Source organism: Lithobates pipiens, unplaced genomic scaffold (assembly GCF_037356315.1).
Source record: "Lithobates pipiens isolate NorthernLeopardFrog02 unplaced genomic scaffold, aLitPip1_a1.2 Scaffold_27, whole genome shotgun sequence".
Classification (NCBI taxonomy): Eukaryota; Metazoa; Chordata; class Amphibia; order Anura; family Ranidae; genus Lithobates; species Lithobates pipiens.
In genome coordinates this window covers 206,160,630-206,221,577 of record NW_027507788.1, presented here as the reverse complement: position 1 = coordinate 206,221,577, position 60,948 = coordinate 206,160,630, and the positions used below count along the sequence as shown (strand labels likewise).

General features: G+C 39.8%; 1 protein-coding gene across 1 annotated transcript; it reads right to left on the bottom strand.

Moving 5' to 3' along the window:
• Positions 1 to 334: 334 nt before the first annotated feature.
• HTR3A (5-hydroxytryptamine receptor 3A) lies at positions 335 to 40,986 on the bottom strand. Its single transcript, XM_077458140.1, has 9 exons — positions 40,254 to 40,986; positions 39,454 to 39,602; positions 33,290 to 33,334; positions 28,353 to 28,462; positions 26,282 to 26,451; positions 18,617 to 18,774; positions 14,817 to 15,027; positions 7,152 to 7,382; positions 335 to 4,321 (listed from the first exon to the last, which is right to left on the bottom strand). The coding sequence occupies exons 1-9, from the start codon at positions 40,318 to 40,320 to the stop codon at positions 4,038 to 4,040; spliced, it is 1,425 nt and encodes a 474-aa protein (XP_077314266.1). The 5' UTR covers positions 40,321 to 40,986; the 3' UTR covers positions 335 to 4,037.
• Between the last annotated feature and the right edge of the window lie 19,962 nt (positions 40,987 to 60,948).

Genomic DNA, 60,948 nt, shown 5'->3' with positions numbered 1-60,948 from the left:
TAAAATGACATGTGCTTCTTACACTGATATTTAAGAAACTAAAAGCACACCCTAATAAAACAATAAAGGTAAATTAAATTTTCACTCTAGTGCTAAGCTCAAGTCAACCAGTGTCCATTTTTGGATGGTTCTCATTTTATTCTCCAGCTCTACAAAATCTACAATTTCTTTTGTATGACAATCATCACTATATATTGTGGCATGCTATTACTTTGAGTCACTTATTCTAAAAGCCTCTGCCATGTTCATAAACATATAAAACAGGACATTCCATGACCAGCTGTATGTGTCATCCTCTCTTGTCCGTCTCAAAACAAACTGAATTAAGCAATACTATGATAGTTCAAGGTTGGTTTTATTTTGTATCAAGCATTTCATAAGGAATACAAATTAGAAGAGACATTTCATTTTACTAGTAATTACATGGGACACGACCAAGGATACATAATATAATAGTTATTTTAAAGCCAAACTCCAGGCAAAAGGTTCTTATTTATTAGTTTTCGATTGGATGAGTGAGAGTCAGAACTTTTGCCAAGAAATTTGTCTGTGACCCCTTTGTGGACATTGAATTTGTGGGTATTAAGTGGAACAAGAAGACACAGACAGCAATAAAAACATTACTAGAAGTTCTAATCCTTCCCGACACTTCGGTTTTTGTCTTTGTACCCCTAGGAGATATTGCCCATCACTTTCTGCCCTGACAGGAAATGAAGTGAACTCTCCCCTTTGTAATCAATGTCAGTAGTACAAACCTGATGGAGTGTTAAAACCTGCCATGCTATATTGAAAACTAAATAAAAATTTTTAGTGGGGGAGTTTTGGAGTGGGGCTTTAAAGTACGTCCACTGGTCTCCAAATCTAAAGCACAAGCTAACATCAGTAAATGTCATCTCATTTTTGGATGTATCAACAGAATTTGGACCTGTTGACATTGTTTAGTTATGATGGATGAAAACTCTCAACTCCTGAGCTAACTGTATATGCAGTAACTCTGACACCTTTAACCCCCCTGGCAGTATTCTCGAGTCTGGCTCAGGGTGAAAATTTAGTACCATTAGCAGTAACCCCAAGCCAGACTCGGGACCACATCGCTGGATCCAGGAAGAGCTTACTTACCCCTGGATCCAGCGATGTCCCTCCTGTACGAGCGAGCCGTCCTCCGCTCGATGTATCACATCGCCAGGCTCCGTTCCCTGCAAGCGTTGCGACGCATGGGGATGGAGAACAGTGCCAAATTCAAAAAGTAAAACACATAGTATACATACAGTATAATGTAATCTTACAGATTACATTGCTGTATGTAATTATTTCACATCCCCTTTGTCCCTAGTGGTCTGCCCAGTGCCCTGCATGTAGTTTTATATTATAAAAACTGTTCTTTCTGCCTGGAAACTTGAGATTGTCCATAGCAACCAAAACTGTCCTTTTACATCAAAAGTGGTTTTGGACCAGCTAGAAAACAGCGATAATAAATTAGAATCACTCGCAGAATTGAGCTATAGCGATTTGTGGGGAGATCCGTCATCAAATATTGAAAAGTAATGACAGTGACAATTCTGCAACTGAGCAAATTTCAGTGTTTTTGATTTGATTACATTATTGAATATTTTTTATTATTGTTATATTATTATTTGGTATAATTATTTATAGTTATTTATTATATTATAATTTATTATTTCATTTTTCAAACTTTATCATACCCGGGATGTCTACTAGACTTTGGTTTGGACAGATTTAAGTGAGTTATTCCTAAGAATTATAGGTCTACAATATAAAACGCCAAATTTTCATGCAAAATAATTGTACCGCTTTCAGCACCTAAAATCTGAAATAATCATACCGCCAGGGAGGTTAAGCGGAGGAGGATGGAACCTCATTTTCTCAACTGCTCTGGGTCCTGCCATCTCAATCCCTTTCATATCCTGTTCTTAATACTTCTCTTCCCTTTTTGGCCCCCAGAGTCAGTCTCTTTTTTATCCTGTATTATGGAACTTCTTATACAACTATATTATTTGCAAACTACTTCATCCTACATACAAAGCCCAAATACCTACATGAAACAATTCCTCTTAGACAAATTACTCACCAACTAGTTGATTTTACCCCTTTGCAAGTGTTTTTTGCTCTTTTTAAGGGCTTGAGACCTCTGTCCCCTAAGAATCTACTGTTACTCAAGCCTACTTATACTGAACAGTTTTAACCTATTGTCCTGGGCTATGACCCGGTGTGGTTTACAATGTTTGCTTTTGTTCAAGGACAAGTGTTATTATACCCGTATAATCTGTAGAGCATGAATAGATCCTAGTCTGTTCAAATTTTATACGCACCTAAATGCCCCCAGTTGAGAATTTTAAGTTGTTTTTTTTTATTGATCCCGTCATCTATACACTTCCTCAAACGTAATCTTTCTAAAACCGAGCTCATAATCAATAATACAACCATCAGTCCCACCCCTCATGCCAAGGTATTAGGTGTAATCCTAGACTCTGACCTGCTGTTTCAGCCCCAAATGCAATCATTGTCCAAATCGTCCAGACTTCACCTCCGAAACATCTCAAAAAGCAACTTATTCACTCCCTTGTTATCTTTTGCCTTGACTATTGTAACTCCCTCCTCGTTGGTCTACCCCTCCACAAGCTATCCCCTCTTTAGTCTATCATGAATGCTGCTGCCGGAGTTATCCACCTTACCAACCGTTCAGTGTCTGCCACTCCTTTCTGCCAATCCCTCCAATGCCTTTGCATTGCCCAGTGAATAAAATTCAAAACACTAACAATAACATACAAAGCCATTCACAATTCTGCCCCGAGCTACGTCATTCTGCTCTTTCCTTCTCCAATCATAATTTAGTAAAAGGAGGAAAATACACGAGTGAGATAAAGAAAATAGATAGACAATAGAGTAAGGCAATATAATGAAATATTATATTTGCTGCATGTTCTCTGCTGCACTTCTCAGTTCTTCTAAATTCTTTCCTTTTCAGACAGTTTTTCTTTACACAGTTTTGACCATGGGTCTTCAAACTATGGCCATCCAGTTGTTCAGGAACTACAATTCCCATCATGCCTAGTCATGTCTGTGAATGTCAGAGTTTTACAATGCTTCATGGGATGTGTAGTTTCGCAACAGCTGGAGGGCCGTAGTTTGAAGATCCCTGGTTTTGACAAACATGGGAGGGAGAGATATGGCATGGGGGCAAAGCTCTCATATAATCTCATAATTTCTCTATTATACACATTGGGGGAGATTTACTAAAACTGGAGCAAGCAAAATCTGGTGCAACTCTGCATGGAAATCAATTAGCTTCCAGGTTTTATCGTCAAAGCTTAATTGAACAAGCTGAAGTTAGAAGCTGATTGGCTACCATGCAGAGCTGCACCAGAGTCTCAGCGCTCAGGTTTTAGGAGATCGCCCCCATTGTGTAATAGAGCTAATATATTCATGTAGCGTAAAATGAATCTTAGTCAACCATATTACTATATATAAATATGCATGTACAGCTAGTTCATACATAAAAGTGTATCACAAGAGTTATACATAAAGTCCAATGAAACCTTTGGTTTAAATCAGTTAAATACTTTCCAGGCACATCAAAACAAAAGGTGTACTAGGTCTTATATTTTGTCTTCATTAGAAAGCAGCCACAGCCTGAGTAGAAAAGTCTACCCCCTGCCCATATGCTGCAGAAAAGGACCCTGCTCTGTGTAGAAACATTGGCCTCTCTGCAGAGGTCCCCTTGTTAAGTCCGAACTAGAACATTTTAATCAACAAGGACACAGAGTACGAAGGTCAGCCCTGAGCATAGGCAGGTGACACATCAGTCTTCATGGGATCTTACAGCTTGACACTGGGTAGGAAAAAAATAAAACCAAATAACAGCACAGACACCAATTCCTTAAAGTTTGGGCTGCACTATATGAAAAAGAGAAAAACTTCCAGTTAATGCCTGTTAATGATGGGGTCTCTTTAAATTTATTAACATATATAATGCATGCTGAATAAGGCTTTGCAGCATACTTCCTTCAAATTAGGTTTTAGGCCTGCTGCCAGTAGGACCACATGGTTGCCAAGGTAACTGTGTACGCCAGCACTGCCACCAGATAAATGCGGAAAAGTAGAACATCAAGGACATAGCCGACCTGTAGCCACTCCCTTGCTATATCACGGTATTCATCTCTCTTTTCCAAATACTGCCGGATAGATACAATTTCATGGAGGATGTTATCCACTACTATAGAGCTTTCCTGTGTAGGTACAATGGCTCCTATCGATCTGTCATATTCTTTAGTGTTTTCTGAGTTGTAATGGGCCAGCTTAGCTGTAAGACACAATGTGCGTTAGTGTAAGATTTTTCTTCCATAGTCATTAGTTTCATAACAACTAAAAATGAGGAAAGAAATTAAGTTTTCTTATACTCAGTTAATATAAAATCCTCAATTTTATTAGAACAGATGTACCGTATATACCTGAGTATAACCCGACCTGAATATAAGCCGAGGCACCTAATTTTACCACAAAAAACAGTGAAAACGTATTGACTCGAGTATAAGTCTAGGGTGGGAAATGCAGCAACTACTGGGTAAACAATGCCCATCTTCAGCCCCACTGTGCCCATCTGCAGCCTCACTGTGCTCATTTTCAGCCTCACTGTGCCCATCTGCAGCCTCACTGTGCCCACCTGTATCATCAGTGCCCATCTTCAGCCTCACTGTGCCCATCTGCAGCCTCATTGTGCCCATCTGCAGCCTCACTGTGCCCATTTGCAGCCTCACTCTACCTATCTGCAGCCTCTCTGTGCCCAATGTGCAGCCTCACTGTGCCCATCTGCAGCCTTGTTGTGCCCATTTGCAGCCTCACTGTGCCCACCTGTACCTTTGATAACCAAAATAGTGGGTGTCTCCCGCTGTGTCAAGCAGTCTTAACTGTCTTAACTGTTCAGCGGCCGTCCACTGTAACAAAGTCCTGCCTCCTCCTCATCCATGATAGATGGAACACTGATTCAGTTTCACAGCATGGCATCAGTGTTCAGTTTTCCATCTATCACAGATGAGGAGGAGGCAGGGCTTTGTTACAGTGGACAGCTGTCCAACAGTTAAGACAGCATGACACAGCGGGAGACACTCACTCAAGTATAAGCCAAGGGGGGCTTTTTCAGCATAAAAAATGTGCTGAAAAAGCCGGCTTATACTCGAGTATAAACGGTAAGTGTAGCACTATCTTCATATGCACTTATGGAAAAGTTTGGTGTTTCCTGCACCCCCCAGTGATGACCAACCCTTAACTGGACTTGACAACTCCCAGACACGCTGGTATTGGTAAATGGGCTTTAATTAAACAGAAAAAAGCTCTATAAGGGAACTGTTGGTTGAACAGTTTCAACAGTGACAAGGTCATAAATGTCAAATACTCAGAAATGTTGGGGCTCTTTACACATTTCTAGCCCTGCCCCCCCCCCCCAAGCCTGCCTGACCACCAACTTCCCCCAGGTCCTGTCCACTGGCCATCCCACAGAATCTACCCACTGGCCACCCCACCAAGTCCATCAATGCACCCACTTTTATTTTGACACTTTACAATTTAGTATACAAAAATGAATCCAATTCAGCAAAGAGACAGCCCTAAATATCCAGTAAAGAGACATCCCAATCCAGCAAAGAGACATCCCCATATATTCAGTAAAGAGAAATCCCCATATATCCAGCAAAGAGAAATCCCCATATATCCAGTAAAGAGACATCCCATATATTTAGCAAAGAGACATCCCAATCCAGCAAAGATACATTCCCATAGTTTCAGCAAAGAGACATCCCCATCCAGCAAAGAGATGGCCCACTCCAGCAGTGACATCCCCATATATTCAGAAAAGAGTCATCACCATATAGCAAAGAGACAGCCCAATCCTGGTAAGAGACATCCCCAATCCAGGCCCCTCTGGATGCCCGGGCCCCCTACATGTATATGGGCTGGCCCCCCTGATGGAGGCCTTGACCAAACATATACTGTTCATTCCCCAGCTGCACTAGATGAACAAAAGGGAACAATGTTAACACAAAAACATCAGCAGAAATATACCCTGGCAATGTGAGGCAATGCAAGTGGCAGTGTCAATAAGAGTAATAATAGTAGGGCAGCCTAACTACTGTGTACAGGCCCAGTCTAATCAGCTGGACAGTGGAGTAACAAACAAGTCTGATGGCGGTGGGGCCATTAAACCTTTGTTGGAGCACCCATCCTCAAAGTGATGGTGTTGGTACTCTGTGGGCTATAGAGGGAATACTCTCAAGGTATCATGGGCAGAGCTATACTGGTAGCAGCAATGGTTAAAAGACAGAAACTGGTGGGGGGGGGGGGGGTGGTGTCCTCTTATCAGCAGACTGTTTCTGTAGGCTGAAAGGAGATGGGTGGAAATAGGCTGCTGTGCCTCTGGCTAAATCATGAGTGGTGCAGGCTGCACTTTCCCTGATGGCCTCCATATGTCTCTTGAGGGGTCAGGGAAGTGGCTGCCCACAATGCCCTGGGCCTCCCCTCTCTGAACAATCACAGCATTTCTCTTGTTTCTCCTACTCCTGTCTAAAGCCCCATACACACTATCAGATTTTCTGCTGATTTTTGTCTTCAGGTTTACCAAAACCATGTAGTGCAAGGGCCTGCCTGATTGCATACAAATTGAAACTCCTAAGGTTTGACCTCATATTATATGGTTTTGGTAAATCTGAGGGCAAAAATCAGCAGAAAATCTGATAGTGTGTATGGGGCTTAACAAATGCAGGCAGGGAAGATAAGCAAACTGTAGCAGAGATGTGGTGACCATTTAGGACTGCATGAGCAAACTGACTTTGCTGGTTTAGGATTTGGCTACATATCACTCCCATCACCCCTAATGTATATACTTGACAGTAATGTCTAAACTAAAAATATATGATATACTATATATTTAAAAAATACATATTTTTAGTTTGATTATGACACAGAAAGTATGTACAAAACACCCATGAAATGGCCAGTTATACCCTTACATCGGTCAGAGTGGTTGTTACCTTGGACAGCGATGAGCTGCAGAAAAGACAGCCAGAAGCCTAGAAGCAAAAGTGTTGAACAAACCAATCAGCCAAAGTATGATAAACTTTAAAAACAGTAAGATATTTTACCTGTGCTGCTATTCTCCATTTCTTGGGACATATTAGGACTGTGGATTCCAGAGACACTATATTTCTTCTTGTCCCGAATGCATAATAAAAATGTAATCTTTTCCAGTACCAACCTTTTCACCCACTCAGGAACATGAGGTTGGAGATCTTGCTTATGTACTAATCGAACAATCAATATTGTCTCAGTCAAGCTAATCACCAGGAGTGCCATGCAAACTACAAAGTAGACACCTACCAAGTCAGGACAAAAAGACAGAATCAAAATTAATGTTATCAGCATAGAAAATCTTTTATAACTTTGTTTATTGAAAAACACTGAAGCAACTTATTATTACATTTGCCTAGATGCAAAATATAAAACATATACGAAAGCTTGCTACATTTCAGCTCAAAATATCATTGTTTGCCACTTTAGTAGCCACTCATTAAAGGATTTTAAAATAAAAAAAAAATAATTATAATTTTAGGAAAAGAAATCGAACAAACATAATTGGTACACAAACTATTTTCTAAACCATGACATTCTATATGCAAATACAAACTTCCCCATAAATGTAATTTTCTGTTTTAGGCCTATGGTTGTTCTTTTATTACTGTACTCAGACTGATCTTGTGATTCTACCATGCAGATCCTCTCTCTTAGCATTCCACGGAAAGTGACAGAAATCCACAAATTCATTTTTTCAGTCCTTATTCTTCCCGTTTTAAGCTGATTATGCATGAGTATGAGTTTGTCTAAGCTGTTTTCTCATTTAGAGATTTTTTTCCCAGTAAAAAAAGCAACAGTTTAGTCCCTGGGTATGAATAGCTACTTTACATAGCCTGCAACACACCCACATCATGCCTGCAGCAACATCCTAATTAGTAGGCTTGTGCATTTTGTTTCGTAACAAATCGAAATTCGGCCAAATTTTTCATCTTTCGGACATTCGGATGCATCCGAATGTCCAAATAAAAAAATAACGCATAACAACGAATACGAAAGAAATATAACGAATGAATTCGAATGAATTCGACATGATTCGGTAATCCTTTAAAGATCTAATGAAACAAAAGGTCAGCTCAAAGTAAATCTTATAGTCCAATCAGCTGATTAATTTTGTGCTTGAGGTTGAATTACTGGCAAAGTGCATTCCTGAGAACTGAGTTAGAAGGGTGTTGTATTGTATTTGAGCCGAGGAGAAGAGATATTGTCATTGTGTGTGTTAAAAGATTCAATAAACAAATGACTTTCCAAACTACGAATCATTTTCTCGAATGTCTATACATACATAAATAGTGAATTTCAACGGATACGAACAAAATGAATTCGACACTCTACGAATAATAACGAATTATCCGAAAACGTATTAACGTAACATAACGAATATAACAGAACAAAATGATGTATTTTACGAATGACAATGAATCGAAACTAAACAAAATGTTCCATTGTGCACAAGTCTACTAATTAGGTTAGTATTTGGTTTACTAGGCGTCTAGGGCAGCTGTTGAACAGAGTGTGGAGACCTCAATATTCCAATGGGAGTTTTATCTTTGTTCAGATACTTCATGCAGATTTCTAGATGTCTAGAGCAGTGGTGGTCAACCTGCTTGATATAGGGGGCCTCAAGTACTGCCCCTGATATCTGAACAAACAAACAACGACTCCAGGGCTCAAAGGACAGTCATCAGATCAAGTTATGTAACTCTGTGGAGTCTATGCTTCTTCTAGTGCAATACTTCAACTATGCAGCCCTCCTCAGATGGGGGAATCCAAAATGGAACTATAAAGAAGCACACACACACACGAGGACACAAATGCCTAGTGCATTACTCAAGATTTATTTGTACAAGAAACCAAAAATGCAAATGGATACTCCCAGATGATGGAAGTGACAAGCATAACAACAAGTCCATTAATCAACCAATGTGGCATTTAGTGACCTGACTAATACATAGTAGTGTCGGCAAGCTGACACATTTCTGGGACGCGCCCCTTCCTCAGAGCTGTGGCCAACTGGTGTTTCTTTCCCAATAAATGTAAAGGCACCCCAAAGCTACCCCTCCATATCAGAGAAGTGCGGTGAGGTCAGTGGTGAGGCATTGGTTACTATCAGAGCTAGATACACACAGGTTACATAAGCTGCGATCATTAGAGCGAGAGCAATAATTCTAGCACTAGACTTCCTCTGTAACTCTAAAAATGTAACCTGTAAAAAAGCATCACCTATGGAGATTTATAAGTATTGAAGTTTGGCAGCATTCCACAATTTTAAAGTGTGACATGATAGGTATCTATTTACTCGAAGTAACATCAACTTTCACATTATACAAAAAAATCGGACTAATGTTAGTGTTTTTTATTTTTTATTCATGAAACAGTTTAACAAAAAAAAAAACGGCGTTTAAACAAATTGCTGAGCAAATACTGTGTTGCATAAAAAGTTGCAATGGCCATTTTATTCCCTAGGGTGTCAATATATATAATGTTTGGGGGTTCTGAGTAATTTTATAGCAAAAAAATATGATTTTTACATGTAGGAGAGAAGTGTTAGAATTGGCCTGGGTAGCAAGGGGTTAATTACCATAAGTAATATACAAATAATTATTATATATTGTTTTTATGGTAATTTACTATATTTTCAAAATCTGTACTCAAGCAGGTTGCTTAATGGACAAATTACTGAAGTTTGAAGTTATATCTTCCAACCGGTAATTTCACAGTAAATAGATAAATAATAAATGATGTTATGGTTATAACATATAGCATATAAATATATGATTTAGCTTGAATATAACAGTACCTTTTCAAGAGAATCAGTTTCTCCCTCTTAATTGTGTGAGAAAAACATGGGATTGTGGGTAAATCTTATACCCAAAAACACATTTTTTCCTTGTAGTTAAGATTACTGGGCTGGAAGGGAGCCTTGTCTTTTAGAAACAAGCCCCTTCTGCAGTATGAGGCGTGCCTCCACTGCAGCATTTTTATTGGATAGCTGGGACCAATAGTACTTTACAATTGGTCCAAGACTTTAAGCTGTTCATTAAACTCAGTGCCTCTGACAAGAAGTGAGAGGCACTGTGAGCTCAACCTCTCAGTCTGCTGCAGAGTGTGCCAGCTTGTATTTAAGTGGCCACTCTGTGTTTAGTATTTAGTTGATGAACAGTCCCTCATTGAGACTTTTAGGGGCCAATGTACCAAGGTGGTGGATTCAGAGGGTTGCTCTCCTACATAACTTACAGTACCGCCTTCCAGTATCTACATCCTCTGTGATGCTCTCACATCTAAAAACCTTCAAAACCATAGGATTCTTTCCATGCTTCTCTTAAAAGTGACAAGGGACAGAGTGTTTATCATACCCATGTATGATGTTTCTTTTGTGTTTGCCAAATCTAACTTGCAAAGTGCATGAGTTTTGACCAATGTAAAGGTGACCACAGGTACAAATGAGGCAATACAGTATACCAACATATTGATAACCACAGTTGATAAACTGTCTGATGCAATATGCAATGCCATCGCTCCCCATGACCCCCATGAAACTCTGCACCTGTATTTGCCTCTCTGGCCAAGTTGTTTTTAACAGCTCAGACCCAACTGGGGGCTATATGGCTGCGTAAGTCTTTGGGTTTGGAAAATCACATCAGAGTACTCTTAAATAGCCTTTGTCAAACGGGGATCCTGATGAAGTATGCCCAAATATTTCTGCAGAATCTGCTTAATATGAAATGCCTCGTGATTGTGCCAAGTACAAAATGTGATGTCATTTCTTTGGTATGAGCTCCTAAGTTTACGATGGCTAACTGGAATGTCACTATTGTCACCAATGTACCTGGCTCTGTATTTTTCATATGCTTCCTCTACTACAGAATTTGCATACCCTTTGAACAGAACCTTTTTCTTTCAGATCATTCTTTGCTCATCATAATCTTGTAGTCGTGTGCAAGTTCTTTTAAGCCGACAAAACTGCCCAAAGAGCACGTTCTTAATCCATCTAGGATAATGGTGGCTGTGAGCATGCAGGTAGGAATTTCCCACAGCCAGTTCCACGTGGATCATTAGTTTCAGACATAACACAAATTTCATGCCATCTGTCACATAAGTAAAGACAGTTTTGTCTATATGGAGATGGAGCTTTGGGGTGCCTTTACATTTATTAGGAGGGGAAGAGGCGAACACCAGTCAGCCACACCTCTGAGGAAGGGGTGTGTCTCCAAAATGCATCAGCTGATGACACAGCTATATATAAGTCAGGTCACTCGATGCCCCACTGGTCAAAGAATGGACTTGTTATGCTTGTCACTTCCATTGTCTGTGAGTATCCATTTGGCTTTTTGGTTTCTTGTTCAAATAAATCTTGGGTAATGCACTGGCCACACATAACATCCAGTGATCATAATGCTAGAGAAAGCAGTTGGGGGTGACAAACATGCAACAGGAAATGTTAAGACATGCTATAAGAGATGGTTAGAGATTGGCAACATACTACACAAGGCAGTCAAAGATTGAGAATATGCTAAAGGTTTGTTGGGAAACTGAAGATATGCTTCAGGAGAACAATCATAGACCAGAGACAGATTACTTGGGGCTGCCAGAGATCAATATTATTACAGCCCCTTTAAACATGGATGCTTTCCTATGTGTGCTAAGTATAGTCCGTTTAAAATCACTTGTGCCAAATTTGGAATTTCTCTTAGCAATATCCATGAAAAAGATCAAAGGAAATAAAACATACCAAGAGAAAATGAACTGGCAGTATATAGAAAGTGGCTCAGTGTAAAAGAAATAGACCAAATTGTTAAACTTCTACAAGAATATTTTTTTCTTCTTCACTGGTCTGAGAAATCCCTGAAATCCACAGAAGACTCCATAGTAAATGTCTTGGGCAGCAGGTTAGGCACTAGCTGTCTAGAGAAATACTGGTTGTTTTGTATAACTCTGGGTTTAATCATTTGATTGAAGTTAAGCAGAACATCAGATTGAACCCAAACATTTGAGGATTTCTCAATGGCCTATCAGTACCTACAACAAAACAGGTAGGGATCTGCAATGACAATCACTAAAATCATTGCACTATATATTGTTGGCCAGGGGTTTTTCTTCCTCAGCAAAAAATGTTATGGGTTTAGTATTGTTATAGGTAATCACAGGTTTTTATATACACTTTTAGAGTGCTACATTTTGTTTGTAGTGTACATTCAAATTTCTGTTTTTAATTCGTTTTTTTTTCAGTTTTCTTTGGGGGGGGGGGGGCACTTTTGTTTTCTTTTTTAAACTCTAGGGCAATATTATTAGACTTTCCAAAAGACCCAATACCCACCTAAGAACACACACACACATACACACACACACACACTCTGAGGTTTACACAATATAGTATAAGGTTCATTCAACCAAATGTAGATGCTTTAACATCATTTACCATCAGGTGCTACTTTCTGCCCCTGTAGTTTATCAACCCCAATGTATAAAACTCATATTTAATTTGTTCTATGCATTAATGAATCACTCAAACAGATATTGGTATTCTGCAATAACTACTCAAAATGTTTATTTGTTTAAACACCAGATGTTTCCTTTTTTCTCTTTTTATCTTGACTCTAATGTGCTCTCCTTGGCTGCATCTGTCTCCTTTTACTACCTCAAAGACATTGATGTATATGTTCAGATCATTAATTTTTATTGTGCTAAGACATCTCAGAAATTTTCAAACATCATTTTACTATTTGATAGTTCTGTACTGATACAGTTTTAGAAGTAATAAAATAGCAACACCCTTGGAAAAGTAATTAGACCCAGGGACACAATAGTCCTTCTTGCTCAAGGAGAGAAACTAATAACATTTGAAAATGCCTCACATAGAAAAACAATTCATTCCTGTAAAAAGGGTTATTTATTAAACAATGAAACACTGAAGATGGTATTATTTGACAATCAGGAATTCGTAGATGGAGAATGTTACCTTTAGAGGTAGGGTTGGTACGGAAGCTAAATGAGCAAATGCCCAAAATGGTCAGTCTTGCTTTAACAATTGAAGGTTAGTGAATAGAAGGTGAGAGGCTATCCTTCAAACTTAGTCATACTGATAAATATATTCATTTTATGCTTCCTGACCTATTCAGAGATGTATTTTGTTCTCTGGAGCTCTACGATCTGCACCCCTTTAATAGAATCACCTCACACAGAACATTTCCTTGTTTTTCTAGTCCTAATCTGACTTTAAATTTTGAGATAATGTGTACATGACATTATATGAGATAACTGATGGTGTAAAAAAAAATGTGTCGATAACTATACAATAAAAGGCTGCTTTTTCATCTCTGCTGCCTATAGGCACATGCCTGCTTGGCTGAATGGTCATTTCAGACCTAGGGGGATTCGATAAAACAAAGAATAAAGATTAATGTTAATTTGTATTCATTTTTCAGAATCTACAATTCAGTCAACAAAAATTCCAAGGCTTCTCCATTTCCTTTCTCCGGCTTTTGCCTATATTAATTAACCTCCCTAGCGGTAATCCCGAGTCTGGCTCGGGTTGGGAATTTTCTAGCAGGAGCGGTAACCCTGAGCCAGACTCGGGATCGCTTCGCTGGATGCAGGGGAGGACGCAGTGAGACTTACTTACCTTGTCCCCTGGATCCAGCGATGTCCCCCGCGCTGTGTGATCGAGCTGTCCTCCGCTCGATTCACAGTGCCGAATGCCGCCGAGCTCCGTTACCTGCGGCGTTACGGCGCACGGGAGTGGAGAACGGCGGCAAATTCAAAAAAGTAAAAAGACACAAAACACACACAGCACTGTAATCTTACAGATTACAGTACTGTATTACAAAATTACACACCCCCTTTGTCCCTAGTGGTCTGTGCAGTGCCCTGCATGCACTTTTATATTATAAATACTGTTTTTTCTGCCTGGAATTTGGAGATTGTCCATAGCAACCAAAAAGTGTCCCTTTTTCAGTGTTTTAGGATTTGATTACATTATTGAATAATTTTTATTATTCTTTATTATATTATAAACTTTATCATACCCGGGATGTCTGCTAGACTCTGGTTTGAAGAGATTTAAGAGAGTTATTCCTAAGAATTACAGGACTACAAAATAAAAGCCAGATTTCCATGCAAAATAATTGTACCGCTTTCAGCACCTAAAACCAGACTGAATCATACCACCAGGGAGGTTAAGACAATAGATGTAATAAAAGTCAACCAAATACACTATATGGCCAAAAGTATGTGTACACCCTTCAAAAATTATTGATTTCAGATTTTTCTGCTGCACCCACTCTTTACAGGTACATAAAATCAAGCACATAACTATGACATTTCCATAAACAAATATTGGCAATAGAATACTCTAGGTCATACGCCTTTTGGATGAGTTGGAACCAACTTGCCAAACATCAGGCCAGGTCTTCTCATCGGTATCTAATCTTCTAAATGTTTTTACATTCCCTTAGATTTACTCCAAAATCTTGTGGAAAGCTTTCCCATAAAAATAGATGTTGTTAAACCCAAAAAGTGGGAGAAGCAACTCCATATTAGTGCTCATAGTTTTGAAACATAATGTCCAACAAGCTCAAATAGGTATGATGATCAGGTATTTACACATTTTTGACCATAGAGTATAAGATAGGACCACAGAACAAATAATAAATAAACACTAATAAAACCCTCCACTGTACCTATTAATGGGGTTCCAATAGCAGTAGCTGGTAAGGTGTCTGAAACGATAATGAGGAAAACTGAGTAACCCAAAAGTAGGGTGATCTTGAACGAGACTCTTTCTCCACTGTCAGGGGGAAGATAGAACCCAATTATATCCATCACCATGAGAAACATACTGGGAAGAAGCAGATTGACAGCATAGAAAAGGGGTCGCCTTTTAATTACAACCTGTTAAAACAAATAAGAAAATAATCATTTAGAATTAGAGCAGCACGATTCTGGCTAAAATGAGAATCACAATTTTTTTGCTTAGAAGATAGATCACGATTCTCTCATGATTCTCGCTGCGTTTTTGTTTCTTTTTGTTTATTCATTGAAGTGTATTTTTTCCCAATAAATTGCATTTGAAAGGCCACTGGGCAAATACAGTGTGACATAAAATATTGCAGCAATTGCCATTTTATTCCCTAGGGTCTCTGCTAAAATATATATAATGTTTGGGTGTTCCAAGTAATTTTCTAGCAAAAAATATTGATTTTAACTTAAGAAAGAAGTGTCAGAAAAAGATTTAGACTTTAAGTGGTTAAACGTCCTGCATTTACACGTTGTTGAAAAACAGATTTTTTCTTTACAAACAGAAGTGTATCCTTTTGATCTAAGAAGGAAGCTTAGTTACAATGTTCCATATTAAAAACTTGGCAGACTGCCCGGATGTTTACTTTTGACAGCTGAGAGAGCAGATAAGTCTCTCCACTTGTTATATGAAAGAATCGGTAAAATCTCCTTTATTTCCCATTTTAGGGAATCCACAATTCCTGCCTGGCTTGGAACCAGGAATATTTAGAAATTTAAGAGAGAAGGGATGTTTTCAGGCATTACATTTCTTGAGATCTAAAAAATGGCCATCAATAGAAATGTTAATGCAGTCAGGAGGACAATATGAATTACCCCTTTGGCAGGCGTTACAGGTTAAACATTTCTTGGACACTTTAGGACCGACTAAGGATTTTGATACTGCGAGAAGAAGGAGTCCCTGTCCCATATTATCTCCAAAATATATGCATTGTTAATTTCTCCTTTGGAGGATAATGATATAGTGAGTTTGGATAAATGGGAAAGAGATCTCGGACAAACCTTTACCCCAACCCAACGTCAGAAAATAATACATCTGACTTTGAAATCATCTAGATGTGTTAAGATACAGGAACTAAATTATAAAGTATTAATGCGTTGGTATTATACTCCATCACGAATGCATACCTTTTTTCCAGAAACATCAGATAGATGTTGGAGGTGCGGTAAGGAGAGAGGCTCTATTGTCCATATTTTTGGGCATTGCCCAGTGATTAGACAGTTTTGGGAAGAGGTTCGGAAAATCTCTCAATTGTTTACTGAATATCATCTTGAGGAAGATCCGGCCTTTTTCTTATTACAATGTACACATATCCCATTAGAGAGATATAAGAATTCAATGTTATGCCATCTGGTGAATGCAGCTAAAAGCTGCATAACCATTTGTTGGCAGGAAACGGGGGCACCGCGAATTTCGCAATGGTTAAACAAAGTAAGGAAAATTGGGATCATGGAGAATTTGATCCCTATGCCTCCTGAGGAAAGGGAAGTTATAGCACAAATCTGGGCCCCATGGGAATTTTTTTTACAGTCAGAGGAGGGGAAGAGATTGATTGGAGAAGAAACGGAGGATTAGATGAACTGGTTGAGTGATGTAAACCACACCCTCTGTTGGGTGGGACTGGCTTCCCTCCCCCCTTTTTTTTTTCCTGAGTAGGAGGAGGACTGCTAGGGGGATTGGATATTGTATTGGATATCGTATTGATATTGTTTTGTTTTGTTTTGTTTAAAAAAATGGCAGGAATATATTATATTGTACTTTATTGATGATGTTTAATGGAATATTTGGTTACTAGAAAGTATTTCTTATATGTAATTATTATTAACAACTTATGTTTTGTATTCTTGCAAAGAAATAAAGAATTTAAAAAAAAAATAAAGAATCGTCAAACTCTGCACTAGAGATCATCTCAGGTGTTGAATCGAGATCATGATTTTTTTAATGATTAATTGTGCAGCTCTATTTAAAATTAGGTATGAGCAAATTCAAATATAAGTGGAAGTTTTAGAATCTTATAACTGCAAAGGAACACTATGTTTTCTAAGCCTCTGGCCAGTAAAATTGACAAAACAAAATGGTGATAGGAAAGTAAGGGAAGACATGCAAAGCTGCATGCTATACCCTATGATAGGTCACAAAATTTTAAAATTGATGATATGTTTTGCTGTGAAACACAAAAAATAACAGATATACTAACTAAAGATATACTAACTAAGTATACTAAGATATACTAACAGATATACTAACTAAACTGGTTGGAAATAATAAATAAAAAAAACCTTGGTATGCCCATCTCTACTCAGCTTTATGTGGCACTAAAACTCAACCAATGCTGATGAGAGATACTGTGTAGATGGCATGTTTTGGAAGACTGTAGAGGAGAGAGGGCTGCAGATAAGCAAGTGCAACCTATGTAGGAGGATATGTTTCATCTCTGTGTATCACCTGAGGCTAGTAACCTCTTTGGCCATACTTCTCTTCTGGTTCACAGGAGTCGACTGACGTGACAGAGCCAGTCCAGGCTTGAGAATGATCCTGACTTTAAGGATGGGATCCATGAATGAATGAGGGACTTGTATAGTGCTACCTATGCAAACTGAATCGCCTCAGGGTGCTTTTTTATTTTGCCGCTGGTGTCCATCTGCGGTATGGTACGGTCCTAGACCCCATGGGGTCCTGACACGCTTACAAACACATACACATACTTGGCCAATTTTTCCGACAGGGTCTAATTAACCTACCAGCATATCTTTGTATTGTGGGAGGAAACCGGAGTACCCGGAGGAAACCCACGCAGGCACAGGGAGAGCATGCAATCTCCAGGCAGATGGTGTCGTGGTCGGGATTAGAACCAGCGACCCTATTGCTGCTAGGTGAAAGTGCTAATCGCTACACCACTGTGCTGCCCTCCATCCAGATGGCTCAGCTGGCGCACCATGCCCCCCCCCAAGAGCCCACCACTCCAATGAGCGATCTCCTCAGTGAGCGACCAGTGGTCCTGTGATCTCTCAGTTCTCGGGCTTAGCCCTTGTACACACGGTTGGAAATTCCGACGGAAAATGTTCGATCGGACCGTGTTGTCGGATAATTCGACCGTGTGTGGGCTCCATCAGACTTTTTCCGTCTGAATGTCCGACCAACAAAGTTTGAGAGCTGGATATAAAATTTTCCGACAACATGATCCGATCAGACTTTGTCCGATCGTTTGTAGAGAATTCAGATCGGACAAAGTGCCACGCATGCTCAGATCAAATTACGAGACCAAAGCTATTGGCTACTAGCCTGAACGTAGTCCCGTTGCAATGAACGAACATCATCACGTTCCGAAAGATCGGATTTTCCAACAACTTTGTCCGACCATGTGTACGCAACACCAGTTTCCGACAAAAATCCGTCGGAAAAAATGCAACGAATTTTGTTGTCGGAATGTCCGACCATGTGTACAAGTGCTTAGAGTTGGTGGGTGATAGCTGCAGAATTGGACCAATGTTGCAGCCATATAGGTGAGTATGTAAAGTATGTTTGTGTTTTTGATATCCCACACTTTAAGCTACAAAAAAGTTAAAGTGCATTACTATACTGTAGCTATTCCATAACTTTAAAGCAAACAAAATATATCATGACTGGAACATCAATCTTGGTTAATATGAAGACATTTAGAAAAAGTATAAATCCACAACTCACATGAAATTTCATTTCCGCAAAACTATCTTCATTTTCCACAAACATTCTATATTGAGGTAATACATAAAGGAGCTCCCACTCTCCTTTGTTCATAAAAACACTTTTGTCCTCTTTCACTTCTTCTGGTTTCCTCCATAAAGATACATTGATGTCCTGAACTAGAAAAGGAAGTATGTTAGCATTAATACATTTGTAGTTAGGTACATTGACAGGACTTAACATATTCCACCATGACACTATTGTGGAATTTATATATTTCATAATGGCCCTATTGTGAAAATTGGAAATGTTCAGCAGCCCAGTTAATTTCAAAGTTGGTTATAAGGTGACTGTGGACTGACTACCCATTAAGGAATATGATTCTCAGCTAAAAAGGTTAAATCAAAAATTTGAGTATTTGATGCTTTTCTTGATAATATCCTTATAAAAAAATTAAAGCCAGCTCAGTAGATTGCTTTAAATAAGGTCTGAATTATTTCCTACATGTACATAATATAACTAGATACTAACATTTATAGGTAATGCTGATCCAGGGAATATCTGATTGCCGTTCATGGGATCAGGAAGGAACTTTTCCCCTACTGGGGCAAATTGGTTCATGCTTTGCTGTTTTTTTTTTTGCCTTCCTCCTCAACTGTGGGTATAGTATTGCGTATATAGGTTTTTGTGATTTTATTTCTTTTTACCTTTTATTGATTGAACTAGATGGACTTGTGTCTTTTATTTCAACCAGACTACATATGTAACTATGTAATGTAAGGATTTAAAAAACAGGGTAAAGTGTTTAACCACTTAAGGACAAAGTCTCTTTTTGAGATTTGTTGTTTACAAGTTAAAATCAGTTTTTTTTAGCTAGATCAGGTTTTTTTTTTGTTGCTAGAAAATTACTTAGAACCCCCAAACATTATATATATTTTTTTCTAACACCCTAGAGAATAAAATGGTGGTCGTTTCAATACTTTATGTCACACGGTATTTTCACAGCAGTCTTACAAGCGCATTTTTTTGGGAAAAAAAGACACTTTTTTGACTCAGAAAATAAGACAACAGTAAACATAGCCTAATTTTTTAATATTGTGAAAGATAATGTTACGCCGAGTAAATTGATACCAAAATGTCTCGCTTCAAAATTGTGCTGACTCGTGGAATAGAGACAAACTTTTACCCTTAAAAATCTCCATAGGCAATGTTTAAAAATGTCTACAGGTTACATGTTTAGAGTAACAGAGGAGGTCTAGTGCTAGTATTATTTCTCTCGCTCTAACAATCATGGCGATACCCCACGTGTGGTTTGAACACTATTTTCATATGCAGGGGCGACTTATGTATGTTATCGCTTGTGCACGCGAGCTCGACGAGAAGGGGCATTTAAAATTTTTTTGTTTTTCCTATTTATTTTACTTTTTATTTTTTATTTTTACACTGTCCTTTTAAACAAATATGTTTGGGTCACTTGTATTCCTATTACAAGAAATTGAAACATCCCTTGTAATCGAAACAAAGCATGACAGGACCTCTTAAATATGAGATCTGGGGTCAAAAAGACCTCACATCTCATATTTACACTAAAATGCAATAATTAAAAAAAAATTTCATAAAAAAAAAAAAATCCCCTTGAAGAGAATTATTCAGAAGTGATGTTTGACATTGCTTCCACCATCCATTGCTATGGAGCCGACTGGGGGCCATCTTTCCCTCACTTGGCTTCAGGCTGTGCATGTGATAGGACCCCGATCGTCTCCTCCGCTACCGGTGGCTCCGGTAAGTTGCGGAGACGACTGGAACGCAGCGGGAGGGGGGCCATCTCCTGCCCCCGATAAAAGTGTTCTTACGGTGAATCCGCCGCTGAGCCCAGTTTTATCCGAAAGTGGACCACTATCTGCTGCCATAACAATGGTATTCCTCTTCAAACAGCCGCAGTATAATGATGGCAGGCGGTCCATAAGTGGTTAAACACAAATAAATAACTAGTTAATGGTCTAAAGACAAAGAGCAGTTGTAAATGGAACATATTTAAACTAAAATGAATAGACTTGCACAATGGAAAATTTGGTTTAGTTTCGTTTTGTTTTCATTGGTAAAATACATAATTTCGTTCTGTTATATTCATTATGTTATGATTATTTGTGTTTGGATCATTTGTTATTTCTGTAGAGAGTTGATATTCGTTATACCAAATCGATTAGTTTTGTATGTATATTGATTTGATTCAATAATTATGTATGTATATATATTCATGATAACGATCTGTAGTTTGAAAAGTTGTTTGTTTATTGAATCCATTAACACACACAATGACAATATCTCTATTCCTCTGCTCACATACAATACAACACCCTTCTCACTCAGTTATCAGGAATGCACTTTGTCAGTAATCCAACCTCCAGCAAAAATTGAATCAGCTGATTTGACTGTAAGTGCCAGTTAAAACAGGGGCGACTTCAAAGTCTTTAGACTCTGAAGCCGCCCAGTTCAGCGTGACTTCAGCGCGGCTTGCAAAACGACTTCTGTATAGAAGTCAATGCAAGCGGCTCTGAAGTCGACCCAAAGTAATACAGGAACCTTTTTCTAAGTCGGAGTCACTCCTATTACAATGGTTCCATTGCAATTAGGGCAGCACAGTGGTGTAGTGGTTAGCACTCTCATCCTAGCAGTAAGAAGCGTCGCTGGTTCGAATCCCAACCACGACACTACCTTCCTGGAGTTTGCATTTTCTCCCTGTGCCTGCGTGGGTTTCCTCCAGGTACTCCGGTTTCCTCCCACACTCCAAAGACATGCAGGTAGGTTAATTGGCTTCTGTCCAAAATTGGCCCTAGTATATGAATGGGGACCTTGGATCGTGGGCTCCTTGAGGGCAGGGACCAATGTGAGTGTGCAATGTACAGGGATAGGGACAATTGTAGACACTCAGGTTGAACTGGATGGACTGGTGTCTTTATTCAACCTTACTAACTATGTAACTATGAATGCATGGAGCACGACTTGTCAGGCAGCTAAGTTGCCTGACAGGTCGCCCCCTGTATGAACCGACCCTAATGCCGTGTACACACGATCAAACAAGCGGGTGGAAATGTCCAGCAAACTGAAGTCCGCCAGACAATCCCCCCGTGTGTAGCCTCCGGCATACTTTTTTGACCCGAAAGTATGGCGGACTTAGAAAGTAGTTTTGCACTCCAATCTTCCCGCGGACTCGCATTTCGGCGGACAATCCGGCCGTGTGTGTGCCAGTCCGCCGTACTTTTGAAATGAGCGGACTTTTCCCGCCCGGAGAAAAGTCCGCTCATTTCGAGCGGGTCTGCAGGTAGGCGGGGCCCGCGAAGGAGACGCCGCTGGCCCCGCCGCCTGGTATGGACTTAAAGGGGAACCCCAACACCGAAGAGGGGGACAAGACCCCCAAAGTCGGAAGAAGAGGCCGGCGGCGAGGAAGAAAGCCGGGCTCCTCCGCTAGTAAAAGAGCTACAAGAAGATAGCGGAGGAGTCCGGCGAGAAGACCCCCGAAGACGGAAGACCCCCGGAGCTGTGCAATAAATTATTTTATCTTGTGTGTTGTGGGGTTTTTTTTTGTACTTTATTTTACAGGTGAATGGGTAGGGGTACATTGTACCCCATACTCATTCACGTAGGGTGGGGGGCCGGTATCCGGGGGCCCCCTTATTAAAGGGGGCTCCCGGATTCCGATAAGCCCCCCGCCTGCAGACCCCGACAACCAGCGGCCAGGGTTGTCGGGAAGAGGCCCTTGTCCTCATCAACATGGGGACAAGGTGCTTTGGCGCGGCCCCCCCTTCCCCAAGGCACCCCCCATGTTGAGGGCACGTGGCCTGGTACGGCTCAGGAGGGGGGGGGGCGCTCGCTCACCCCTCCTTTCCTGGCCGGCCTTGTAGCGTGCTCGGACAAGGGTCTGTTGTGGACGTGGGGGGAACCCCCACGCCGATTTTTTTCGGCATTGGGGTTCCCCTTTAAGTCCATACCAGGCGGCGGAGCCAGCGACGTATCCCTCGCGGGCCCCGCGACGTATCCCTCGCGGGCCCCGCCTACCTGGAGACCCGTTCGAAATGAGCGGACTTTCCTCCGCATGTGTGGGCGAGTCCGTTCATTTTAAAAGTAGGGCGGATAGTACGGCGGACTTAGTACGCCGTATTAGTCCGCTGAAAAAGTGCCGTGTGTGGGCAAGTAGCCCGTTCGGAAAGTCCGACGGACAGTCTGGCGGGAAGTCCGCCAGATTAAGTACGTCGGACAGACGGCTACGTGTGTACGCGGCTTTAGATTTACTCTGAGTTGACCTTTTGTCTCATTAGACCTTTAATGAATGAACGAATCATGTCGAATTCATTATTTTCGCTATAATTTCTTTCGTATTAGTAGAAATTCGTTATTTTTTTCTTTCAGACATTTTGATGCATCCGAATGTCCGAAGAAAAAAATAACAAATTTCTACTAATACGAAAGAAATTATAGCGAAATAATGAATTCGACATGATTCGTTCATTCATTAAAGGTCTAATGAGACAAAAGGTCAACTCAGAGTAAATAATTCAGCTGAATTTCGATTTGAATTTTAATTAGTTATGAAACGAATTGCACATGTCTAACAATGAATATACCAACGATGTAGCACAAGTATTAGTATCAGGCTTGATATTTTAAGCTGCTTTAATGACCTAAAGGGTTAGATGATATGGTGATACTGATATGGCATTATGCAGAATTTTTACAACTCAGCAGAATAGTAATTGCTTACAGAAAGACCTCTACAAAATGGCAATATTAACAGTTAAAGGGCACTTTCAATTGAATGTTGATAAATGTAATGTTGTGCAAATAAATAGTTGGAAATACATTAATTTGAGAATGCTAGTTAATGTGGTAAGCTAAGTAGGAGCACTCAATGTCAAATTAAAATTTTAAATGCAAATAACATACTGTAATGTATAAAAAGAGGATAGAAACATATGATTTAAGCAAAAGATCCCTCCTATACAAGTCACATCTTGCATATAGGGTATAATTCTGAACATGGCATTACCAGAACATCAAAAGATCAAGTAACTCAACAGGAGATACTAATCACATTCTATAATAAACACACACTAAAAAAAATAGAGGAAAATTGTGTATACTATTAATGAAAACATGAAACAAAGAAGAAGGAAAGTGCATCCCTGACACCTCCTGACACTCTGCAGTAGGCAGTACACAGGCCAACACAAGTCCTTATCAGAGAGTGGTGGTCTTTGGTAATTGTCCACTTTGCCCCCTCACTCAATTCTGGCTCTCTAAAACCAGCATTTAAGAGACACTGTTGACTTAAAGTGGTTGAAAACCCGTTAAAAAAAATCCTGAAATTAAAAAACACTGCAAGACAAAGGCCTAATAAGCTAGTATGCATAGCATACTAGCTCATTATGAATTACTGACCTGAGATCGAAGCCCCTGCATCGGTCCTCGTTCACTGCTCCGGTGGCCGACATCTCCCCGGGGGGGGGGGGGGGTCACTTCACATGCAATGGGAGCTGCCAGTAATGGCACAGTACAACTGAAACAACAGTACGTACGTGCCGTTGCTTCAGTTTGCTTAAGTGCGCATTTGCCGATGACGTCGGCACATGCAAATACAGGGATATCTCCTAAACTGTGCAGGTTTAGGAGATATTCAGTGTAGCTACAGGTAAGCCTAATTATAGGCTTGCCTGTAGTGTAAAGTAGTTATAAAAGGTTTACAACCACTTTAATAAAAAAGAAAAAGCAAAACCACACCATCAAATTCAATACTTTTTACTTATCTTTCTGGTGGGTGGTGAGCAGAATATTTGATCTGTTGAAGAGCTACAAGCTCTGATGCTATCTGACACCCCCAGTTGTTTGATAGCGTTTCCCCAACTATGTGCTGCAGTTCCTTCCATGAGTCGCTACATCCCTATTGTATTCTGTAATGACATAGAGGCTGGTGGGAGGAACCACAGAACCCAGTGTTGCCAGGTTGGCATTTTTCATGTTTTTTTAATTGCAAATATTGAATAGCATTTTTAGTTATAATTTAGAAGTAAAAGTGACATTAAAAGGATCCAATTGTATTTTTTTTAAATAACAAACATACTTATACAATAGTTTTGCACAAAGTAGCCCCGATCCGCCTCTCCCTCTACCCCCCCCCCCCCCCCCGCAAGAGCTCCTGTCTCCTCCACCTGTCAAGTGCCCAGAAAGCTACTTGATATGGGGGCACTTGGCTCACACCCGAGCCAGCCCTGCCCCCAACCTCGTCACTGGTTGACAGCAGCGGAAGCCAATGTCTCTGAGACAATAAAGGAGAAAGCAGGGAGAGCCTCTGTTTTTGGGCCCAGCTCTGGTTTGAGATTGGGTTCAGGTAAGTATAAAGGAGGGCTGGGGGAAAGCTGCATGCAGAAGGTTTTTTTACCTTAGAATAGAATAGAATGCATTAGGGTAAAAAACCTTCAGGCTTTGCAACCACTTTAATAATGCTTCCGCTATCTAAAAGCTGATTACCTTGTTTGACTGGTTTAAAAGGGGCTGGTTGAACAGGAAGTGATGTTGCCAGAAAATGTAGGAAGGAAGGAAATGATATCACATAGCCATGTGTTTAAGCCCTTGTACACACGGTCGGAGAATGCGTCGGAATGTGTCCTATCGGACCGTGTTGTCGGATAATCCGACTGTGTGTGGTATGCATCGGACTGATTCCGTCGGAATATCCGGCGGACCTAATTTTCCAACTTGTTGGAAATATTTCCCGACCAACTGGTTCCATCGGACATACTCCGATCATGTGTAGAGAATTTTGATCGGACCAAGTGCCACGCATGCTTAGATCAAATTCCTACATCAAAGCCATTGGCTACTAGCCTGAACGTAGTCCCATCGTAACAAAATTATGTCATCACGTTCTGAATGATCGGATTTTTCGACAACTTAGTCCGACCGTGTGTATGCAACAGTTTCGGAAAAGATCCGACGGACAAAATCCGACGGATTTGGTTGTCGAAATCTCTGACCATGTGTACAGAGGCTTAGAAGGGCACAGAGCTGCAAGACCGGGAAGAAGAGGAGACAGTCAAGCTGTGTGCTCCTTGACCAAGTGAAAACTCCATCTAGATCAGAAGCACGCATCAACCCTCAGAAGGCATTTCATTTCCTGATTTAAAGGTAAGTAGCGATGTATTATTGATTGGGAATAGCTTTCTATACACCTTTTTACATCTTTAATCCAGTAAAGATATCCTTTGATGCCTTATCTTATGTGAATTGCTATGCTGCCTTGACGATTGCTGTACAACCCAAGACAATCATTTAGACAAAGCAATACAGTGGGTGCACTATACAACACCCCAGGAAGTGTCAGAAGTGGTGCAGGAAGCTCTTCAAAAGCATGAAGATTTCCCTCACGTCCCATCATAAAGGTAAATATAAACCATGCTCTTTTTCTTGGCTTTGCTCTATTTATTTATTATGGTGACAGCCTTTCCAAAGAGTGAAATGGATAAATTCTCTAAGTAACTTTTTTTGCCAAACAATATCTAAACAGCAGTCTGCATTACAAATAACAATAAAAACAGCAATGATAAAAACAGCCACTGGATGTTGAAATGCATAATAGTATGGTGCAATTTAGAGATTGAGACCATAGGAACATATAAAGAATATAGAACGTACTTGTGTGAAGCCAGCTGGTGAATGTCAGTGAGCAGTTTTGAAGGTCAAATGGGAAATTGTAGATATTGAGGCTACAGGCAGTCACTACTTGAATAGGTTTGTAATTTTGAACTCTGCCTTCATAGTTGACATAGACATAAGGGATATCTGGAGATTTTCCAACATCCACACTGAAAGTAGACCAAAAAAACGTTGTATGGTCTTCACAAAGATAGCTATTACTTTTGATTTTTTCCATTCCATTGTTTCCATTGTTTTAAAATAATAACAGTTTTTCAACTTGGTTACATTTTTTGCCATAACCATTGAAAAGGAAACTAAAAATGGCCATTCACAAAATTATCACTTAATGAAAATGCAATAAGTAAAAAATCATTAAAAACTGAAAAAACAAACAAAAAAAGCAAACAACAGTCTTTGTTTTATTCTTGTAATTTTGTGATAAAATAAGGCTGTCCACAGGTTCATAACCTGAAGGATATTGTTAAGAAAAATAATAAGTCAAACTTATTTTAATTCAAACATGATTCATAATAACATATTTAACAGCTATAAGGCCGCAAAACGCGTCAAGCCTTACACTTTACTACCATTCTACCATGGACCAATTTATATTCTTTACGGTTTTATTCATGTTTATAATCATTCAGTGTATGAATTATGTTTATATCATTTTTTTCCCCTCTTCCTTTATTTTTTTTATATATTTACTATTGTTTTTCACTTGCCTATGTGTATAATATGTATCCATTGTCTGTTCTACAACTGTCTCAATGATTGTGGACTACTATGTAACTTTTTTTTTTTTATTCATGAATGATTTATTGAGAAAAGAAGAAAAAATTTAAGGATACAGAACAAAAAGTGGGGATGGGGGGGAACACAGAAGAGGAATAACTTCCATTGTTACATAGCATAAGGATTGAGGACAAAGGAGGTAAGAGATACAGCTTGTACAGGTTTATACTTCCATGTTCAGTAGCATGGTATCTAAACAAACGGGTTTAGGGAACAAAAAATAAATTGCATTAACATTAAATGTAACAGAAACGATATAAACAAATCCTTCTAGCCTGTCTTACAATTGACTTGTTGTACTTGGCTCGTAGTCTATAAAGACACATAAGGTGCGGGCGACATAGCCCTAAAATTGAGAGCAGGGGCGCTAATGAAAAGTAAATGGAGGCAATAGACTATCCCCCTGTTGGCCAGGTCCTTACAAGGTATTACGGATCGGGGATATCAATAAGACTCTTCGGCTCACTCTTTTATAGACAAAAATTTCTGTACTCAGGGAAAGAAAGAAAAAAAAAGGGGAAGGGAAAGGGGGGTGAAGGGAAAGGGTAGGAAGACTAGTACTGAGGTGGGGGGGGGTGCTTCCATGGTTGGGTCAGTGACCCAGACATAAATAGCGGCCTACTTTCTGGGTTCTAGGACCTTCAGTCAGGGGTAGGGGGTGAGAACTTCACCATCTACCCTGTCCCCTACCTGAGGGTCCTGCCCCACCTGCTTGATAAGGTTGGTCTGCAGATGGGTTTTTAGGGGTTCAGAGAGCTGTTAATTTCTGCTTGTACGGCTTCCCTGTATTGTGCAGAGTTTCTAAAGGATAACCAAGGTCTACTATGTAACTTATGTTGTAAATGATCAAATGCTTTTGGAGGTTATATACCCATTAAGTTGTATGTTAGATTATTCAACATGAATAAACAGTATTTCCCAGTCACTTGACTTCTTTTTGGGCTGCTGTGTGCTTCATAAAAAGTCCCACCATTTGCTCTCAAATGTAATCAATGATAGGGATGGAGGCAGTTACCCCTTTGGTTCCTGCCTCATTTAAAGTCCCAAAATTCTTTTTCTTTTCTCATTATAAACATATTTAACATGTTATTGGATTGTTTTATAAATTAAACATGTTGTTTTTGCTGTGTTTTATCTAGGCAAAGTGGCAGATCCCTTTCACATTTACACTGAACTCTAATATTCTGAGAACAATTCAGCCAGTTTATAATGCAATGTTAATACATTGATTGGAACATAGATGCAATGCTTTCTAAAGCAAGCTGTTACTTACAACTCATTGATTAGAATGTCTGGGACCCAGATCGTCTCAGTGGGAATGGATATTTGAGACACATTTTCATACTCCTTGGGATCCCAAGTGAGAAACTCATCTTTCCAAAACTAAACAAAAAAATCGAATTACTGTCCTTCTGCAGAAATTGTTTGTAAGCAATTCATTAATACAATTTAACTCTTACATGTCTACATATTTTTTGTTAGATAAAAAAAACAGGAAAAATGTAAACATTGTCATTGTGAGATGAGGTTGGAGAGTCCCAGATAGTCAAGAGGCAATTCCAACAATAAGAGACCATAAAAATGTCTTGGTAGCAGCTAAAGTCTCATAAAGCAGCTGTTATGCTAAATAGTGACATGAGAATTTAGAGGAGGAATACTCAACTCCTTTTCTGCTTGCAGAGATGGAAAAATCCCAACTGGTTTACTATGCTGGTTATCTTATTTGAAAACCTACTATGCTCAGTAGTCATCATATACACACCATGTAATAAATTTGTATTTGTATGGTCAACACTTTATACAAATACATGAAACCAAAAAGGAATCAAGGAACCAGTTTGTAAACGTTAAAACAGTTTCAAAGAAAAGGCAAAAATCTTTCCAGTTTTCTTTTAATTTTAGTGGTTGTTAGAATAGCATAGAACCAATAAAGTTGAATGTTACCCATAATAACTTGATAAAAATAATGTTCTTTAGCAAGGAACCTACATTCCACATTAATAACTATGCTACCAAAATTAGTGTGTGCTGTAAATTGCCTCCAGTATTGCTCCTGTCTCGTCTTGCTGGAGGCTGCCATTTTTTTGAAGCCCAGAGCCCCATTTTTTTTAACCCCCATCAGTAAATGATAACGTAGAACTAAATCCATCAATTCAGCAGTTTCAGAAAAGTCTGGAATGCTAACTGTCACACGTGTTTGTGTCCTCCAACAAACTGTCAAACCATCAAATGGCTGGAATCCTAACTGATCACATGTGTAGCACCCTGGCAGTTGCAAATCAAACAGAAGCAACTTCCTTGGCTGTAAAAGATAGGAGGGTTTAATTCTGCTTTAAGCTGTCAGCAGATCGGACTCTATAAACTCAGCAGTGCCTAAAAATGGAGAGCAACTGAGCATGTGCAGAGCAGGGTAAGACAGTGTATTAATGGATTTTAAACAGGACTATCAGGACTAATGTTCTGACTAAAGTTCCACTTTAAGACAGCCAGATCTCTTTTTTTGCAAGGGAAATAGGTAAAACTGTTGTCTGTGGGTTTTTTTTGGGGGGAAAATATTTTTATTGAGGTTTTTGAAAAAGAGTAACATACAAAAACAGAGCCTAATGGACATACCCAGGCTTGGAACCTTTACACAAAATAACATGACTTAGAACAGTCAAAAACATTAGTGCCCTAACTGGCACTTATGCCGCGTACACACTTAGCCGACTATCCGACGGACTTAGTCTGGCGGACTTCCCGCCGGACTGTCCGTCCGACTTTCCGAACGGGCTACTTGCCCACACACGGCACTTTTTCAGCGGATTAATACAGCGTACTAAGTCCGCCGTACTATCCGCCATACTTTTGAAATGAACGGACTCGCCCACACACACGGAGGAAAGTCCGCTCATTTCAAGCGCGTCTCCAGGTAGGCGGGGCCCGCGAAGGAGACGTCGCTGGCCCCACCACCTGGTATGGACTTAAAGGGGAACCCCAACGCCAAAAAAAATCGGCGTGGGGTTCCCCCCAGGTCCACATCAGACCCTTGTCCGAGCACGCTACCCGGCCGACCAGGAAAGAAGGGGGACGAGCGAGTGCCCCCCCCTCCTGAGCGATACCAGGCCACGTGCCCTCAACATGGGGGGTGCCTTGGGGAAGGGGGGATTTTTTTCGGCGTTGGGGTTCCCCTTTAAGTCCATACCAGGTGGCAGGGTCAGCGATGTCTCCTTCGCGGGCCCCGCCTACCTAGAGACCCGCTCAAAATGAGCGGACTTTTCTCCGGGCGGGAAAAGTCCGTTCATTTCAAAAGTACGGCGGACTGGCATATGCACGGCCGGATTGTCCGCCGAAATGCAAGTCCGGCGGGAAGATTGGAGTGCAAAACTACTTTCTAAGTCTGCCGTACTTTTGGGTAAAAAAAGTCTGCCGGAGGCTACACACGGGGGGATTGTCCGGCGGACTTGAGTTTGCCGGACTTTTTCACCCGATTGTTTGATCGTGTGTACGCGGCATAAGACTAAAAGTGTGCTCCCAAATCTACAGTACACCTGCAAAGTGCTTGTATTTAAGCCAGTTAGGGTCAATCTTGTTGTCTGTGTTTTAACATACCAAATATTGTCCTTTAAAAAAAAAAGAACTCCACTAAGCACTGTTTGTTACCAAATCAATCCAGCAATTTAATAACAGTGTTATTTAAGAAATACAAGCCTAATACCGTCCACACACGGTCGGACTTTCCGGCAGAAAAAGTCAGTTTCATTGGATATTCCGATCGTGTGTGGGCTTCATCAGATTATTTTTTTCGTTAATTCTGATGGACCTAGAAATAGAACATGTTTTAAATCTTTCTGATGGAATCAATTCTTATCGGGAAAACTGTTTGTCTGTATGCTTTTCCGACAGACCAAAAATGCATGGGCAGCTATTGTCTACTGGCTATTGAACTTCCTTTTTCTAGTGCCGTAGTACATCTTGTATGTTACCATGTTCTAGAGCATCGGACTTTGGTGTGATCGTGTGTAGGCAAAACCGTTTCAGCAGAACTCTGTCAGAACTCCATTGGAAAAACCGTCACGAGTTTATTCTGAAAAAAACGGTCGTGTGTATGCGGCATTATGCCTCGTACACACGATCAAACAATCCGGTGGAAAAGTCCGGCGGACTCAAGTCAACTCCCCAGTGTGTGGGCTCCGGTGGACTTTTTTTACCCAAAAGTCCAGTGGACTAAGAAAGTATTTTTGCACTCCAGTGTTTTAAAAAATACTGTTAAAGGATTCTCAGGGTTCCAATGATTTTACATTTTTGTTGACCCTTGTAAGATCCCTCCTCCACCTCAGCAAGTCATAGCTAAGTGAGTCCTAATTAAGAACAAAGAAAATCAGGTTCCATGAACCGGGATAAGTTTCTTTCCTATGTTTCATTTGTCAGCTGTGATAATGTGATGGTGGAGGTGGTGACAGACACAGCGTGGTTTGACTCCCTGGAGCAGAAAGTGAGGCAAAAATATTGAACAACTTTTTTGTGGGTGTCTGGTTTAGGAGTTTGGCCAATTTGCAGATTAGCAATTCTCATTGCTACAGTAAAAATCAATGTTTTTCTTGCTTAAAGCGGACCTTCAGTAATTTTTTTTCCATCTTTCCAACTATTAAATCTTCTGCCCTTGCTGTTTTAACTTTAGATAGTAAAACATGTTTTTTTTGCCAGTAAATGCCTTATACGGCCTTATACGGCCCACTTCCTGTTTCTTTTCTGGTAAAAAGCCTAGGCTTATGACATCATGCACAGTAGACTTGTGCACAACGGAAAATTTAGTTTAGTTTAGTTTTCATTCGTAAAATATATAATTTTGTTCTGTTATATTTGTTATGTTACATTAATTTGTTTTCGGATAATTTGTTATTTCTGTAGAGTGTCGATATTCGTTATACTGAATCTCTAATCATGTCAAATTAATTTGTTATATCTGTATAATTTCTTTTGAATAACTGGTAGTTGAAATTTGATATTTATGTATCGATATATATTCGTGATCATGATTCGTAGTTTGGAAAGTCGTTTGCTTATTGAATCTATTAACACACACAATGACAATATCTCTTCTCCTCGGCTCAAATACAATACAACACCCTTCTAACTCAGTTCTCAGCAATTCATTTTGCCAGTAATCCAACCTCCAGCATAAAATGAATCAGCTGATTGGACTGTAATGCCACATACACACGACCGGATTTTTAGAGGGACAAGGTCCGACAGACTTTTGACGGAGTTCTGACGGAGTTCTGACAGAGTTCTGACGGACTTTCCGAATGAACGGACTTGGCCACACACAATCACACCAAAGTCCGACGGATTTGAACGTGATGAGATACAACTGGACTAGAATAAGGAAGTTCATAGCCAGTAGCCAATAGCTTCCCTAGCGTCGTTTTTTGTCCGTCGGACTAGCATACACACGAGCGGATTTCTCGGTAGGAACTGGGTCCGGCGGAGTTCTGACGGAAAATTTTGAAACATGTTCCATTTCTAAAGTCTGTCAGACTTTTGCAAATCAAAAGTCCGCTGCAGCCCACACACGATCGAATGGTCTGCCGGAATTGTTCCGTCGGACTTTTGATGTTGAAAAGTCTGGTCGTGTGTACGCGGCATTAAGATTTACTTTGAGCTGACCTTTTGATTCATTAGACCTTTAACAAATTACCAAATCATGTCAAATTCATTCCTTATATCCGCTATAATTTCTTTCGTATTAGTTGAAGTCATTCTTTTTTTATTTGAACATTTGGATGTATCTGTAAGTCTGAAAGATGCAAAATTCTTCCAAATTTGAATTAGTTACAAAACTAATTGCACATGTCTAATGCACAGCTCTCTCTCACTCTCGCGAGAGTTTGCCAGGAAGGAAGGGGGGTGAGTCATAAGAGGGCCAATGAGAGCGGCGGGGCTGCAGTGTTGGAGGTGTGTCTCTGTGTGTCTGTGTAAATCCAGGAATTGAACAGGCAGCAGCTTCAGTTGCCCAAAGTTTAAATGGATGCAGCCAGACTTAGTGGAGGGAGATTTCTGCAGCATATTTGGCAAGCACAGAATCACAGTATATATAAAATAATATGCAAAGTGGTTGGAGGAAAGCTTCAGAAAAAGTTTTTATTACAAATTATGTGAGCAGACTGCAGTTCCTCTTCAAACAAGTTTTTCAACACCTAATATATACATATATACATTAGACTGTACCTGTCTATACCATATGTATGTTGTTAGAACTTGATTCTTCTCATCCTGGCAAAAAAAAAAAAAAAAAAAAAACAATAAACATATTATATAAGGACTTGTATAGATGCCACACTGTAAGTTGTGAATTAGGATTTAAATACATTTTAGGTGTTTAACCCCTTACCGGACCATTTTGCTGGCTTAAGACCAGACCACTTTTTGCGATTCGGCACTGCGTCGCTTTAACTGACAATTGCGCGGTCGTGGCTCCCAAACAAAATTGATGTTCCTTTTTTCCCACAAATAGAGCTTTCTTTTGGTGGTATTTGATAACCCATGCATTTTTAATTTTTTGCACTATAAACAAAAATAGAGCGACAATTTTGAAAAAAACTCATTATTTTTTACTTTTTGTTATAATAAATATCCCCCAAAAATATATAAAAAACATGTTTTACCCTCAGTTTAGGGCGATACGTATTCTTCTACATATTTTTGGTAAAAAATAAATCGCAATAAGCGATTATTGATTGGTTTGCGCAAAAGTTATAGCGTTTACAAAATAGGGATAGTTTTATGGCAATTTTATTAATATTTTTTTTTTACTAGTAATGGCGGCGATCAGCGATTTTTATTGTGACTGCGACATTATGGCGGACACATCGGACATTTTTGACACATTTTTGGGACCATTGACATTTATACAGCAATCACTGCTATACAAATGCAGTGATTCCTGTGTAAATGACACTGGCAGTGAAGGGGTTAACCAGTGGGTGGCAGTGTAGGGGTTAAGCGTTCCTAGGGGCGTGTTACTAACTGTGGGGGGGGGCTGGACTTTGTTTTAGTGAACACTGATCTCTGCTCCAATCACATGGAGCAGAGATCAGCATCACTTGTTGCTGGGCAAAACGGGGAGATGCTGTTTACAACAGCATCTCCTCGTTCAGCAGCCCTGTGAGACGATCGCAGGTATGCCCATGGCGATCAAGTCCGTGGGACCCGCGACCGGACTCACGGGGTCCCGACCGGCATGGCAGCATTTAAGATTGGACGTACCTGTACGCCAATATGCCTGCCCGTGCCATTCTGCCGATGTACATCGGCACGCGCCGGTCGGGAAGTGGTTAAAAAGGTCTAATTGATGTCATTAGATAACTTACTAGATTGATCTTGGATATATTTAAATAAATATAATATAGGAGTTAATTACCACAAGGCACACTTTCTGTAAGAGAACACGTTTATTTTGGTTAATATTTATTGAAAGTCATGCTGCCCATTTCTTATTTTCTTTAAGTCACCTGATTTTGAGCCTATTTTATTTTTTATCATATTTGTGTGGGGACAAGTCAATGCAAACCAGATCTGACACTGGAAATATCATACATTTATTTGGTGATTACCTTACATTTTTGATACATTTTGTTAATCTTTACAACAGCTTCCTTATATTGAGTGCCACTATTCAGCTCTTCTGTGTAACATTCCTAAGTTATTTAACAGGTTTTTTTATGTTCAACTAAAATAGATTTTAGCACAGACTAGGTGTACAATCTGCATGTACAGTACCCAAATTCAACTTGTTTTATGTTTTGCCAAATCCTTGACTCATATACATACTGCTGCAATGGGATGCTAAGTTCATTTGTGATTATTACTAATCATAGGTTGATGTCACCTAAAACTGTTGACACTTTTCTGACTGTTCCATCAGTCAAGTCAATGAAGAGATGCTGAAGGACAGTGCTCAAAATTGGTGCCTCCAATGCACCAGGTAAAGCCTTAATCATATGACATGTCCACAGGGTGACAATGCTGTCGTAAGATTTCACTGCTGAATGAATGTCATTGTCACCTTGTTATAGGAAGCGGAAAGTCAATGAATCAACAGGCAATAAATATACATTTAATTGTGACACATGATTATTATCTAGGTACCCTCCTACATACATAATTGGTTGCCTATTCATAGGACATAGTGCAGCATGTGGGTAATACAAATTAAATATCTACACAACGATTGTATGCAATGGAAACCTGTCATGAAAGAACAATAAGGACTGCTATTACTGAACTCCTTCTGAAGGTACTAGTTGCCTGACTATCATCTTGATCCTTTAGTTTTAATATTTTTTACATCATTGCCCAGAAACAAATGTGCAGCTCAAGTGATCTGAATTCACTTACTGCATGCTTGCTTTAACCTCCTTGGCGGTATGATTCAGTCTGGATTTAGGTGCTGAAAGTGGTACAATTATTTTGCATGGAAATTTGGCATTTTATATTGTAGTCCTGTAATTCTAATGCCGCGTACACACGGTCGAATTGTATGACGTACTTAGTCCGTTGAAACACATTTCAACGGACAATCCGCTCGTGTGTGGGCTTCAGCTGACTTTTTCAGCGTGCAGTCCGGAGTACTAAGAAGGTCGGTTTGCACACCAATCTTCCCGTCATACTTTGGTTTCAGCGGACAATACGGTCGTCAGTATGCTAGTCCGACGGACTAAGAAAGGATTTACAGGGCGGAAGCTCTCTGTCTTGTAAAACTAGTGTTCGTATTGAAGCTAGCATATTCGTCATGCTGCTAATTTTGTGATTTTTTTAATATAGCACATTCTTTTCTTCTTCATAATACGAGAAAAGTGAAGTTGCTTTGCTGCTTATATTCACACAGAGTTATCACAAATGTCTTTATTCATCCTCATCCTATGATTCCAATTCGAGAATAAATAAAAATAAAAGCGCGAATCGTCTCTAACCAAACTTCCACTAACGCAAAGTCAGCAGAAGGAGCCCAAAGGGTGCTTTGCTGTGTCTTGGACTTCCTATTTCTAGTCCCGTCATACGTGCTGTACGTCATCACGCAAGCTTTCGTCGGACTGTTTGTGTATCCGTGTGTGGTCAAGTCCGTTCAGTAGAAAGTACGCCGGATTGTCCGTAGGATTGTATGACGGACTAAGTACGTCATACAATTCGATCGTGTGTACGCGGCATTAGGAATAACTCTCTTAAATATGTTCAAACCAGAGTCTTGCAGACATCCCGGGTATGATAAAGTTTATAATATAATAAAGAATAATAAAAAATATTCAATAATGTAATCAAATCCTAAAACACTGAAAAAGGGACACGTTTTGGTTGCTATGGACAATCTCCAAATTCCAGGCAGAAAAAACAGTATTTATAATATAAAAGTGCATGCAGGGCACTGCACAGACCACTAGGGACAAAGGGGGTGTGTAATTTTGTAATACAGTACTGTAATCTGTAAGATTACAGTACTGTGTGTGTTTTGTGTCTTTTAACTTTTTTGAATTTGGCGCCGATCTCCGCTCCCATGCGCCGTAACGTCGCAGGGAACGGAGCTCGGCGGCATTTGGGCACTGTGAATCGAGCAGAGGACAGCTCGATCACACAGCGCGGAGGACATCGGTGGATCCAGGGGACAAGGTAAGTAACTCTCACTGTGTCCTCCCCTGCATCCAGCGAAGCGATCCCGAGTCTGGCTCGGGGTTACCGCTCCTATCAGTAAAATCCTAACCCGAGCCAGACTCGGGATTACCGCTAGGGGGGTTAGGTCAAAAGGGTCAAATTATTAAAAGGAGTGGAGACTATCCACTTATTTACACGAGAATTCACTTTAGAACATATATATTCACCAGCCTTAGTAAAAAAGCTCTTTTCACTTTTAAGGCCCAGTCGTGTGCAGGGAAAATTAAAAAAAAACAGGGGTTTATTTACTAAATCTGGAGAGTGCAAAATCAGGTTCACTTCTGCATAGAAACCAATCAGCTTCTAACCTCAGCTTGTTCAATTAAAGCGGTCCTCCACCCTGAAGTGGAAGTTCCGCTCATCTGATCCCTCCCCCCCTCCGGTGCCACAATCGGCACCTTTCAGGGGGGAGGGGTGTGCAGTTACCTGGATAATCCAGGTATCTGCACCCACTCCCGGGACAAGACCGCCGCAGATGCCCCGCCCCCCCCCATTGTGTTCTGGGAAACACACAGTTCCCAGGACACAGCAGGGACCAGCAGAGACGCGCAACGCAACTCGCGCATGCGCAGTAGGGAACCTGGCAGTGAAGCCGCAATGCTTCACTTCCCGATTCCCTGACAGAGGATGGCGGCAGGGGCAGCAGAGAGACGAGCGATCGCTCGTCATCTGCCGCCGACATCGCTGGAACCTGGGACAGGTAAGTGTCAATTTATTAAAAGTCAGCAGCTGCAATATTTGTAGCTGCTGGCTTTTAATATTTTTTTTAAAGGTGCAGAACCACTTTAAGGTTTAGAAATAAAACCTGGAAGCTGATTGGTTTCTGTGCAGAAGTGAACCTGATTTTGTACGCTCCAGCTTTAGTAAATTAGCCACACAGATTTTATCTTGTACATGATTTGAATGATTCTTTTAAATACAGCTTCATATTATTTACTATCTACTAGTAAATAATCACTTTGAATAGTAAACATTCACTTTTCTAATTGAACAGTCTACTGTATATTTCTTTTTTCTTTTTTTTTAACAAGAAATACTGTATATTTCTTTAGTAAACCAGCCCTAGTGACGAAAAATATTAAATCCACATACTGTATGGCTGATAGGGATTATATTTAATTTATATTTTATAATTTAAACCATTTTTTCTCTCTTTAGTTACAATAATGAATAAAGGTTTTGTACATAATGGTTAGTTCTTGAATAAAGGTATTGCTAAGATCCTTGTAGGTGTTATGAATGTGTGGAGGCATTCAACAAAACAATGAAAAATGTATTATGTTGATTTGTGTGACACATCCTTTATAGACCCTAAATTACTTTAGATTTTTTCATAGTGGATTTTGAATACTTACAGTAAGGTTGAGTACCAGGCAGAATGTTTGTTAAACTTTTTTTTTCTGTAAGGAAGATTTAGTGCCATCTGGTAATAAATTATCTCAAAAGAAACTATTGGCTGGAAATGTGCATTGCCGTTTTTTTTCTCCCCCTATGTCATATGTCTGAAGTCTGTAATTTTCAAACCTTTTATTTTTGTAATGTATAGCACTGACTCACTAGGCAGTATGTTGGCACTTTATAACTAAAGTATAATGATAATACTTCTAATAATAATAACATTATAGGGTTTTTACTAGACTTAATCAGAGTTTTGAAGAAGAAAAAAAGACTTTTACCACATAGGTTCTTAAATAAATGTATATATATATATATATATATATATATATATATATATATATATATATATATATAAAACTTATTGATTTAAATAGCGCATTCTGGTTGCATAATCTACTTACCACTCCTAGGATGCCAAACTACATGCCATAAGCTGCTAATATACTTACCACTTCTGGGATGGCATACAACATGGCATACACTCTTAATCTACAGGCATACCCCACTTTTAAGTACTCAGTGGGGTTTATTTACTATATTTACTAAAGCTGGAAAGTGCAAAATCAGGCTCACTTCTCATAGACACCAATGAGCTTCCAGGTTTTATTACCAAAGCTTACTTTAACAATCTGGGGTTAGAAGCTCATTGGTTTCTATGCAGAAGTGAGCCTGATTTTGCACTTTCCACCTTTATTAAATAACCCCCAATGTGTACTTAAAAGTGGGGTATGCCTATACTTACTACTCCTATGAGGCCATACAACATGACATACAATCCTAATCTACTTAACCACTCTTAGCCCTTGTACACACGGTCGGAGATTCCGACAACCAAATCCATCGGATTTTGTCCAAAACTGTTGTATACACACGGTCGGACAAAGTTTTCGGAAAATCCGACGTGATTACATTATTTCGTTACGATGGGACTACGTTCAGGCTAGTAGCCAATAGCTTTGGTGTAGGAATTTTATCTGAGCATGCGTGGCACTTTGTCCGATTGGAATTCTCTACACATGATCGGAGTATGTCCGATCGGAGCATTTTGTCTGAAAATTTTACCAACAAGTTGGAAAACTTGGTCCGTCGGATACTCCGACGGAAGCAGTCCAATGTAGACCACACACAGTCGGAATATCCGACAAAACGGTCCGATCGGACACATTCCGTCGGAATCTCCGACCGTGTGTACAAGGGCTTAGGATGGCATACAACATGGCATATACTCCTAATCTACTTACCACTCCTAGGATGGTTTACAAAGTGACACACACTCCTTGTCTACTTACCACTCCTAGGATGGCATACACCATGACATCTATGCAGACAGTGGTTGTGTGCCTCCAGTTATGCACTGGCCTCACACCTTTCTTGTATCCTTCCATGAGTTCATCTGATAGACGCATCAGGACCGGCCTGGATTTATTCATTCCATATACTTTAATACAACAATATAAAACTTAAATTAACTAACATAAACCTTATGTAATCTCGTTATTCACAATTTCTCCAAATGTAATGCAAATAAACATAAGTTTTACACTTTCGTTTATAATATCCCTGTCTTTACTAAAGCATGGCTTGTGGGCATCACAAAGAAATGCTTGCCAGTTACATTTTTCTATCAGTTTATAGCTGCATCAAACTATCAAACCATTCTTTATTACCCACATGAGCCAATAACACGTCTGAAAGCATACAGAACATTGCTTATGAGGAGTAAAATACTGTATGTCTCATACTTCTGCAAACCTATTCTTAATTCAAACACTCTGTTAATTCAATCTGAGTATAAGTAATCATTCTTCTTTATATGCTTTTCAGTGAACTCATCACATTCACCCTACAGCTACATTATTCGGTTTAATACAATAACTGCTATGCTTTCCATGTGATATATATTACAAAGATTACGTTACACAACTTCGTTTTATCTATATTTCTATTTTGGATTATCCCTATAACTGTTTTATTTATATGTTTCTATCTATGTTTTTTTACCTATTTATCTAATCAAAATAAACAGTTCTGACAAACAGAATAAAACAAATCACAAAAACACAATTTAGGATTTTGTGTATTAACTTACCAGCACTAATCATGAAGAGGGCTGGTACAATCACGTTAGGCTGGGTCCAGAATTTTCTTGGCACCATTTCGTCTGTTGGCCTCAAGTCTTACCTCCAATGATGATTGTAACCACTAAAGGTCGCTTATAGACCCTTTTTTAGACTTCAGGATCTTCAGTTTTGCTCCACAAGCAGGAATCCTCCAAATGGTGCTGCATCAAAGCCTTTTATTCATCGGTCACCTTTGAATTATCCTAGTTTGTCTCTTTGGTATAGCAATGCATGGATTCCACTTCTAAACTTAGAGGTTTTTTGTTTTTTCGTTTGTCTTCTAGCTCGCTCCTTTATTCTTTCCTTCTCTTCTTGTTACGTATGATAGATATGATATGTTTCCTGTATACCACTGATCCTTTCTGATTATTCCTCCTGTCCACTGCTCCGAATGAGTCTAGTATCAGTCTCTTTTCATTTTTTTTATGTTCTTTTGCAGGGCTTTACTGTTGCTACTTGCTTGCCATTAGCCAGTGCATTATCTTTAATATTGTAAGTGCATTTGTATTTATATTAGATATGCATAGTCATTATCATTAAGGTATTGCTGGCAAATCACTCACATATAATTACAACTCGTACCCCCCATTTATCAGATTCTGGCAATACTTATCTTGCTTTCTGGTCATCTCTTCTGTCCCTTTTACTTGATGTCCACTAACTTTCCTGAAGAGGTTTTCCTGTTGTCAGCAACTGGCAGCTTGTCACTCCTCTGCGTGATGTCACTCTGTAATTTAAGGAGTCAGATTGAACCTATTGCCCCTGTTCCCTCTTGCCCATTAGTGCTGTCATGTCCACTTAATGATAATCAGACAGACGGATGGTTTTGCACAGAGAAATTAGTTACCTGAGCTCTGATTAACCCATCTTCTGCTGTCTCTATATTGCAGACATAGTCATATGCTATTGCTGTGTTTGCTGCTTCTGAAACCAATAAAACAAAGAGCCAGTTAATGGATACAATTTTAAGATATCTCATACTGCTAATGAGAACGCAGGCCGCAAGGCTGAGCTAACTCTTATTCTGCCAGATTTATATTTATTTAAATTATGAGATTTTGATAAAAAAGCAATTGTTCCTTCCCTATCTCCTGTCCCTCTGTAACTCATTAGCACTTTTTTGTTTTCCTTCACCAAATTTTCTTTCCTGTTTGTGGTATCATTATTTTTTTGAACAATAAATGTACAATATATATAATATATCTAATTATGAAGCATGTTTTTTTTTTAATCAGTCATGTTAAAGCAATATTAAAGTGGTTGTAAACCCTCACAAACCACTTTGACCTACAGGTAAGCCTAGATTAAAGCTTACCTGTAGGTCCAAGAAATATCTCCCAAACCTATACGGTTTAGGAGATATTTGCCCGAAGACGGGCACCGCTATCTACGGCGCATGCGCCGTAGACAGCGGCGCGCAGGCGCACTGAGCGGGGCATCGTCGATGACGGCAATGCCGCGAGTCTCGGCTCCCGTGTGCATGCACGGGAGTGACGTCATCGCTGCTCCGGCGAATCACAGCGCCGGAGCAGCAAGACCCACGGAGACCCACCAAGAAGATGGACGCTCGGAACTACAGGGGACAGCGGTGACTTCGCTGGCTCCTGTGTCAGGTAAGTGACACATAATGGACTACTATGCGATGCATAGTAGTCCATTATGCTTTGCCTTTACAGGGAATGAAAGAGGAAGTAAATCCATCAGGGTTTACTTCCTCTTTAAAGTCTTGTTTTTTTGTTTTTTTTTAAATAACAAAACTTGTTAGCCCTTGTACACACGGTCGGAGATTCCGACAACCAAATCCGACGGATTAATTCCGGAAGAGATCCGGAAGTGATGTTGCATACACACGGTTGGACTAAGTTGTCGGAAAATCCGATTGTACATAACGTGATGACGTTATTTCGTTAGGACGGGACTACGTTCAGGCTAGTAGCCAATAGATTTGGTCTAGCTAGAATTTGATCTGAGCATGCGTGGCACCTTGTCCGTCGAAGTAGGCTACACATGATCGGAGTATGTCCGATCAGAGCATTTTTTTCTGAAAATTTTACCGGCAAGTTGGAAAAGTTGGTCCATCGGAATATCCAGTCCGATGCAGACCACACACAGTCGGAATATCCGACAAGACGGTCCGATAGGAAACATTCTGTCGGAATCTCTGACCGTGTGTACAAGGGCTTACACTTACCTGCTCTGTGCAATGGTTTTGCACAGAGCAGCCCGGGTCTTCCTATGCTCGGGTCCAATGCCGGCGCTCCTGCTCCTCCCTCCTGTCAGATGCCCCCACAGCAAGCAGTTTGCTCTGGAGGCACCCAAGGAGGTGCACTCTTGAGCCGTTGCTCCGTGTGTCCATTCACACACGGAGCCATGGCTCGGCCCTGTCCCCTCTGTCTCCTGATTGGCTCACTGGCTGTTATTGGCAGCAGTAAGAGCAAATGGTAAAGTGAATATTCCCGTGCTATTATGGAGTCTAATGTAACAATAGGTATGGTGCAGCAGCCACCGTGTGGGTCAAACACTACCCATGAAGTATGTGGAAAAAAACAAAGGATGGTGTTGCGCTCCAAATAAATAAATATAAAGTGCTGAGATAAATGACAGTATGTGTTATGTACAATAAAATGACATATACTGAAAAAAATCCCAAAAATAATGCAAGAAATAATAATGGTGGTCAGTGCAATGGTAGCAAAAAATAACAAAGTGACTGTAGTGTATAAATAATCAAAAAATCACAATGAATCAAAGGTTGAAAATGATTAGTGCAGATATATAAATATAGATAAAGATAATATAAAAGTGCAGATAGTGCAAATGATCACAATCCGGAAGTACTGACATCTTCCAACCATTAGAAAGTGCAAAGTACAAATCACAAGGTGCTAACTGGCATCAAAAAGTGGCGTTGTGACATTAGTGTTGTGGATCTTCGGTGTAAAAATGACACCCGCAGGTGTACTAACTTCTTACCTTACTGCTGTAAAGTAAGCAGCATTCAAAGAAACACAAGGGGATGGATGAGTACTCTAGGGAGAGAGGGGAATCTCTCATCGGTTCCTCCAGGGGGAGTTCTAGTTGGTGAAGAGCCTAGGGGGTGATGCCTTTCTCCAGGACCAAATGAGATAGCCAGGCACCGCTCAGGATATGCCAAACCAGGTACGGTGGGAAGATATAAAAGAAGCTCTATAGTGTAGTATGGTTTTTAACTATGTATCCAAAGCGTGTCGTCACCGTCATGTGACTTCATCGGGGTGGGGGGGGGGCTGTGGAGGCTGATTCACACAGAAGGTTTTTTGCCTTTATACATGGAATGCATGAAGGTAAAAAAGCCTGTGTCTTTACAACTACTTTAATTAAATTTCTATCCTAAATAATTTTTTACTTTGATGTAGAGTTTGTATTTTTAGAAGCTTACTTTTTCATATTTTGTATTGGGTTCAAATTATTGATTTGTAAATCAGCTATGAATAATAAAATATATCAACCATTAAATCTCTCTGTTTAAAATGACTCTTTTGATATTTAAAAAAGTCCTGATTTTAAAGAGAATTAATCAATAGTTACCTCTCCCACTTCCATCCCATTTTTTTAAATTCTTTTAAAGAGCAAAGCTTAATGAATCTTCAACATTAAAGCGGTTCTTCACCATAAAGGGGAAGTTTCGCTAATCTGATCCCTCCCCCCCTCCGGTGCCACAATCGGCACCTTTCAGGGGGGAGGGGGGTGCAGTTACCTGGATAATCCAGGTAACTGCACCCACTTCCGGTCAGACCGCTGCAGACCCCCGCAGACGCCCCGCCCCCCGTTGTGTTCTGGGAAACACACAGTTCCCAGCGACACAGCGGAGGACCATAAGAGACGCGCAGCGCATGCGCAGTAGGGAACTGGGCAGTGAAGCTGTAATGCTTCACTTCCCGATTCCCTGACAGAGGATGGCGGCGGGGGCAGCAGCGAGACGAGCGATCGCTTGTCATCTGCCGCCGACATCGCTGGACCCTGGAACAGGTAAGTGTGATTTTATTAAAAGTCAGCAGCTGCAATATTAGTAGCTGCTGGCTTTTAATATTTTTATTTTAGGTGCAGAACCGCTTTAACACTTCTAGGGGTTTCAGATTCTTGGCTTCCCTCTACATACTTCTGGTTCCATCCAGGGCCGGATTAACATAGGGGCTATTGGAGCTGCAGCTCCAGGCCCCTTTCTCAAGATAGGCCCATTTGCCCAAAAAAAAAAAAAAAAAAAAAAAGGATCAACTTCGAGGATTGTAGCTCGGCGATCAGGAGTCACAGAGGCCCCATATTTGGTGGGTATGTAGCTAAAGACCCACCCCAGCACTGGTTAAAATATGGGGCTGCTATCATATATGGTTCCGGAGATACAGGTCTCCTTGCACAGCCTGTCAGAAGCTACATACAGAGCGGCAGTATAAATACAAGCTGGAACACTCTGCTGCAGACGGAGAGGATGAACTCACAGTGCTTATAATAATTATTTGTATATTACTTATGATAATTAACCCCTTGCCACCCAGGCCCATTCTGAAACTTCTCTCCTACATTTAAAAATCATAATTTTTTTATGCTAGAAAATTACTCAGAACCCTCAAGCATTATAAATTGTTTTAGCCGACACCCTATGGAATAAAATGGTGATATTTGCAACTTTTTATGTTGGAAAGAAACTGTTTCATTCATAAAAAAAAAACACTAAAGTTATCACGATTTTTTGTTGTGTACTAAGCGATGCTTTACATTTTTTTACAGGTTACATGTTTAGAGTTACAGAGGAGGTCTAGTGCTAGAATTATTGCTCTCGCTCTAATGATCTTGGCGTATGTAACCTGTGTGTATCTGGCTCTGATACTAACCAGTACCTACCCAGGGACTGACTAGTATCTCTCCCCAGCCTGTCCCCACACACCCTCTCACCTGCTGACCTGTGAATGGGGCAATCACTCCTGCAGTGTTATTGTGTTCTGCCAGTGAATACAATGATTAGTGTTGCTAACTATAGCTGGCAGCACTAATTGTTTTGGGGAAAACCTGACAGGCTGGTTGCACTCAAGTCGCTTAATAGGTTGACTTGTGTAAAACCAGCTAGCCCATACATAGATCGACTATGGCTGGTCTCTGCTTAATTGGTGTAATTTCAATCCATGTCTGGCCCGCTTAACCACTACGCAGTCCCTAAACATCCTTTCACAAACCTTTAAATTTTTCCTTCCCAGATTACTTCATCCTCCTCTCCTATATATAGTGCACACTGTCATACTCTCCACACTTCTCTACTATACATAGTGCCCACTGTCATACTCTCCACACTTCTCTCCTATACATAACGCCCGCTGTCATATCCTACACTCTCCTCACCTGTACATAGTGCCCGCTGTCATACACTTCTCTCCTGTACATAGTGTCCACTGTCGTACCCTTCACACTCCTCTCCTATACAGTGCCCACCGACATACCCTCCATACTCCTCTCCTATACATAGTGCCCACCGCTATACCCTCCATACTCCTCTCCTGTACATACTACTCACTGTCATACTCTCCACACTCCTCTCCTATACATAGTGCCCACTGCCATACCTCCAACACTTCTCTCCTATACATAGTGCCCACTGTCATACCCTCCACTCCTGTACATACTACTATATTTCATACCCTCCATACTCCTCTCCTATACATAGTGCCCACCGTCTTACCCTCCCTCCACACTCCTCTCCTGTAATTACTGCTTACTGTCCTACTCTCCTGTACATAGTGCCCACTGTCATACCCTCCACACTCTTCTCTTATACATAGTGCCCAATTTCATACCCTCTACACTCCTCTGCTGTGCATACTGCCCACTGTCTTACCCTTCACACTCCTCTCCTGTACATAGTGCCTTCTGCCATACCCTCTGCACTCCTCTCATGTACATAGTGCCCACTGTTAGACCCTCCACATTCCTCTCCCTCCCCTGCACATACTTCACACTTTTATACCATCCACACTCCTCCCCTATGCCTCTTACCCACAAAAACTGTTCTTTAAAATTATATGTTAAAATTATATGTTAAAATTATATGTTCCTCAATGTTACCAGCTCTAGAATGGGCACTTTTGTCAGTTAAACTAAAGGAAATCTCACAGTCCTCATATTTGTTCTGCCCCATTATTAGTACTTATTTTATTTTCTAATTACTATTGTGATGCATAGAGGAACACGGGGGATGTCAGCTACTCTAAATATAGCACTTGTAAAAAAAAGCGTCCCTAAAATATATTTGAAATGTTGACAACCATGTACTTAGGCACTGCCCAAGGGCCACAGGGTCAGTAGGGGCCCCATGAGAGGCTCCGGTGATAGTAAAGCGGTAGTAAACTTTTCTAACATTACTACTTTTTAGAGGCCCTTGGGGAGGTTATGCCATAATGTACAAGTGTGCCCAGCATATTAGCACATTAGGGTACACTTACCTGTCAGACCTCCAGTGCTGTGCTGTGATCAGTCCGGCAGGGCCCGGGCACTTCCATCTTCACCCGGTCTTCCTTCTGGGTTCTATGCCTTCCGTCATTTGCCTTGGCCAGGCTGCGTTGATGTCATTCCCTCTTTCTCCCATCCCCCCTTTCTCTCTCATCCTCCCTCCCTTACCCCTCACACCTCTTTCATCCCCTTTCTCTCTCTCTCTTCCTCCCTCTCTCTCTTTAATTTAATTTGTTATAACAAAAAATAGTTTGCATTTTTATTTATTTATTGTTTATAAAAGGCCCCATCAAAATCCTCAGCACCAGGCCCACGATGTTCTTAATCTGGCCCTGGTTCCATCTGCTAGCCCTACATCATGACAAGATGCACTACTGACATAAGGAGGATGGAAGGAACTACAGTATTTGTAAGAGATTATTCAGCAAGTTTAGCATAGTTAAGTTTTTTTTAGAAATAGCTTTTATTCATTTATTTTAAGTTGGGAGAGAGTTAAAAACTGCAGAAATAAGATCAGGCCACTTAGGTTTTGTATTTTTTTTATTGAGTCAAAGAGGTCATAACGGTCTATTTCTCAATCCAATCCACACATTTTTATATCTGGGTTCAGCTGGACAATGTGTGAACCCTGGATGATAATTACGTAAAAAAAATATAAAAACAGATCCCACAGGCTTCCACTGGGCGAAGGAACAGAAAATCAGAACCACTATATAGCTCCAGAAATGACAGACATGTGCATCCTTAAAAATCCCAAATGAGAAATCAGAGGAGATATATGTCATTAGTAAATATGGACGCTCCCACATACATAATTACAAATAATACACAGAAGGAAGGCATTTAAAACATTCATATTTATGAAAAAAACATTAACACAAATTGATAATATTATTGATATTGAGCTGCTCTTTTATACACATACTGCATTATGTCAGTACTCAAGGTCATATGAATAGATGGACGTTTTTACACAAGGTCCTACGACAATTTATGAACATTAAAGGAAAATAGCTATTATATTTTTTATTCCTCTTGTATATATACATTTACATTACTAAAAGTGCATTATAATAATTTAAACCAATATGTATCTGCTACTCTTTTGCATGGGATCATATATAAAGTCTTGTGAAAAATATTTAGATCAGCTTCAGACTACTACCAAAAAAAAATGCACCCTGGAGGTCAAGTGACAGTAGATTTGGGTAAGTGTTGGATTTAGAAGCTTTAAAAAAAAGTGAGAAGGGTGGAAAATTTGACTTTTTTTGCCCGCTGTTTCTCTTTAGGTTCAATAAGTGTCCAGTTATCCTTTAATCATTGGAGGATTCAAGCAACGCAACGCATCCCCTGCCACCTTCGCTCTCTTACTTAACAGCATTATGCTTATTACTACAGTTCAGGTGCTCTTAAATAATGTTGACATTACTGTAAAGGAAACATGAGAGCACATGGTAACATAGACAAATGGGATATTAACACAGAGCTTACACCACTTAAACATTTGTGTGGGTATAAATTGCTCTTTTTATTACTGAAACTCAATAAGAAACAAACAACTCAGGAAGTGGGTCTCTTTCATAGGCTCGCTATAAGAGTAAATTGAATTAAAAAACAATTTTCAGTCCCAAAGACTGCTGACACCAGTCATATTAATAACAGTATGGAGTAGCAGGATGGTCAGCAAACCAATAAACTGATGTCCTTTTACAGAGAAAATAACCTGGAGTTAGAGTGACACTTGGAGCTTAACCATTTCAAATCTTGCACCAATTATTAAGAACTTTGTCAGTAATTATGACAGCAAGTGACACATCATTTTTCTTTTTGTATCAAACAATAGTTTTATTTGAAGGACTTATCTTCCAAAAATTACTTCTGTTTTCTATATTATATAATGGCATACACATATAATAACAATATTTTATTTTTTATTTTTTAACATGTACAGTATATGATTTTATTGTAATGCTACAAAAATGTACACAACAATAATTAAAAATGTATTAGAAAAAAGTTTTATAAATAAAGTCACTTATGATCTGCTCATAACAACTACAGCAAAAAATAATGTAATATTATTACTACGTTGTATTTTTGAATGATGTGCATAAGCCACTACACCAATGATTCACAGAGGAGTCGCTCTTGCACATGGACCAGAGCCTTACTTTCAAACATACACAGTGGGAAGCTGAGAAAAAGCAGAGTATACGCTCCTGGTACCCAACCTGTGGCCCAGGAGCTGAATGCAGACAGAAGCCTGTATTTTGGTGCTTATTTAAGCGAAAGAAGGAAATTTTTTTTCTTTGGACTGGCTTCTATTAGTTAAATGGCATATTTGTTTTTTGCAGACTGATTTTTTTTTAGTTTTTTTTCTGTGTTGTCCATCCCTTTTCAGTTTTTTTGGCTGTATTCCTTTAATTCTACACAATGGATATTTGTAGGAAGGGTTAGTAGCCCTTTTTTGGGAGAGCCCCTCACCATTGTGGATACTTGGGTTGGGCTAGCTTAGTTCCTTATAATCTAGAGGTAGAAGCGCTTGGGGCAGAGGTTAATGAGAAGTAGACATGTGCACACTGAAATATTTAGTTTTCGTCCGAAAAATTAATTAATTTAGTTACTCCCGAAATTAGTTTTTATTTATTTTGCTTCCTTAAAAAATGCATTTGTCCGAAAATCCAAAATAATTAAGGTCGAATCTGTCATTGAAGGCTTATGCTGTCTGTTGAATGTTCTAAAAAGATTTGATGGAGCAGCTAAACTGTACAACGCCGCAATCGTACATTTCCGGTCGAATGTTCCGCCTACAAGCTATAGTAAAATTCTAATGTTGTATGACACTAGTAATAATTATATTTAGTAATTATTATTACTAGTCAACCAACATTAGAATTCTTCTATAGCCTATGGGTGGAGCATTTGACCATAAATATCCGCTCACGGCGACTGCTTTGTCGAATCTTCTTGTTGAATCTTTTCTCTCTATGTAGAATAATCTTGGACTAATAGAGCTAAGGTTAGGCACAATCGACCACAGGTTCCATGGATACAGAACGCTATTGTCAGCGCCATGTCGAATCTCCTATCTATATTGAACTGTTGTCACAACGAAAACGAAAATAAAGCATTTGTTTATGTTGGATCTCTCGCTTTTCGGATTCTGCACGTTCGTTATCGTTTGTTAAAACGATAACAAAAATACCCGAAATTCAGATGAAAATGCATTCTGACAAAAACGAATGCACATGTCTAATGAGAAGAGGCTACCCTCACTATAACACTATGTAAGCTAGTAACTTAAGGAAGTGAACCCTTCAGCGTAGGCCCAATAGAGGGTCTGTTGGAGATCACACCTAGGAGGACCTATATTGAGGGTACTGGAAGGCTGATTGGCAGCCCTTGAGCTTAAACTGTACAGTGTTACTGATGTTGGGGGTAAAGAGGAAAAGTCGAAGTTGTGTTTTGACAAAAAAACAAATGCAAATTCTGTTTCTAATGCACTAAAACATTAAAAGACAGAATGCCTGGGCATTAGTTTATTTCTGGACTCTCAAGCCACAAGAATATGAGTAACCAAGCTGGCAGAGTTCCCCCATGTTATAGGTGTGTTGTACTCTATTTCTAATCTGTTGCAGGAGGAAGGTGAGAGGTGCTCTTGGCCATCATGGGCTTTGCTGGTGGCAAATCAGAGTCCTGCTTACATATTGCTAAACTATTTTGTAAGGGTGCACAAGGTAGCACAAATGTGAGAAAACTGATTTGTAAAGCAACTGTAATAGCAATAATTTTTAGCAGCTTAAAGTAATTCTTCAATCTATGACTATTTCTGAAAGCATGCCTGCTGTCTCTATATATCCCTTGTAGCATACCCAAACATCTCCTGTTGTGTATCTGTAGTCTCTAATTGCAGACATGCCGCAGGGTCTTTCTGTAGCATTACATTCACTGTCAAGGAAAACATTTGAATCCTACTTTAGGTAAATTGACTATCACTGGTATTCACAATCAGTGATTTATAGTCAATAAGTAATAACAAAGAACATGGCAAGCATTCTTTCTATGAAAAATATTCAACGCAACATAGTGGAGGATGTGGCTACTGTATAAACACATAATGGCCAATTTTAAAAAGGTAAAGCCTTTTAAAAAAAAAATTTATTTAACCACTTCAGCCCAGGAAGGATTTACCCTCTTAATGACCAGGCCTTTTTTGTGGTACGGTAATGCGTCCGTTTAACTGACAATTGAGCGGTCGTGCGACGCTATACCCAAACATAATTGATGTCCTTTTTTTCTGAAAAATAGAGCTTTCTTTTGGTGGTATTTGATCACCTCTGCTGTTGTTATTATTTTTTCCTATAAAACATTTCCCAATAAAAATGTATTCATCAATTTAGGCCAATTTTTATTCTGCTACATATGTTTGGTAAAAAAAAAATCCCAATAAGCGTACAGTGATTAGTTTGTGTAAATGTAACCACGTCTACAAAATAGGGGATAGATTTATGGCATTTTTATCATTTATTTATTTTTTACTAGTAATGGCGGCGATCATTTTTAGCAGGGCTGCGACATTGGGGCAGACAGATCGGACACCTAACGGACATTTTTTACACTTTTTTTGAGAACCAGTGACATTATTACAGTAATCAGTGCTAAAAATATGCACTCTTATTGTACTAATGACACTGGCAGGGAAGCGGTTAACTGTGTTGGACTTGATGGACTTGTGTCTTTTTTTCAACCTCACCAACTATTGTAACTATACTATTAGATAAGCACCTAAACGACCTTAACATACAGGGATATACAATGTAATGCTGACATAAAAACACACACACAGGTTAGTCTTGATGGCCTTGTGTCTTTATTCAACCTCACCTACTATGTAACTATATAACTGTGTTCCCTCACTGTGTGTTCTAACTATAAGGGGGAAGGGCTCACTGGGACAACACACAGATCCGTCTTCCTGCATAGCAGAAAGACAGGTTCTGTGTGATCCCCCCTGTCAGAACGGAGATTTGCCTTGTTTACCCAGGCAGATGCCCATTATGTCACTGCAGGGAGCGATTGCGGGTGGCCAGCGGACATGCTGATTGGCTCCCCAGCTGGCCAATGGAAGCATGCGCACCCACAGATCGCCGTGTAAGAGCCCGACATACACATACGGCAAGTTGCGCAGCTGAGCCAACCTGCTGCAGACTTAGCCCTTGTACACACGGTTGGAGATTCCGACAGAATGTGTCCTATCGGACCGTTTTGTCGGATAATCCGACTGTGTGTGGTCTGCATCGGACTGTTTCCATCGGAATATCCGTCGAACCCAATTTTCCAACTTGTTGGAAATATTTCCTGACAAACTGGTCCGATTGGACATACTCCGATCATGTGTAGAGAATTCCGATCGGACAAAGTGCCACGCATGCTCAGATCAAATTCCTACACCAAAGCTATTGGCTACTAGCCTGAACGTAGTACCATCGTAACGAAATAACGTCATCACGTTCTGATCGATCGGATTTTCCGACAACTTGGTGCGACCGTGTGTATGCAACAGTTTCGGACACAATCCGTCAGACAAAATCCGTCGGACAAAATCCAACGGATTTGGTTGGCAGAATGTCCGACCGTGTGTACAAGGGCTAATTGTGTCAAGTGGTCAGCAAGTGGTTAACATATCATTTCAATTGCTTATCACTATTAAAAAAAAACTGTAATTGCAAATGTAAAATGACTATCATATTAAAAAAAAAAAAAAAAAAATTCTACATCTTTATGTATTCTCTGTAAAATATGCTTTATGACATTTATGAGGATTTGAATAAATTTCCCAGATACACTATTCAAAACACTTTACTAATAGCCCAGTACACAAGGCAAGTTGGCTGGTATCCTATTGGTAAATGAGCAATGAGGTTAAGGGCCTCCTAATCCTGATATCAACACTCTTTTCAACATATATAAGAATATTTATGGACAGATTCTAGAGACAGAGTATTGCATCCACATCCCTGATGTAGAGTAAAACGAATAAATTTCAGAGAGAACAGATAAAATATCTGTCCCTCAAGGATAATTGGGATTTTTAAGGATGCATATGTCTGTCATAAGGCAAGCACAACCACAAAAGATCATACAAAAAATATAATTTACTACTTAAAACAGTATTAGTCATAAAAACAAATGAGCAAGATTAATACTCAAAAAGCTTGAACAGATGCTTGTATGTATTGGCTACCCAATATATACAAGCATCTCTTCAAGCTCTCTGAAAATGAGTATTGACCTTGGTCATTTGTTTTTATGACTAATACTGTTTTAAACTGTATATTTTGTAATAAATGATATTTTTTGTATTACCTTTTGTGGTTGTGCTGGCCTTATGACAGACATATGCATCCTTAAAAATCCCAATTATCCTCGAGGGACAGATTTTTTTTATCTGTTCTCTCTGAAATTTCTTTGCTTTACTTACGTTTTACTAGCTTCCGTCTCGTACTTGCTTCAGGGCATGCGTCGTTTTTTGGTCTGTCGGAACAGCATACAGACGAGCGGTTTTCCCGATAGAAATTGGTTCCATCGGAAATATTTAAAACATGTTTGTATTTATAGGTCTGTCGGAATTTTCGAAAAAAAAAAGTCTGATGAGGCATACACACGATCGGAATATACGATGAAAAGCTTCCGTCATACTTTTTCTGTCGGACATTCCGCTCGTGTGTCCGCGGCATAACAAGCCCAAAGTGAAATTGTCAAGTCTATTGCTTAATCTATATATGATGGTGTCAGTTTCTAGAATGCATATTAACTGCACTCCCTATTCAAGGAATGGTATTACAGCTAACTTGGTATAAGCGTAGAACCAAAAAGAAGGAAACATTCTTTACTGGTAACAAGGAAGACTACAACATTTAAAATCATACAAACTGTATACAATAGTAAAATTACATGAATTAAAATACCATGGGATAACAATCCCTAGTATGAAGCCACATCTCTCATATCAACAATATGCAGTGTGACCAATTCAACACATGATTTCATAGCATAACCATCCAAGAAAAAGGTTGACGCGTTTCACAAGAATGTTTCTTCAGGGTATTTTTTATATGTTTATGAGAGAGTGACATGTCACCCTTAAGAACAAAAACAAGGATGGGCTAAGGCAGGGATATGCAATTGGTGGACCTCCATCTGTTGCAGAACTACAAGTCCCACGAGGCATAGCGAGACTCCAACAGCCACAAACATGACACCTAGAGGCAGAGCATGATGGGACTTGTAGTTTTGCAACAGCTGGAGGTCTGCCAATTGCATATCACTGGCATAAGGCAACAGACAGCATCAGACCCAACATATAATGATAGCAGCCAACTCCCTACAAGGGTGGTCACATAGAGCACTGAGGTCATCTCCAACAGAACCGTATATCTAGGCAATGATCTTAAGGCAGATGACCCTTTGGTAAGGTGTGCGAGGAGTGCGTGATGTGTTGCAGGTAAGTATCGCTGAGAAAACCAAATTAAAGGAAAAAAAGCGATACTAGTAATCCAGGTAAGGTTTAACCAGAAGAGTACAAAATAAAGATGTTGAACTTAAAGACACAAGGCAGCCAACAACCACCTGTAGTCTAGAGTTTTATGCAAAACAGCATCCGAGCCTTCTGCAGACATTAGCAAACTCATTGCCCATTAGACATGAGCACAGTGAAATATTTTGTTTCGGAATTTTGTTTTCGTCGGAAAAATAAATTTATTTAGTTACTCCCGAAATTAGTTTTTATTTTTTTTGTTTCGTTAAAAAATGCATTCGTCTGAAAATCTGAAATAATTAAGGTCGAATCTGTCATTGAAGGCTTATGGTGTCTGTCAAATGCTCTAAGAAGATTCAATGGAGCAGCTAAACTGTAGGACGCCGCAATCGTACATTTCCGATCAAATTTTCCGCCTACAAGCTATAGTAGAATTCTAATGTTGTATGACACTAGTAATAATTATATTTATTAAATATTATTACTAGTCAACCAACATTAGAATTCTTCTATAGCTTATGGCTGGAGCATTTGACCATAAATGTCCGCTTGTGGCGACTGCTTCGTCGAATCTTCATGTCAAATCTTTTCTCTCTAATAATCTTGGTCTAGGCCCTTGTACACACGGTCAGAGAATCCGTCGGAATGTGTCCTATCGGACCGTGTTGTCGGATAATCCGACTGTGTGGTATGCATCGAACTGATTCCGTCGGAATATCCGTCGGACCCAATTTTCCAACATGTTGGAAATATTTCCCGACCAACTGGGCCGATCGGACATACTCTGATCATGTGTAGAGAATTTTGATCGGACCAAGTGCCATGCATGCTCAGATCAAATTCCTACATCAAAGCTATTGGCTACTAGCCTGAATGTAGTCCCATCGTAACGAAATTATGTCATCACGTTCTGAAAGATCAGATTTTTTCGCCAACTTTGTCCGACCGTGTGTATGCAACAGTTTCGGACAAGATCCGACGGACAAAATCCGACGGGCAAAATCCGACGGGCAAAATCCGACGGATTTGGTTGTGCAAATCTCCGACCGTGTGTACAGGGGCTAATAGAGTTAGGTTAAAGCGGGAGTTCCGCCGTTTTTTTTAAAAAAAGCCAGCAGCTACAAATACTGCAGCTGCTGACTTTTAAAATAAGGACACTTACCCGCCCAGCGTGCACGCGATGTCGGCACCCGAAGCCGATCTCTCGATCGTCTCTTGGGTGCTGCCGCCGCCATCTTGGGTATGGGGATCAGGAAGTGGAGCCTTGCAGCTTCATTTCCCAGTTCCCTACTGCGCATGTGCGAGTGGCGCTGCGCAATAAGGATGGTCCCTGCTGTCTCTGGGATCCGTGTGTTTCCCAGCAGACAGCGGGGGACCTGCGGGAAGTGGCGTAAATATCCGCAGATTCTGCGGATATCTATGCCGCAAGTGGGTGCAAATACCTGTACTGTACAGGTATCTGCACCCCCCTGAAAGGTGCCAATTGTGGCGCCGGAGGGGGGGATGGTTCCAATGAGCGGAAGTTCCACTTTAGGGTGGAGCTCTGCTTTAAGCACATTTGACCTTTCTTGCTATTGTCTCTATAATGTCGAATCTTCTCTCTATGTCAAATCTTTTCTCTCTATGTTGAATCTTTTCTCTCTATGTCGAAGCTTTTCTCTCTATGTCAAATCTTTTCTCTCTATGTCGAATCTTTTCTCTCTATGTCGAATCTTTTCTCTCTATGTCGAATCTTTTCTCTCTATGTCAAATCTTTTCTCTCTATGTTGAATCTTTTCTCTCTATGTTGAATCTTTTCTCTCTATGTCGAATCTTTTCTCTCTATGTCGAATCTTTTCTCTCTATGTCAAATCTTTTCTCTTTATGTCAAATCTTTTCTCTCTATGTCAAATCTTTTCTCTCTATGTCGAATCTTTTCTCTCTATGTCGAATCTTTTCTCTCTATGTCAAATCTTTTCTCTCTATGTCGAATCTTTTCTCTATGTCGAATCTTTTCTCTCTATGTCAAATCTTTTCTCTCTATGTCAAATCTTTTCTCTCTATGTTGAATCTTTTCTCTCTATGTCGAATCTTTTCTCTCTATGTCAAATCTTTTCTCTCTATGTCAAATCTTTTCTCTCTATGTCGAATCTTTTCTCTCTATGTCGAATCTTTTCTCTCTATGTCAAATCTTTTCTCTCTATGTCGAATCTTTTCTCTATGTTGAATCTTTTCTCTCTATGTCAAATCTTTTCTCTCTATGTCAAATCTTTTCTCTCTATGTTGAATCTTTTCTCTCTATGTTGAATCTTTTCTCTCTATGGTGAATCTTTTCTCTCTATGGTGAATCTTTTCTCTCTATGTAGAATAATCTTGGACTAATAGAGCTAAGGTTAGACACATTCGACCACAGGTTCGATGGACACAGATCGCTACTGTCAGCCTCATGTCGAATCTAACATTCTATATCGAACTGTTGTCACAACGAAAATGAAAATAAAGTATTTGTTTATGTCGGATCTATCGGTTTTCGGATTCTGCACGTTCGCTATCGTTTGTTAAGACGATAACGAAAATACCCGAAATTCGGACGAAAATGCATTTGGATGAAAACGAATGCACGTGCCTATTGCCCATATTAAGCCAACTTTTCATCCTCTCTATAGGTCAAAACCACCACTGCCTAATAGATCCTGCTGCCTGGTAAATGATTCCTAACTGGGTATAAAGAAATGATTAATACTTTAGCAATATATTCAGTCCCATATAACAGAGTAAAGTAGGATGTGATATTGTATGTTGATAATGTTAACAAAAGTAAACAAAATGTAACTTTGATTAACTATTACATTAGTGTCTGTCCCCTATAATATTTTGAGCATAGTTCATTTTTAATATATCAGCTCCTGCTTTTATACTCCAGCCCTAGTCCTCTGTGGAACCATGAACCTAAACTTTAAATACCTAGGGATTATTGAAATAGATTTTCTCTGTTTGTGTCTGGTTTATAATGAACTGAGGCTCAAGTATCAAATTCTCCCTGAATTCAATTGCTATAATGGGATTTCATGCTAGTAACTTGCTGATCTATAATTGTGTTTCTGGGAAGCAGGTTTATGAACAAATTCTGCAAATAATTCAAATGAAAACGTATTAGACTTCAGTAGTGATATATGTCCTGGAATCAATTAAAATTGATGTGTTTTATATAAATGTTCTATATTTATTATGTTCATGTTTAAAAAATAAATATCATTGTATTTAGGTACTATAAATATAAAATATTGCTTAAAAAAAGGGGATATTTTTGCAGTGGTGGCTCTGAATAGTGGATTCTGCAATGTTCTTCACATGTTTACTAGACTAACTTTAACTGCTTTGATGAATGTGGTAGTGGCTTTCTGATGCTAACATTACACGCACGGCTGAATGAGTAAGCCCTTGTACACACGGTCGGAGATTCCGACGGAATGTGTCCGATTGGACCTTTTTTTCGGAAATTCCGACTGTGTGTGGTCTACATCGGACTTGTTGGTAAAATTTTCCGACAAAATGCTCCGATCGGACATACTCCGATCATGTGTAGAGAATTCCGATCGGACAAAGTGCCACGCATGCTCAGATCAAATTCCTACACCAAAGCTATTGGCTACTAGCGTGAACGTAGTCCCGTCGTAACGAAATAACGTCATCACGTCTGATTTTCCGACAGCTTTGTCCGACCATGTGTATGCAACAGTTTCGGACAAAATCCGTCAGACGAAATCCGACGGATTTGGTTGTGGGAATGTCCGACCGCGTGTACAAGGGCTAAGAGGAACCCCTTTGACACATACACAGCAATCTAAAAGGGAAAAAACTACTTTTAGATCTTTTGCGTTTTTGTATTTTTTGCGCTATAAACTAAAAAAGCGACAATTCTGAAAAAAAAAAACAATATTTTTAACTTGTTGCTATAATAAATATCCCCAAAAAATATATATAAAAAAAAAATGAATTTCTTTAACAGTTTAGGCCGATATGTATTATTTTACATATTTTTGGTGAAAAAAAAAACGCAATAGGTGTATATTGATTGGTTTGTGCAAAAGTTACAGCGTCTACAAAATAGGGGATCGATTTATGGAATTTTTATTATCATCTTTTTTTTTTTACTAGTGATGGCGGTGATCTGCGATTTTTATTGTGACTGTGACATTGCGGTGGACAGATCGGACAGTTTTGACACTATTTTGGGACCAGTGACATTTATACAGTGATCAGAGCTAAAAATAGCCACTGATTACTGTATAAATTTCACTGGCAGGGAAGGGGATAAACACTAGGGGGCAATCAAGGGGTTAAGTGTGTTCCCTCAGTGTGTTCTAACTGTGGGGCGGGGTTGGGCTCACTACAACATGACAGAGATCACTGCTCCCAATGACAGGGAGCACTAGATCTCTGTTATGTCACTAGACAGAACAGGGAAATGCCTTTGCATAGGCATCTCCCCGTTCTGCCTCTCCTCATCGCAATCGCGGGCCGCCGGTAAACACAGAGTGTGCGGGAACCGCGGGCAAGCTCCTGCAGTCTGCTAGGTGGGAATTTCAAACAGAAGTACAGGTGCGCCCTTTTGCCTGCCTGTACCATTCTGCCAATGTAGATCGGCGTGCAGCGGTCGGCATGGGGTTAATTTAAGGTTTTTACCCATTTTTATTACCATTTTTTTTTCATCTAGAAAAAGACAGTGTTACTAGAAAAGAACAAACTTCTAAAAATCGACTCTGTCGTGAACCACTTGCCGACAGCATAATGCTGCTATATGGCGGTAAAGTGACTCTCCTGTGCCGGATCGCTTACCTAGTACGTGATCAGGCACTTCCAGGTAGGAGGTGCGCCGCCTGTGCTGTGACTACATTCATCACAAACTTATCAGTGGGTGCCAAGCCATTGGATGACAGGGGGGAAGACAGGACAGAGCACTGCATATGTAAACATACAGAGCTCTGTCCTGTCAGTGGGGGATGTGGCGGTTTTTGTTTCCCTGCAAAGCAGAGGGAAAAAAAAAAAATGTCACATCCTGCACCTTACATTAAACACATAAACACTGGTTATACACACATTTAACTCTTTGTTCGCCCCTAGATGTTAACCCCTTTCCAGCCAATGTCATTAGTACAGTGACAGTGCATATTTTTAGCACTAATCACTGTATTAGTGTCCCTGGTTCCCACAAAGTGTAAGTTAGCGTCAGACATACCACCATACAATAACATTCCTGCTATAGGTCACTGATCACTGCCATTACCAGTATAAAAAATAAATACATGAAAATCCCAGTTTATATACCACATACATATAACAATATATACCATATCTTGTAGACTCTATAAACATTGCGTAAACCAATCAATATATGATTATTGGGATTTTTTTTACCAATATGTAGCAGAATACATATTGGCCTAAATTTCTGAAGACATTTTATTCAAATTTTTATTAGATATGTATGTAAATATTGTTTGTTTTTACAAATTTTTGTTTGTTTATATTGCAAAAAATAAAAAACACAGTTGTGATCAAATACCACCAAAAGAAAGCTCTATTTATGTGGAAAAAATTACCTGGTCATGAAAGAAGAGGGGTAAATCTTCCAGACGGAGGTTAAGTGGATCATTTAAATTTACCTCCAACATCTGGGATGTGTTTTGAATAACTATTATGATTTACAAATATTTCAACCATTGGTTTGTATAGGGTTGATTTCTCCTGCTGTCCAGTGTAAACCATATTGAAGGCTACGCTAGCTGTCAAAAAACAATATTGCTGCCCTAGATGACATTGTAGAAGCCACAATCTTGGATACAAATGATTCAGTTGTGAAAATGCATCTTGGAAGCATCACAACACAAAGAGGAGTTTGTGGCTTACCTAACAGCAATGCTTTAGAGAATCCCCACGTACAAATGTTGCTTGGGTAATTTAGGGCTATGTATTCCTAACAACCAGGGAAGTAACTACTGTATAGGAATGAGAGTACAGTTAGAGCCGGTTCACACAGGGGCGACTCTGATCCGACTTCAGGTCGCCCCTAGTCGCCTTAAGTCGCACTACATGTAAAAATCAATGTAAGTGAATGAGAGCCCTCTTAATGCACACTACTGAAGTCGCTCCAACTTCAGAAAAGGTTCCTGTACTACTTGTATCCGACTTGTAGGCGACTGGTACCCATTGATTTCAATGGAAGTCGCCTCCAAGTCGGATCTCCATCTATACGGAGGCAGCTTTCATTTGCAAGGCAATTTTTCCCAAAGCTTAGTGAATGTGGTGAAAATAAATTTTGCTAAATTAAAAAACAGTATTTTTGCTTGCACATAACTGGATGATGAAAGTCAGTAGAGCTTCATTTCATTCACTATGTAAAGAGGAAATCTCCTTGCAAAAAGGGCTGCATTCACGCCTGAGCGTTTCAAAGTTGTACGATTTTACCGCGATTTTGCCGTGTTTTACAGTGATTTTGCCAAAATTTTGTAAAAGCCAGAAAAATGCCTGTAATCTGCCCCAAAGAAGCTCATGTTCTTTTTTGAGCTTAGGGTGTTTTTCAGGCGTTTTGCTTCAGGTGACAAAATGCTGAGATGGTAACAGGTGCCATTGAAATTAGGGTTGGTATCGGTATCAGTGCCAATACTGAGTAT

What these genes read in the sequence shown, in the direction of transcription:
- HTR3A (XM_077458140.1), bottom strand. Translation starts at nt 40,320, where the DNA reads ATGGTGCCAAGAAAATTCTGGACCCAGCCTAACGTGATTGTACCAGCC. An exon ending in TGTATGCCATCCTAGGAGTG is followed by an intron (nt 33,335 to 39,453) that starts GTAAGTAGACAA and finishes TTTTTTTGCCAG; the next exon opens with GATGAGAAGAATCAAGTTCT. An exon ending in CACCAGCTGGCTTCACACAA is followed by an intron (nt 18,775 to 26,281) that starts GTACGTTCTATA and finishes TTCCTTTTCTAG; the next exon opens with TTCAGGACATCAATGTATCT.